Raw genomic sequence first — 65,829 nt, 5'->3', positions numbered from 1 at the left:
AAATATTGTATAGTTTCTCAAATGTTTAAATCACCATTTACTTTTTATACGGAACTATCTTCAAAAGATGCCAAATATTTTCAGACATTACTACAGACAACGATTCACAGTGTCGCTGGATAAAGCTATTTTATGAACATGCGGCAGGGGTTAATAGGTTTGTGGGGTCTCATAACGCCAGTTATTTAGCGTGATAAGTGGAATCACGAATAGGAGCAATGCTAACGTTATAACAACCATATAGGACTAGACAAATATGTTTTTTTTTTTTTTTTATTTGAGTATTTCTGAGAATGAATCAATATCACATTATTTCCTATAAATAGCCGTAAACTGTAGAAATAGCATCTGCACAAATCAGCTTTTGTTTTATTTGATGGTATGCAAGTTGTACATACAACGTCTCCCAAACATCATCAGATCTATTTTTCCATCACTTTAATCTTATATGACCACTGATAACGCTTACGAAAAAACTATTGTTGACATGTATCACACTTTTTGTACACTGCTAAATGATCCGACTGAGGAACCAATTTGCCTTATGATCTCATACACAAAACAAAAATTGCTATACAAATACGATTTGTAGAAAAGGGGGAGTGTCATTTCTTAATACACCTTATCGCTATTTAGTCCGATCCGGGGAAACAGTCACTTATACAACTTCATTTTAGGGTCAAACTTCCGAAATATAGAGGTCACTAGTAGTGAGCTGGTGAAAGGAAAACTTTAGAAAGGGATTGTTAGTAAACTTTGTTAGATTAAGAATCTTGCTTTATTTGTATTGTTTTCCTGTGATAATTTAATTAGGTTAAAAAAAAATAACAGCGGATTATTTTATCTAAAAAATATATCATATATCAATAATGTTTCAACATTCTAAGCGTTTGCGTTGCGTATTGAAAACTCAATTAATTTTGCCAACACTAGGTTCGATTATGAGTGAATTTACTCATTGCTGAAGGCTGTATATTGATTTACAATAACAGCGTTGTTTGGGGGCTCTGTTTTGAAGATGGTTATATCAAAGGAAATAATACCACATCTCTATATCACATATAATGGGGTTTTCTTGTGCTTTTTTTCAATAATATTTTTTTTCAATTTTCCTGAGTTATTAGAATTATTCTAGAGCTAAAATGATTGCACGAGGAAAAACCTTTTTCAAACTTTACCTACTAAAACTGATATAACTTAAACGTAGTATGGTCGTATATTTAATTTGATTTTATATCCCGTATGCTACCTCAGCGCCAATGATTTTGTTCAATTGACAGCTGTGTGCCTAGTTTTACAAAAAATGTGTGGCAAACATTTCAATGGTTTATCGTTTGTTAAAATGTATCAAAACAGGTATGTAATGTTCAAAAATAACTTCTCTAGAATAGACTTAATAAGAATAAACTATTTTTAGAATTGCAAGCGCATTGGCTACTTCTAAGGTCAGCCTTGCATCGTGAAATTCGAACATCGAATTTCCTTATAATTTCTTTGTCAGTCAATAGGAAAGCTTGCATAATCATTTATTTTCGATAGCAGGATGTAAGGTATAAGCTTTAGGAGCTTCATAGGGCAATTTACGTTGAGTCACAACTTTGGTCATGTTGGCATCAAATATCTTGATTTTTGGTTCTCGGTAAAATTTATTATACTAATATCGTATTTACCTTCATTCTGCACAGAATGGAACAGTTTCTCTTGTCCTTGCTCCTCCAGAATTTCATTAATTTCCTGCAGTGTTATATTTCTAATCAAGTCTTTTGTCGAGTCTTCATTCAATGATGTCTTAAGAACATCTTGCAATTCTTCTTGCACAGAATTTCGGATCATACTCCTCATAAGTGTTCTGATGTAAACTTTTCCGGTTTATGGTTTTGGTATCTAGAATAGCAACCAGTGGTGCTCCTTTGTCGCTTATCAACGGAATAGATAATTGATCTACACTACCTATGTATTCAGCGTCTGATGATAATGCAGTTGCATTTGTATCTTTATACAAAAACAAACAGAAACTATAATCATTGTATTCAATTTCCAATAGCACTGCATTATGCCGAGTGAGTTTTCAATTATATGTCTCGCTTTGTATAACTGTCAACGTTTAATGGAAAATCAAACGACTGTACTACCTCTTTTTGATATGTTTAACAGAAAAACAAGAAACTGTTGAAGTATCTGCAGAGGTTAATTTCATTACATTATAAACAAATAAGAAACATTTATCTTCACAGTTTCTTTCGTTACATAAGGACAAACAAAGCCTGGCGGTTTATCATGTAAATATAGAGAGTTGATTGAATGCTTTAATCTTGTAGTATTTTTGTTTTGATAAATTAATCTGTATGAAAAATGTGAATTTATTCCTCAGATCGTAGCCGACAAAAGCAAATTAATATATGAAAATAAGGTTATGATTTATTTTGGATGGTCATGTATATTCAGTGTTAAATCTATTTTAATTTTAGATATAAGATGCAACCATTATAAAAGGCCAGTAATTGCATTAAAAAAAGTTTTTGATTGTAAATGATATACTTCGAGTATTCCAATGGTATCTAAAGTCATTCAGACATAATTTGTAATTGCGTGGTAAAATTTGTTTCAATACTTTCAATTGCATGTAATTAAAACTGCAATTATTTCACATAACTTTTCAATTTGTGAAGAATACAGGTAATTACAGTAAAATGTTAGCATAAGACTGATCTGGTTGATTAAAGTACACTGCTCAATATTGGTTCGTTAATTATGGTATGATGCTATTTTAATTTTATATTGTTTTAATTTACCTGTGACGTCACTTTTGTGGCGTCAATTCAGTCGTGTGACAGACAATGCGTGGTTCTGTTGTGTTGCTTGTATGTGCTGTCCTAGGTTATCTTAAGCTTACATGTTTGTTTTCATTATGTGGATATCATGTCGACATGTACTATTGTATTGTTTATTTGTGTATTTCTCCATCTCGGACGTTCTTGAATGTATTTGTACTGTATTCCTGACATGAAATGTTGTAATTCTAGTGTTATATTTAACTTTGCCATGAAAAGCGCGAGGTTTGGCTAGCCACAAAACCAGGTTCAACCCACCATTTTTTGTTAAAATAACCTGTGCCATGTCAGGAAAATGGCAATTGTTTTCTTGTAATTCGTTTCTGTGTGTGTTACATTGTCGTTTTGCACTTTAGTGTTTCTGTTGTATCGTTGTTTTCCTCTTATATTTGATTTGTTTCCCTCGGTTTTAGTTTGTAACCCGGATTTGTTTTCTTTCAAACGATTTATGACTTTCGAATAGCGATATATACTATTGTTGCCTTGAATTAAGAAAATTTTAGGAAATCCTATAGTGAGACCTAAATTGTTCATAGAATCATCAAAGGGCACTAAAATGCTTCTGATAGGATCCTTTTAGGTTATTGTTACAAAAATATTGATTGAAGATTTAATTTATTTTCAAGGTGTATCAAATGAAGAAAAAAAAAAAAAATAGGAAAGCATCAGGGATATTTTCCTAACCAAAAGTTCAGCAGAAGATACCCATTCCTTGTTAATGAATATTCCATATCAACTTAATAAGAATGCATGGTTTTGAAGTTCAGATTATAAGTACTGACTTGTTTTGTTAATGACGTGTTATATTTGTCTTTGTATATCTATGACCTTTACTGTTTATTCCATTATTTGGCAATATCATTTTGGCGTGGGTCAGTATTTATACATCCCGCCATTGTGTTATTGTGCTATGATCATTTTTTGTATTCACGTCTCTCATTTTTGCTTATGTGCTTTGTCTTTAAAATCTCTGTATTTCCCTGGTGACATAGATTGTTTTTATAGTGATTAATATTATACCACAATGTTGACTGATGTACCATTACTTTTCTGACATTTTTACCTATGTCTGTTTGTTTTGCTTACACACAGTTGATTATATAAAGGAATCTTAAATGATTGTCATACAATTGAGAGGTTTAGTTATGTTGAGATTATCGCGGGAACATAACGTTCCGACTATTGTTCATGTCTATTGTCGACGTCGTATTGTCAGTGACGTCGCCTTGGACGGAAATACGTACTTGTATATTAAATGTTATGGCTGAACAGTTGTTGTAATATCGTTACCTGAACTATCATCTATATTTATGGTGCCTTGACCAATGGATCTCGTAAAATTGAAAATAGTCCGATCAGGGAACAGAAGCGCTGTTACCAGATTATTCCGAAGATTAGATGAAGCCAAGGAAAATTCGAATTTCGACGAAGAAGAAGTTATTGCAACACTCGGAAACCTAGTGCAAAAACAAACATTGTTTGAGGACTTAAACGAACAAATTCTAAAGTTAACAGAATCGGAAAATGTGGAAAATGAGATAATAGATTGAGATGAATATTCATTGGATATGGAAACAAAGATTCACCACATACGTAAGTTCATACAAAATGTCTAAACACCACAGTCCCGTCATATTGATTCACATACAACAACCCACACATTAAATCCAGAAACTATACCGTTTGTTCCAACGCACATCATAGCATACCCACACAATGCACAGTCGTTTGAGAACCCGTCTGTACAAGCCAGTCATACGTTCAACACACAGCAAAGTACATTTTCGTCCGCTAGTAGTCACCACCTACCAAAACTTTCGCTTCCAATATTCTCAGGCAACATCTTAGAATGGCAAACTTTCTGGGACTCATATGAGTCGGCCGTACACCTTAACTTGTCACTTACAAATGTACAAAAATTCAATTACTTGAAAGCACAGCTAGAACATGAAGCACTAGATTCTATAGCAGGGTTCGCACTAACAAATGTAAACAACGATGAAGCCGTCAATTTATTAAAAGAGAGGTTTGGTCAACAAGACAAAATCATAAATGCATACATGCAGGCATTTTTAGAAATCCCTTCGCCCAGAAATCATCTAACAAGCTTACGAAGTTTTTACGATAAAATGGAAAGTTACGTCAGGGGATTAGAAGCTTTAGGTCAGACACAAGAAACATATGGTACTCTGCTTGTTCCAATTATTATGAAGAAATTACCCGGGGAAGTCAGACAACATCTCGTGCGAGAACATAGAATACAAACTTGGGTATTACGGGACCTCCGTAAAAGCATTTTAGATGAAATTAATATAATAAACGCAGGACAAGAGATAGAGTCGACAAACCATTTGACCACAACATCGTCTTTCTTTGCCGGAGCGAAATCGGCATAGTCCAAATCTTTCAAGAATATTGAGACAAGACCTTGCGTGTTTTGTCATGAAATACACAGTGCAGTAAAATAACCGACACAGAATCCCGTATGATGATAGTAAAACGTGATAAGTTATGCTTTAACTGCCTCGGTAAACACAGAATAAATGAATATAAATCTAAACACACATGTAGAAATTGTGGTAAGAAACACCATACAAGCTTGTGTAATGCACGTCCAACAAACAACATAAAACCAGTCAATGAGGTAAACCATAGAAACGGGAGTAGTAACTCAGCGCATACGAACTTCCACGCGAAAGATAACCAGAGCAGCAACCCGTCAAACCCGCCATCGACAAACGTTCAACTCGTAAATGAACTTCATGATACAGAAGAAGATACTACCATTTTGTATTCTCAATCGACAGAATCGCGATCAAATGTACTATTAAAAACCGCCGTATCTCAAGTAGGTTCGAATCAGCACTTTATCGATACGAATATTCTTTTTGACGAAGGAGCTCAAAGATCGTTTTTGACGCAGAACTTAGCGAATAAACTCAATTTACAGATAGAAGGAACAGAGATAATACATTTATCGGCATTTGGAGGTGAAGAGAAAAACACGAGACACTTAGAAAAGACAACAATCTATCTGAAAACCGATGCAAGACACGTATTGCCAATCAAAGTACTGATAGTACCGATGATCGCCACGCCTCTACAGAATCACATACGTAATATTGATACACAGAACGGTTATTTACGTGGTTTGAAGTTAGCACACACGATGACGCAGCAAGATTCATTTGAGATATCGTTGCTTGTAGGTGCAGATCACTACTGGAACATTGTAGAATACCATATTGTACGGCGAAACGGTCCGACCGCCGTGAAATCAAAGATAGGATATTTGCTTTCGGGACCTACATACAGTAAGAAAACTAGCATGTTTAATGTTTTGATTTCACACAAAGATGAAGAATACAATTTAGAGAGATTTTGGAATTTAGAATCAATAGGTATAAATAGTAAGGAGTTAGTCGAAGACGACGATGCCTACATTAAAGCATATCAGGACAGATCAATTGAGTTCAGAGAAAATAAAGATTACGCTATGCTACCAGGGAAACAAGACGTTGATGATTTATCTACAAATTTAACCGTTACGAGGAGAAGGACAGAAAACGTCACTACAAGACTCGCTCAAATTCCAAATATGTTGTAGGGAGTCATTATACAAGAACAGAAAGGACGGGGATTCAGGAAGAAGGTGACTGATCATTCAGTACATATGAAATCAAGCATCACTCGTATCAGAATTGTTAAAAACTGCAGAAAAAGGAAAAGATGGTAATCCGAGTACCATATGTCGTTACGTAAATTTTATGGGACAACCGGTAATAATGAACAATTCAGTACAAAACTTACAGAAAATTCCGTGAAGAAATAGTCCGTGAGACCAGACCGAATTGGATACATCAGTGATGTTACGTTTAGCGCAAAGTTGGATTTTAATTGAATTTAATCGCTAAATGTAATTTTCGTTTTTATATGATTTGCTCAGTATTTCAAAGAAAAACACAACGCGAGACAATTTCAAAGTGATATTATTTATTGATGAACAGTTATTTATCAGTGAAACGATTTGTAAATGGACAATTGTACATGTCTATTGTCGACGTCGTATTGTCAGTGACGTCGCCTTGGGCGGAAATACGTACTTGTATATTAAATGTAATGGCTGAACAGTTGTTGTAATATCGTTGGCTGAACTATCATCTATAAGTTAAAAACAAAATATGAAGTCACTGCTCCACGTCTAACTGATACAAAAGTGGTACAGAAATTTTTTTAATTCATTCATTTATTGAATGTTATGAAATTCCCTTAACAAATGGCAAAATTAAAATTTCAAACACATCATACGAACTACAACAAATGTCAAATTGCTTGCTAGCTGAACCGTGAAGTCATTATAAGGTAAGGTATACTACCCTCCTTTCTAAGTAGGCTAGTCCTACAGACAGATAGATTGGTTATATGTCGGATTATTCTACTCCTAAGTGAGGGTAGTTAACCTTACCTAATAATGACTTCACGGTTTAGCTAGCAAGCAAGCAATCAAAAATATTACCTTTATCTACACAATCAATGCAATCGACTGTAAATATCAGTATTTAAGAAGAAAACTTCCAAATGAACTTAGGTGGAAAATATTTATGATGACAATTTGCTCAGAATACTGATGAATGATAGTCATTTACTCTGCTGCTAGAGAAATTCACGTTTAATGCTGATAAAAATACATGATTTTATTTGAATTATGGAGAATGTTGGTGATTTATTCTGAACAATGGAATGATATTAAATAAGTATTCGTTCTGCTTAATCTTAGTGATCTTTTCTTAATTCTAGTTAATGGTGGTAAATCTACTTAGTTCTGGAAAATGTAAGTGATTCACTTTGGATGCTGGTGAAAATTTGCAATTTACCCTGAATGAAAATGAAAACTTTTGATGTTCCCTGAATCATGTGAACGCTAATGATTTACCCAGAACGTTGGTGAATGTTAATGATTTACCCTAAATGCTGCAGATTGGCATGCCGATAAAAGTTAATTATTCCCTTTGAAAGCTAGATTATAATAGTAAGTTACTCTGAATTCTTATAGATGTCAATGATTTACTTAAAATTCTGTTAATGTCAGTTAGTCACTCTGAATGCCGGAGATTTTCTCGTGACGATTGTGAAAATTAATTATCTCTTAATTCTTGTGGATGTTTAACATGTTAAAGATTTACTCAGTGTTCAGGATAATGTCAGAGATTTTCTCTGAATGCCAGAGAAAGTTAGTTCATTTACTCGTGAGGCTTTTGAAAATTAATGAACTCTGACATTTTTGTAGATGTTAAGCAAGTTAATGAATTACTCAGTTCTGGTTTATGACCATGAATCACTCTGAATGCCAGTGAAAGTTAGTGATTTACTCGTGACGATTGTAAGAATACGTGATCTCTGAATTCTTGTGGATGTTATTGATTTACTTAGAATTCTGGTTGGTGTCAGTGAATCAAATTGAATGCCGGAGAAACTTAGTGATTTACTCGTGACGCTTGTGAAAAATAGTTATCTACACTGAATTTTTGTGGATGTCAATTCTTTACTTAAAATTAAGGTTAATGTCAGTGATTCAATGAAACCTGATGTCAAAAATATGTACTTTAGAAGAAGAGACAAATAATATTATATTACATCTAAAGATTATAATAATCCAAAGTAAACTATACTACGATGTCAATGGAAAAAATTCCCGCGCAAGTGTCATGACTAGATAAAGGCAACAGTAGTATACCGCTGTTCAAACTCATAAATCCATGGACAAAATACAAAATCGGGGTAACAAACTAAAACTGAGGGAAACGCATAAATATAAGAGGAGAACAACGACACAACACTACAATGTAACACACAGAAACGGACCAAGCATCAGACAAAATCCCACGAGAATAACAAATATAACATCAAAACCAAATACATAAATTTGGGATAGACAAGTACCGTGACACGTCTTATCGCAATGTCAATTTACACTCAAAAATAAGAGAAAAAAAACGACGCAACGTTAAATTGTAACACACACAGAAACGAACTATAATATAACAATTGCCATATTCCTGACTTGGTACAGGACATTTTTAAAGGAAAAAATGGTGGGTTGAACCTGGTTTTGTGGCATGCCAAACCTCGCACTTTAATGGCAATGTTAAATATAACATTGAAATGACAACATAATATTACAGGACTACAATACAAACAAGAGGCTCTCAAGAGCCTGAATCGCTCACCTGAATTTTTTTGGTTTAATCTCTCATCAATGATTATTTTGGCTTTTCAATTTATTTAAATGTTCTTTGAATCGTCCTATTTTCTTCAAAAGCAAAAAAAAATCATTTTCTCCTATGTTCTATTTTAGCCATAGGAGCTATGTTTCTTGACATACAAGGAAATGAAATATAAAATTTATACTAGATACTCTGAAACTCTGAAACTCATTTAGCCTAAGTTTGGCTGAAATTGATACAGCAGTTTCATAAGAGAAGATTTTTTAAAGTAAGTCAACATGATGAACAAATTGTGAAAAAAGTCTTTAAAGGGCAATAACTCCTAAAGAGGTCAATTGACAATTTTGGTCAAATTGACTTATTTGTAGATCTTACTTTGCTGATCATATTTGCTGTTTACAGTTTATCTTTATCTATAATAATATTCAAGATAATGACCAAAAACTGCAAAATTTCCTTAAAATTACCAATTAAGTGGCAGCAACCCAACAATTGGATGTTTGATTCATCTGAAAATTTCAGGGCTGATAGATATTGACCTAATGAACATTTTTACTCCATGTCAGATTTGCTCTTAATGCTTTCGTTTTTGAGATATAAGCCAAAAACTGCATTTGACCCCTATGTTTTATTTTAAGTAACGGCGGCCATGTTTTTTGACGGATCAAAAATCAAAGCACACACTTTGTGCAGGATAATCTAAGGAACAACCATGCTAAGTTTTAACCAAATCCATTCAGTAGTTTCAGAGGAGAAGATTTTTTAAAGTTAGCAAATATGATGAACAAATTGTGAAAAATTGTCATTAAAGGACAATAACCCCTTAAGGGGTCAATTGACAATTTTGGTCATATTAACTTATTTGTAGATCTTACTTTGCTGATCCTTTTTGCTGTTTACAGTTTATCTTTATCTTTTATAATATTCAAGATAATGACCAAAAACTGCAAAATTTCCTTAAAATTACCAATTAAGTGGCAGCAACCCAACAATGGTTTGTTTGATTCATCTGAAAATTTCAGGGCTGACAGATATTGACCTAATGAACATTTTTACTCCATGTCAGATTTGCTCTTAATGCTTTCGTTTTTGAGATATAAGCCAAAAACTGCATTTGACCCCTATGTTCTATTTTAAGTAACGGTGGCCATGTTTTTTGACGGATCAAAAATCGAAGCGCACATTTTGTGCAGGATATACTAAGGAACAATCATGTTAAGTTTCATTCAAATCCATTCAGTAGTTTCAGAGGAGAAGATGTTTGAAAAATTGTTAACGACGACAGTCGACGACGACGACGACGACGACGGACGCCAAGTGATGAGAAAAGCTCACATGGCCTTTTAGGCCAGGTGAGCTAATAAATAGGAGGAAATCATTTAAGTTCTATCTATCATTCACATTCCGATCAATTTACTCAGTTGAATAAAATATATATTTTAACTATATTTAAATTGGTTTTGAATTCTGTTAATATATATCAGAAAAATGATTTGTTTTGGCAGACAAGCCATTATACTATAAACCAACTCGACACTGAAGGTTAAAAACCCTAAAACATTATGGTAGATGGAATCGTCCAAACGGATTACCTAACGCAACTATGTAGATTTAGAATTATGTACACAGAAATAAGATTTGATATATAAACCCCTATAAAAGGTCAAAACAAAAACAAACAATTGTATCACATCATTGTTATTAAATTTGCTAACGTAAGATCCGTGAAGTTAAAATTTATAACGATTACGTGTACCCTGTCAACCCCTGAAAAAATAATAATGTTTTCTTGGCTACTTCCGGACGCGGTGGTCAGGAAAATTAATATTTTGTTTTTAATTATGTTAATTAATCATATTGTGATCAGTTTACAGAGGTATATAAACATGATAAAGAAAATTCGCAAATGGAACAAATGTTTCATGGCTAAAACCAAGACGTATGCATGAAGCTCTTCCTCAGGTCAAATAGACAGCTGTGCCAAAACTGCATTTTGAAAATGGCCCGGAGTCGTGTTTCCTTTGCCCAATTACTATTTTTCACAAAATGTTTGAATCAACGTTTAATTGTTCACGCTCTTACTGCCAATTGTTCTTTTCTTTCGATATACCATTATAGATAATCTAGAACATCGTAATCTCTTCTTTTGAATAACAATCGTCTATATGCATTCGCAATGAGTTAGCAAATACATTGTATGTCAGTATTCAATCTGAATGTTTGGTTGATTGCTTCAAACAAATTCACACACCAACAGAGTGTTAAATTTAAACAGGGTAAATGACCATTCCGGAGGTATTGAAAACACCGGAAATGTGTCCACCATGGTATGCAAAAACGCGATTTATTGTCGGATTTGTTATAAAATATAGACATAAAAAACATCGTGAAATATTCCCTATATTAGACGTGATTATTTCTTATCATTAAATTTAAGAAAATTGATTATTCAGTAGCCGAAATTTGAATTAAGATTATCCACGGGAAACAACTGAAGTAACTGAAAACAACTTAAAGCAACGGTAAAAATAAAATCATTATTTCATAATGGTAATACCCACATAGATGAACAAATTAAATCCCTTTAACAATCGACAATACAGTGCAAGAAAACCCTCAAAGTTAATAGAGCACAAAATGTGCTTTTTTGTTGTTAAATCTTAGTTTGACAAGTTCACTACACAAGATTAATAAGGAATTGATTTATAATTGAGATAAAAAAAAAACACCAACTGTTCATTTGCCTCATCTATTGTTTGGATATAGTTTTGGGTTTTTTTTTTTGGCGTTCAGATACATTTTATAGATGCCTGTTTCTTTATCTTTAACTTATACACACAATGTTTGTTTAGACACTTGTCACTTAGAATCGATAGATGATGACCTCAAGAGGTCTTTTAATGAATGTGTAAGGTTGCGATCTGACTGATAAAAACATATCTTTTTCTGTCCACCTGTACTTTTAATTACTCTCATTAATAATGTTTTCAAAACATAATCGTATTTCCGCTAACCCTTCCGTAGCACATGAAATGACATTTTATAATAGGTTTGCAATACTCAATCTTTTGTATTCTACATTTTTATTGGTCTGGGTAATGTTGTGTGTCATTTGGTATTTTTTTCTTTTTTATTCATAGATTTGTCAGTTTTTGTGGGTTTTTTTCGAGTAATAAGTTTAAATGTCCCTTTTGTATCGTACGCCTCTTTTTTGGTCAAAATCAACTAAGGAAGGAATTTCAAATTATTAACAAACAGTCTGCTATGAAGACACCATCTAATTTTGATATATTATTTTTCTAACAATTAATTAAACATCTTTCTTTAAAAACTTTCCGTAATGCCACTAATAATTCCAGTATTGCAACTATTTAAAAATTAAATTACGAAAGTAAATAGTTTCATAGACAGTTGTATCCATGAATTTAGCAACTAAAGTTTTCTTATCATCATTACTGACGTTTTAGCTGCGTTGCTTCTGAAATTTCGCCAATACAGGTTCATGTTCAATTTCCTATTGAGAGCACTGTGACAACAGCGTTTATGCCACCATGGTCCATAAGTGTCTACACAATACATATGTCCACCATGTTCATCATTATCCTGGTCAGTTGATGAGAACTTCATTCCATTGTGATAAGTCATTTTATCACCTATAATAGTAATCAAAGTTACCAGGATTATAATTTAGTACGCCAGACGCGCGTTTCGTCTACATAAGACTCATCAGTGACGCTCAAATCCAAATATAAATGATATATAAATCATTTACTACAAATGACAACTGATATTCGATAAGTTAACATTTAAATGAATATAACATGTAACTTGTCAAATTTTGTTGCTTTTTATAATCTGAATGAATTTCTCTCATTGTCTATCCACCTTGAATCAAATGAATACTATCTGAACAGAGTGACCAAATAATAAAAGAAACAGAATATGGTGTTGCGCTATGAATGTCTGATGTAGTTATTTATCTCGACAATACCTACGACTCACATCGATTGTGATAAGAAATGTGTCACATTAACTGAATTAGTTTTTTTAAGCTAATAAAATTGAGAATGGAAATCGGGATTATGTCAAAGAGACAACAACCCGACCAAAAAGCAGATAACGGACAAAAAGCCACCAATAGGTTATCAACGCAGTTAGAAAATCCTGTTTACGGCTGGCTCCTTAATTTGTACTAGTTCAGTACAAATGGATCTTACTAAACTACAAAACTTATTATGAACAACAATAAAAAAAAAAATACTAACAAATGCCAGCGACGTTGAAAAAAGCTTTCTGAAACTTATTTATATAGTCTATTCAATTTAGCATCATCATATGAAGCAATTGCTGACACTTAAAAGTCTTCCACAGCTTTATGTCATTGTGCCTATTTGTTCCAAACGACGGCCAATAACATTATGTTCAGAACAACAGTTTGTAACATAAGGTGTATAGATAAAGTCATTATTACCTGCATCTCCACTATAATCCCCGACAGTTAGTTTATACTTAGACGCTGCATCACCAACAACAAACGTTTTATACACAGCATACTTCTTCGTATTGGACAGGTCCGTAAGGTCTATTTTCAGTTCATATGTACCACTGGATGTCAGGCTGTGGATGTGTTTGTTACCTTTTAAAGAAAATAGCACAGTAGCGTTTCAACAAAATATCAAATATCTAAAAGGAATAAAAGGAATGAAAAGACAGAAGGCCTAACGGGATAACTTTTTGTTCAACATGCAGATATACGTATTTCAATTACAATAATACTAACTATGGAATATTATTTAATAGTATGATACCATGATACATACTTATCCATATTGAAAATGATATTTTCCAATATTGATACTACATGCATATGCTTTTTTTTTCACTCTAACATATTTATTTTTTTATTTTTCATTTTTTTTGCAAAAATATCGTAGTTCTTTTCTTTCTTATTACAATAGTAAACACATATACTGACAGTCAAAATTTAGAAATGTAAATCAGTTGATTCAATTCCTTTAATCAGAAGATGGAAACGTTTCATTTATGCTTTTCTGTCATAATAATTAACGTAATGACAATGTTAGAATTAAACTTATCATAGATATCAGAACTAAATTTTGTATATACGCCAGACGCGCGTTTCATAATCCACACTACATCATATACATTGTTATCAAATCAAATAATGTTTAATCTTTTTTTTCGAGAGTGCCCTAGCTAACAAAATGTGTGATAATATATTACTGTGCTCACCAATCCAGTATTCCCCATAAGGATCCCCAAATCCATTCTCATAATCTGTCCATGTTCTCTGGAAATTTACAGTACCATCTAACCTTCGCTGAATAATCTAGAACAAATTTCAGTTGATCATTTTAGAAAATATATATAAGAAAAAAATGTTGAACAGGTCTGCTTTGCCTCACCATTTGGTGGTTTATCAATATTCAGTTGAATATCACACATGTTTAAAGAAAGGAGATGGGTTTTGGTGGTATAAACGGTTACACATACAGTGCTGTTTGTTCAACAGAATATACATGAATACCAAAAGATGTATATGATCCTTTTAATGATTTTGTTACTCAGACACACCAACAACAACAAGAGCTAACAGAGTATGTAGTGATATTTATACTCTAATATTGTCCATTTAGAACACCAGCAAATAAATGCACCATAGATACCAATATGAATAAGTATACGTCAGATGCGTGTTTTATGGTTAAAAGACTCATTAGTGAAGCTCGAATCAAATAGTTTTCAAATGCCGATTAAAATACGTAGTTAAACATGTTAAGAGCTTTGGTAAGCATACACATGCGAAAGGACTTACAGCTCAAGTTTTCTATTCATTATGCAGCAAATCCTTAGTATTTTTAAAAGTTTTGTTTATAGTCAATTTCAAGTTGTTATAACATATCAATAATAATTCATGCCAACACAGAGGTGCTGACTCCTCAGCAGTTGCATCCAATATAAATAAAAAGTTATCATATATACAAGGATAACAAAAACTTGTAAACTAGACGCGCGTGATGGTATGGTGTTGTATCTGAGATCCCACAAAGTACCTAATTACGTGATCGTGTATGAGCCCCTCTACAATAAACAGATAAAGGCTTTATATTAAAACAAAAGCTCAAAAGGGAGTCCACATTATTGTACAGTTAACTACTTCTCCATGAAAAAGTAAAATAACTACACTACCAACCCGAAGGAATATTAAACTTGGAAAGTCTCTTATCAAAAGACAAAATCAAAAGTTGCATCATACAAATAGTAATCAACTGCTACTCTTCAGACCCGCCACACTCATTTCCGTTTGTAGAAAACAGTGGATTTAATACGGTTTTGCAGCTGAACATTCTGTTCGACCGTGGCATAACATTCCATTAAATAAAAAACAATGTTTGACAAAACAAGCTGACATAGTATGTAAACATTTGAAAAATAAGGATACGGGAGTCAACATGGTGCTATAATCTTAATCATTTTGTAAACACAAAACAAATATGTAAACAAAGCAAACAATATGGCATATAGACAAAACATATCCCAATATTACAAAACATTTACTAATCAGTGAAGTATAGATTTATGAGTTTAACTGTCCCTTTGGTATCTTTCGGCCCTCTTTGATAATTTATGAGGGGAAACAAGAATAATATTACGCATTAATGTAAAGATCGTCAGAACCTATAATGTATACTTTAAGATCACCATGCAATATGTTTTAGATGATAAAGAATATTATTCAGCAAGGTTTTGGTATCTTTCGATGAACTTCGAAAAGTAAAAGAAGTTCTTTGATATACCCCTGGCTAATAAACCTTCACTTTATACACTTTTAGCTCTTAAATACTGCAGAAATGCATATCCCATATACAGATGATATAGATATTTTACTACAAAGGTGATCAAATTTAAAATTGAAATCGTCTCGTTTGAAATAGATTGTGGTACTTAGATCAACACATATGTCAGATTCGAAGTTTGAAACAAACGAAGCTGTGTATGTTGTTTATTTAATTTCTAGTTCTATAGAATATAATTATACACTCAATCAGAAAAGTTTGGAATGTTTATGCAAATGTGAAATAAAATGAATCTAGCTTATTTGATCGTCTGGTTTTTGACAAGTGTCTGAAGGAACTCCGACTCATATGCAAATAAACAAATGTTTCCATAGGAATGCCAATAATTTAATGAAAATATCTACCTACAAATTCAACAAATATGTTTTAAATGAATAATATCCTGTATACTGATCACTCGTTCCCCTGTATTATATACCGATATGGAGTTATTTTCTTTTAGAACGATAGATCATTCTTTCAAAAAATCAACCCGGACGATACTATGTTTCAATGAAATATGCACCAAGGAATAAAATAATGACCTGTGTGAGGTCATTATTTCCCTTGATAAAATGCAAACTATTTTTTACTTCCAAATTTTATTCGTCTGATGGTTTTTGTTGCCGATTTGGATTTTATGATAAGTGTAAAAAAAAATCGTCATTACCAGTATTTAAATTTAAAAAGAAAATATTGTTTGATATACCGCTTCAATACAGAGATATTATCAAATATGTCAGTTCAATTATAATGAAAACTTTGATAACGCTTTTGTTTTAAAAGCCAGATTTAACTTATTTCAGTGCAAGATTGTGAAAATCTTATTTATTCACAATGAATAGGAAATAATACTGTGACCTACATGTATCGATACTGTAAATTTAGAAATTATTGCGTTCATTTATTACATGTGTCACGATTTTTTGCTACCTTCGTATCATATCTAAATTTTTGTAAATATATATATATATGCGTACATAACTCGTCTAAACATCAACCGAACAATGTTAGACCTGTAAATTTGCTTTCGCAAATTTTGTTTTCTTCCCTCGCCGGGATTCGAACCCATGCTACTGAAATATCGTGACACCAAATCGCCTGCACTGTAGCCGTCCCGCTAGACCACACGACCACCTGGGCTTCACAATAATAAAGCATTCGGTGGCCATGTGTTACCTTTCCACGAAAGTTTTAATCTAGCGTCGTACTACAGTACATGATATATAAGGCATGGAGATGTTATTTTTACAGATCAGCTAAATTATCTATAGTTAAGGATTCTGCAAATTAATGTAAGATACAGTCACAGAAAATAATTATATTTATAAGTACGTCTGAGCCAGTGACAACTCTACAACAGATTTATCAATCGGATCACATGGGTGGAGAGGTAATCGAATTTATATTTCAATTATCTGTTTAAAAATTGCTTTTCAAAAGAAATCATTCTGAATATTTCATTCGATTCAAATAAAAATGATTAAAAGATAATCACTTTTTTGCGATAGAAATGTCATTACAAAAAGAAGAAGAAACATCGCACCCCCTTTCATTAAACTACGTTTGTACAATACATTACTTACAAATTGTGTTGTATTTTTTTATACAACGTTATCGGATGGTAACATTTCAGTTGTGTAATTTACATTTATATTTGTATTGTGCATGGGTAATAGTTCCTAAGGTTTATATCTAGAATAATTAGTGGGTTTTATTTCACATTCTTACTGAGCCGAAGGGCGTATCAAACAAAACCTGAACGCATTAGAAAGGAATATACCACTTTGGTAACGTTGTGGTCGGTAAAATAGGATGCTAAATTTTTAAGAAATAATATTTTTGACGGAATATAAGTCATATAATTTCATATTTTAAGGGTTTTTCTTGTTGTGAAACACACCTCGGGGTGTCAGAATTTCCCAATGAAAGACCCTACAGTTGGTCTTACATCTGATTAATCCTGACATCCCTCGGGCTGTTCTACGACAACTTAAACTTAAACAAAATATGCCGTACAGTATCACAAAGCAATAAATGTATAGCTCACGCTTCCATATATATATCAAAAAATATTGTGAATTATTTCTTTTAATAGATTCTTCAATTTCACATAAAATATGACAGAGAATTCCGAAATAGTTGCAACGACTCATGGTAAACGTATGTATATAAAGAATAATGACATTTTTGTTTTTAATACTGACCTTATCGGCAAGAATATGAACCGAGCCCGCTAGGAGGGGGGTGGGGGGGGCTGATATTTGAGCTGATAAAGTCAGCATAAAAATAAGATGCCATTATTCTTTTTTAAATAGGCAATCTGTCTTAACTCTATGTAAAGAATATGAAGTAAAATTAGATAATAAGTACAATTACTTTTACGCGTATGAAACGATTGGTTCGTTGTTAGTTTGTATGAATGAAGTAACCTGCATCTCATTGATAAATTGAAGCGGATATACAAGAACCTGTGACGTTACTGCACTGATACATGACGTGATTGCCTTATATTTTCGAGTATCAAGTACTGTCTATGATATTGAAAATATTAGGCATTAAGATCAAAGGAAAAATGTTCTATTAGAGGTTTCTCAACATCTTACGAACGAACGAAACTATACGAACGTATCATTTAGGAGCAGTAATTTTGTTAAAATAAAATCCATGACACATGTCCACTGATATTGTAATGTGTTGAAAGGCAACAGTTAACAATTGCATAGTCTTTTTGTAACCTTGCATTTTATTTTTGTGTTAAAACATCGATGTTCCAATTTAGTTTCTGTTGTTGAATGATACGTATTCTTACGTTGAGTTTCGTTTGCTTACATGTCGAATATATGCGTTCGATTTATCTCTCTTATCCATTTAAAATGAATATTGGCAGTTTATAATGTTGTTGAAAACAATCGGTGCGTACGGTTTGCATTTGTTTAATTGATTGTTGGATGTTTAACATTCCGTGACAAGCATTCCATTCTTTTCATGACCAGATTAGCGTTTGCAACATAATTTAAAGTGAATGAAATGGCATAAGTTTAGTATTTTTCATTTATTATATCCACACATCCTATATAGATATGAAACGAATCGAAATGAGGGCGTGTTTTAGGTTAATTCTGTTTCCTAGAATAAAACACCAACAGGAAAGTCTCAATGTGCGCTAGGTATAATTGATCTGACTAGCTATTAAATTATTTTTGGGAATAAGTTACAGAAATATAAAGATACACTCTATCTATCGTAAAGCCTTTTAGAGTTATGTGTATTCTTGTTGAAAGTATAAGTGATACATCACTAACAAAAATTATAGTTACATATTTTTTAACGGTACATTTTCTTTAAATACCATTCCTTAAGTAAAAGAAAAAAAAAGAGAAAAAAAAACGAAGAAAACTTATACAGGATCCCATAAAAAAAAACCACGAAAACAAAAAAGAACAAAACAATTATATTTTCAAATATTTATTTCAATTTTTCCCTTGAGTTATCTTCTAGATTTTGTCAGTTTAGCTAGAGTATAAATCAGTTATGAACATTTTAAGTCAATGAGTGATAATTTGGATTTGAGAGTTGGGTTGACTTTAAATACCATTCCTTAAGTAAAAGAAAAAAAAAGAGAAAAAAAAACGAAGAAAACTTATACAGGATCCCATAAAAAAAAATCCACGAAAACAAAAAAGAACAAAACAATTATATTTTCAAATATTTATTTCAATTTTTCCCTTGAGTTATCTTCTAGATTTTGTCAGTTTAGCTAGAGTATAAATCAGTTATGAACATTTTAAGTCAATGAGTGATAATTTGGATTTGAGAGTTGGGTTGACTTAGTTACGCCGGATCTGAAGAAAATTAAAAACTAGGGGCGCTTACGCTTATATTAGTTTTACCTCATATTTGCAAAAAAAACCTCCTTGATCTGATCCTTGATTAAATTTTAAAATGATTCCTATTCCCTTTCATTTCAAAGTTCTTTATTAACCCTTTTTCCTATATATATGTTCTTAATATTTCGAAATGATGTTGTCCTGTTTATCAAAATCTCTTGTACGATTGTTGTCCTGGGTCTAAATATTTTATATTCTTCGCCTCAATTCATTGATCAATTAGATTTTCAACTGTTTTGATTAAACCGTAAATTATATATCATATATTATATATTTCAAGTCAATTTTTAAAATATGTCTATCACTCAAAACGGTTTTACCAAATCCAAAATCTATATATTATGTAAAAGACGTATCAAAGGAAAGAAGATCAAAGCCGATATCCCAAAAATATTGAATAAATGAAGGCTCCCTTTTTTCTCGTTACGGCAAGTTACGTCAAGTAAATCAATTTTCGTTCGTTAGTTGTTGAGAAACCTCTAATTGCAGATAAATTTACGTACTATTCAGTACACCGTATTCAAAGATCGTACTTGATCATTTCTTGCGTTAAAATTGACAACTGTTGTGTTATTCAATCATTCAAAACATTAACATATAACGGTTTTTGCGAGCTCTTTTAATAAATCATCTTAATCACCTTTCTCCACGTCATCCATGTGAACAGGATTTTTCAGATGATGTTATACTGACTGTAAAGAGCAAACAATTATTAATAAAGTCATTCATTGATAAAAAGCTGTCACTTTAGGGCATACGATACAGTTACAAGGGAGGTGATGGGAGGTAATGACGGTGCTAACGTAAATTTGTTATTTTCGCGACGTCAAACAGTAACTTATCGGCCATCGATGCAGTTTTCGACTGATTTTTATCATTCAAACTGATCTAATTTGATTATGTGAACCTATTTTCATGAAAAAGTCAATAGTGCATATTTTTGTTTTTATTTGATAAATATTCAGCAAAAAATGATGTTTTTTCTACATTCATGAACATTTGATAAATACGAGTTAAGTTATTTGTAGAAATAAAATGTACAAATTTATAGAACATTTATATAAAACCGAAATTACAAATAATTTAACGAAGACAGCTTGTGTTTATCTTTTAAAACAAAAAAAAGTTATGTATTTCTGTCTAAAGGAAAAATACGGCCGCAAATCCGAATTCTGAGGAAATGTCTGAAATTACAACTCAATTTACTCAAAAAGTAGCACATGATTGTATATTTGTTATTACATATTTGATTCAATCAGGTGAAACATAGCCTGTGTGCAAATTTTTATCAAAATTTCATTACGGGATCTAAACTGTATCGTATGCCATTAACCTGTCGATGCAGTTAGTTTCGCTCCCAATTTTTTTCAAGAACATAAATATTTCTGCAAAATAAGATTGTACTCGTTATAATCTATACATAGGACTAAAATATGATATTCATTAATTGGTTAATTGGTTTTTAACGCCATTCAAGGCACTTTAGTCTTATTTCATTGCAGTCAGTATTTATTTATAGAGGAAGTTGGGATATTTAGAATGAATCAATGAAGGCAAATTTACAATCCTCTTCAGAAAAAAACGCAGTCAAGTGCACTTTTATACGCGGAATTCACACTCACAACTTCGGTGATGACACACTAGTGATACAATAGTAGGACTCCTTATAACACTCATTCACCGCGGTCCTACACAACAGATTATAGTTATGATACACAAAATCCAGATACATATAAGAGTAAAAAGGTAGTCCTTCTAAACGCATAGGCCCTACTATACAGGCATTATAATATCGTAATTGGCCTGCGTCTACACGTTTTGAATCATTTATAAGTAAGCCAAAGACAGAGTTCATTCACAGTGTTTCTAACTTGAACCAAGCACATGATCCTGTTATAAGTAAAGGATTATCTACCATCAATATTTTTTTAAATAATTTTCAACAAGCAACTTACTGTCCAGCCATTCTGTAATGTATCCATATCACAATATACTCTCACTGCTGTCTTTTTATCTGGAAATATGTGAAACACACCAGATTTCGCTTTCAGGCTCGATTTTACTAAATCACCGCAGTCCTGTTTGTTCTCTCCTTAAAATATTTCAAAATATAGTCACATAACTTGTTGAATTGAAATATATAATTGAGATATCCAAGCAAAATTATATCAGTTTAGAAATTGAAATGAAAACTCATGATTAGTTGTGCAAAGTATTATGAGCTCATATGACCAAACGACATATGTGTTATAGTTTATCTGTCTCGATATATGTCTCTTTGTTCTATTTCATCATTGTACGCAGTTCAAATAGCCGATATACTCTGTTTTGTTTTATTGTCTTGGTCGTTATAATATATGATAAGCGTTGTTATCTTGAATTTATCCTATAAAGCTGTATGCATATATCTATTACACACTCAATGAGTTGGGTACCTAATAATGTCTTCAGTGATTGTCAAAGAACAAATTCATACTAACATTAAAAAGCTAAGAAAAGTATCACACTACTACTGCAAGTTTCTTACACAATATTTAGACGAAATCTTTTTTGAACTATCTGTTGATTTTGTGCTGACGTAACAGTTGTAAATGACATGTACATGATTTATAATTTAAACACTAGGATGGTAAATCTTTTATACTGTAAATACCGACTGTTTTCGCAATCTCACAAATATTATATGGCATAGACAAATAAAACACAGAGTCTTTTTTATTGGCATAATTCTAAAATCATTAAATATAAACCAATTACATTTTCTTTTATTTATCATAAAAACAGTTGTATCCTTCCGTTGCTCTAGCTACTAGATACCTTTAAGTAATGACTCTTGCGAAAATTAACTGAACTCAATTGTAGGTCAGTAAAGATATAGGATCATAACAGTGTTTGTAACATCATTAGCATTACTTATATGTTTAAGACGAAATAAAGATATCTAGGAGACGAATAATACATTTCCATACTTTTTACGAGAAAAATGTATATGAGACAATATCTGAAAAAGTATAATTTCCATGTCCCGCACTTCACCAGCAATTATTTTTTTATTCAACCATCTTTTTTGAACATTTTAAGTTTCAGTATAAACTAAATTATATAATGCACCATGGCCTGCCACTTAAACACTCATTCTTATATTTCTTCCAATAAAATATTGTTATTTAAATGTTCAACCCCCCCTAAAATCATGTTGTCCCCTGTGTTTTTTTGAAAACTAAATCATTCAAATAATATCCAAATTAATTAAACAGGCGTCCGATTCTCACATATATGATATATTATATAATAAACTTGCCCCTAATTTGTCTTTTTATATTAAAACTATAGCATGTAATAAAATTTTGCAAATTTTAAGAGAAAAAAAATTTGTACCCAGGGGTGATTTCCCTCCTGTTACCACTGGGTTTTTTTGCCTGTGGAAACGTTTACAAGACCAAGAGTTATTTTCCCATTATGTATTGTGAAGAGCATCATTTCCTGAATGCATTAGAACAAAGAAATAGTTGGAAAGGCGGCCAGGTTTGAAAATTCAAGCCCATCCAAGGTAAGAATTTATAGAAAAATACTTATTGGTGTTCTATCCTGTTACAGCCTTTTCTTACGCTTTCTGAGAATATTTTTAAGTGTGCACCACAGCATTAAGTGTGTTTTTATATCATCTTTTTAAAAGTTATATGTCACAGCAAATACACTTACATTTAATGTGATAAAAAGGACAAAAACTATCGCGTAATTCCTTTCTGTTACGTTCTGTCATGTTACCTGATAAAAAGTAACAGCATAACCATCATCAGTAACAGGAAGGATGTTCAAGACAATTTCACTGAAGAATCGAAAAGTTAATCTACTATATGCCAACCATTTTATTTAATATAAGTTATCACCACCATATTAAATAAATTTCTAAATAATATACAGTATATTTAATAAAAAAAATAGGTTTTTTGCTTTTGATAACAGCAGAGAACATTGTGCAATTCTAGTTTAGTAGATAGTAACAGAAAGGAATTTATTTTAGAATTTTTCCTTACCTAGGCAGATTTTTCATCTTGCAAATACAGTTTCAAAGGATAAATGACATTGTTTGCTGTTATCTTCCAATTGTGACCAATTTAAAATGGTGTATTTTTCTTAAACTTTAAAATAAAGCAGAAAAATCCTTTCTGTTACCAACTCTGTCCTGTTACCGTTGTGCTGTTACTCAAGATTCTTTCATGTTACCGACATATCTGACTATATTTAAGTATATTTCTAAACCTTTTGTATTGCAAATGCTAAAATAAATAATTGGCATTTGATAAACTATTGCAGGATATACTAGTAAACCACAAATATTGTCTTAAACTTATTCCTTATTCCCATTAGAAACTTTTTAAAATTGATTCACTTTGGTAACAGGAAAAAACTGCATTTGTTTTGTACCATTTTTAAAATAGCCATTGTTTCCTTATTAAACAAAGGTTTGAATTACAGACAACAGTTCCTAGATCCCCAATGTTTTGTTTTTTGTTTTTTCTTATTTCCAACAATTAGACTTTTTCAGATATTGTCTCATTTACAAAAATAAATGCTTATAGCGAAAGCTCACTTTTTTAACAATTTAAAAGTAACAAAGTAATGAAAATTTGTTAAACAAAAACTGACAAAATTAACAATTAAAATATTGTAATGCTCAGTGTTTCATATCCATGTGTTCATATAACCAGAATAGAAACCCAGATGAATATGTAACTTGATAATTAACCTTTGAACACAAGAAAAAATGTTTAGCAGGATCTGGGCTCACCACCAGTTTTTGGAGGGGTTCGTGTTGCTCAGTTTTTAGTTTTCTGTGTTGTATTTGTGTATTTGTCTATTGCCTGCCTGCAGGTCTTTTTCTATCAAGCCATGGTGTTGTCCGTTCTTTTTCAAATCATGAGTATTAATGTCACTTTGTTGTGGGAGATGTTATGGAAATAATTGTTCAAATCGTGATACAAGTATGAAATTTGGTATAAAGGTTCACTAAATGATAGTTAAAAAAATCAGCTGCTGGCCATAAAAAAAATACATTTTTTCAAGATGGCCACCGCTCATTTTACAAATGGCGTCATATCAAATAGACTTCATTTCGTAAATCCTTTGAAAGCTGTGTAATAGGTGTTTATATATCTCAACTTGTACGATTCGCTCGTGTTTGTAACAATGATTTAGATTTTAACGAGAGAAATTTATGTATTACTGAAAAATTATTACACCAGTCAAATTAGTCAAAACATTTACTAAATTTTATCATCGGTATAAGGACATCATTTGTAAATATAGCTCAACATGCAGACTTCTTATATGTTCAGGTATTTCACATCGAATTTTTTATGGAAATATTCTTTATGAAGCACAAAGGTGTAGGTATTCACCTCAAAAACTGACAAAACCTTTGAATAGACTTATTAAGAAGGGAAATAGTTACGATATTGTTATCAGGTCATTAAAGATTGCATACTTTGGCGTTAATATTGATTCACTTATAGGGTCTTTGCATCGGAACTAAACACATTTATTCAAAAACCAGTTGTTGGCATGACACAGGTTATGTTCTTCTCATATATGTTATGATGGTATGATACTAAACCCCTAACGGGAAGGATTGTGCCTGATGTTCATATGATGAAATCATAATCTTTCAGTCAGTTTAATTGAAGTCTGGAGCTGGCATGTCAGTTAACTGCTAGTAGTCTGTTGTTATTTATGTATTAATGTCATTTTGTTTATTTTCTTTGGTTTCATCTTCTTACATTAGACTTGGACTTTTCTTGGACTGAATTTTAATGTGCGTATTGTTATGCGTTTACTTTTCTACATTGGCTAGAGGTATAGGGGGAGGTTGAGATCTCATAAACATGTTTAACCCCGCCGCATTTTTGCGCCTGTCCCAAGTCAGGAGCTTCTGGCCTTTGTTAGTCTTGTATTATTTTAATTTTAGTTTCTTGTGTACAATTTGGAAATTAGTATGGCGTTCATTATCACTGATTTAGCATATATTTGTTCAGGGGCCAGCTGAAGGACGCCTCCGGGTGCGGGAATTTCTCGCTACATTGAAGACTTGTTGGTTACCTTCTGCTGTTGTTTTTTTCTATGGTCGGGTTGTTGTCTCTTTGGCACATTCCCCATATCCATTCTCAATTTTACATTCCAAATTACTTTTGATTAAACATAAATTACAGTTCCTACAGTACGATGAATCAATACATAAATGACAAAAAAGTAACTTCCGGATCCAAAATGGTGGCAAAAACGTTGAAAATGGCAACATTTCGTTAATCCTTTGAAAGCTATGTTATAGGTAAAATTCAATATTTCAAATTTTCTTCTTATTTACAAGAGATATAACTTACTTTGGTAATTTCAAATACCTAGTTTGGTTAGAAAAGACAGGTTGCATTTCTTATAATTATCTGACAGTTGCCAATACACAAACTCGTATATAGAAGGCCAGAACGGTAGCGTTAACAGTTATCAACACCGATGTTTTTTTTTTGCGTCCGCATTTCAAAAGTTCTTGATATGAGGGTGCATCGGCAGCCAAAGAAGTCCATTTTGGTTTCTTACTGTCATTGATATTTTCTATCATCCAAACCTAGTGTTCATGACTTGGTACCTGTACCTGTTGAATGCATTAATCCGATTGAGTCAAACTTAATATACTTTTCTTTTGATTTGCTCCGGAAGAGAACATCTGGTAGGCGGAATAGCATCATAAGAGCGCTGTTTCCTGACAAATGATTCAAATCGTGCCTTGTGAACAGCAAATGTTGATGCTGCCGTATATGATGCAAGCAAATGCATCTATGATGTCCATGTCTGTATCTTAATTCAAATTACAGCGAGCAACTCTGTTACATCTGGAAATACTTTCCATGTCTGCAAAGCTGACCTTTTCACTCTTCCACCAAATGCTGACACAGTGTCACATTCACAGAATGCATGGAAGGAATGAATAGCAGCCGGACAAAGCATATTTGATACGTCATGTAAAAGCCATCGAAAGTCTTTATTCCTTTCGTAAACCTATCAACAATTTGTTCATACCTAATAGTGCGAGAGCTGCAATCCCTAACAATACTAAATCTGTGTCAGTACTACTTAAAATTACTTTTATAAACCATTTTCAGTAGCAAGCTTAGCATGGACAAATATACGAGAATCTGCTTGTTCGTGTTTATAAGGGATAGCTGCGAAATATCAGTATTGAGATTGAAAGGAATACCCCACCTTCCGTAACATAAGCATTGTTATTAGTCACTGAAGAAGCAATTCTGTCAGCAAGAAACTTTTCCGTTATGTTGTCGTCTTCATAGAAACTAATCCAAACCATTGGCGTTCTACTAGAACCAACAACTTTCCGACTAGCACCAGTCTTTTCTTGGTCCAGCCTTTAGATTAGTTATTTAGTAAACATCAAATATAGTGTTTACTGTTAAATACTAATCGGTGCAAGACTTTATGTTAGGCAGCATGACATCATTTGCGTAATCCTCAAATAGTTTTCCTCCTGCACGTGGTGGCCTGGAATTAACCATTGCTGGCCAACCAACGATAAATGCGTCATAATTTAGATCAGTTGATGTCAAATCGTACAATGTTTCAAGTATACCAATTTGCCATCCGATCTAATAACACTATTTAAAATGGCATCCTTAGACAAAGACAGAGGAGTAATTTGGTTTTCGTCAATAAAAAATCTTCCAAGTCAAACTGTCTACATTAACAAGAAATGAAAAGTATAAAAAGGGGATCGCAATAATTTTTCATGTTCTTCAGCTATAGTCCGTCGGAAGGGGACGACAAATGGCTGACCCGTGTTAAGAGAGAGCCATATCTCGTGCACGTTAAAGACACCCTTGGAGTGTATATACACATCTCATCTGCCTCCGAGTCAACAATTTCCTTAAAACAGTCAATTTTGTACAAATCTGACGACTATTTTAAAAAACAAAAAAACGGATTTCGAAACTCGTTCATCACTTTAGAAAGTGTTTGATACTTTTCAAAGAAATCCTTTTGTGTTTTGTAGAGTACTCGTGATGTCGTTCGTCTGTTTTAGAATAACTCAAACCACTAGATCTATTACATTCAGCTACCATTCTACTAACTTCTATACATCCATCATCTCAAAGGGATTTTCGGTGGCACCAACATCGTCCTTCACAATTGCATTAATTTGTTTTGGTGCCTGATCAATTGTGATATAAGAAAACAACTTACTGATCTCACGTACCATGAAATTGCCATTTGCAAATTCCTTTACCACCTTGTGGGTGATGTTCGTGAAGGTAAGCCATATCTCGGAGAGTGATCAGTAACCATTGAGCATAATTGATACGATATCATGCTTGTTATGCACTGATTGTGAGGTACGGTATCTGACTCATAAAATGCACGTACGACCGAAAACACAAGAAACTCTTATAGATTCATAATTTTAACTGTGGTCCAGATGACTTTCTTTCTTTACACCTCAAATAATCGAACGACACATAATCATGAGCCAATTTTTCTGCGTTTAGACATTTATATATAATGATTCAAGCAAAACACACACAGTTATCTGATGCACATGTCTAGTCCTAGGTACATTTGGATATACTATGAAAATAATGTGACGTTCTAGGTGTTGCAAAATCATCGACTTCCATGCAATATATCCCCAAATGATTTAAAACAAGTCGTTTCAATGTACCATCTACCAAACATAACGATAAACTTATCTTCTCCGTACATATCTAATCATTCCTACTGAATTTGCTTAGCCAATACAAAAAGTGGTTGATCTACATCTATATAATTGTATTTGGTCGGAATTTTGACACTTAACCACTTTTTTTACCTTATCTACCGATTGCTAGTAGTTTGATCAATTCAACTGAATGGGTGTGTTTTTTTAAACATTGGCATCATACAAGTTACACTTACTTGCATACAAGAGCATAGATTTTCAGAGGAATTAAATAACGACCAAGATATGTTTACGAAATTCAAATCCACGTCTGTTAGTTGAACTACGGTTTGCATCACTGTGTCCTGGTAGTGGGTGCAAATCACTCTATGTCTATAAATAGTTTGCGCATGCGCAAAACTGGTAAACCCATTTGTTTCATAGCCTTAATTGTGTTACCAAACCAATTCATAAAATCATTAAAAATCCAAAAGCACCAAGTAAATAATGAATAGTTCGAATGTTTATGTGTGAATTCTTTTACATTTTCGGGCATGCACAAACCCTGAAGAGTCAAATATTTATTTCTATTAAATACGTCACATCACTATACAAATCCCTGCTCACATGCAAGGAATGTAGCCACCAAACCTAATAATATTTTTTACTAAAAGAAGGTCAAAGAAAACATTTTCCAGAAAAATCAATATTTTCGAACTGGGAAAAACAGCCATTTTTAAAAAGGACCGTGGCCATCTTGAAAAAAATAAAAATGTCAATGGCCAGCAGTTTTTTCTTTAAAAAAAGTATATAATAATAACGCTTCGTGCTAATTTTTATTTTTGTATCATCATTTGCACAATTCTTTCGATTTTGCTTGCTTATATCTTCCACTATTGGTATTTTTCTTAAATCTTTTAAATAATTTATAGATCCTTCCACAAAATATGCGCGTTACAAGTATTATTTATATTACGCTTTATTTATTTTCGAATTCCTTAAAATGTTAACGTTCTGTCTTTCTTGTTTTCAAACACATAATTAATTATAAAATTTTATAAGTTATAAATAACATTTGAAATTTATTTGTAACACGTATTTGTCACGCGCATATTTGGAACCTTCGTAATCGACACAACTGTGTTTAGACAATCATTGTTAAATTATTTTAATGGTTAAATAGTTTCTCGAATAAGAAAGGAAACAAAAAGTGATTGTGATTGTATACTGTAAGACAACTTAAAAGATAACCATTGACAGGAAGCTTACTATTTTCAAAGCTGATTTTCTTGTTTCTATTTCAAACAATTTAAGAAGATTCAAGGATGCAAGTTCATAACAAAGAATTCAATCAAACGACATTATGTAATATTAGACTGTAGTTTATACTTCTTTCAAATAAGATAGCAAAACCCGATTCAAAAGAGTTGATTATGAATCATATTCAATTAAACATTGCACTGGATTAAGATATAAAAATAACTTGCAAGAATCTAAATCTATACTTTCGGTTTTCAATAAAAACCAATTAAATATATATTATAATCACCTTCATTCCTGATAGGATTAATCAGTTGATCTTGTCCTTTCTCTTTCAAAACGTCATTTATTACTTGCAGGGTAATATTTCTGAAAAATTCTACGGTCGAGTTTTCTTCCAATAATGTCTTAAACGTACGTTGAGTTTGTTCTTTCTCATAATTTTTAACCGTATTCCTCATTAGCTTTTGTATGTAAATCTTCATTTTCCTGTTTATGGATTTTGTGTCTAGCATGGCCACCAGTGGTGCACCTTTGTCGGTAATCAAAGGCATTGACAAAGGTTCTGAGTCCCCTATATCTTCGGTGTCTAGTTCTAATGCTGTAACAAAAATATCTCCATACCAAAACACACAGAAAGCAACTACCACAACGATTGAATTCATTTTTCAATAGCACTTTATTATTCCGAGTGAGCGTCGATGTACAGGTACTATCTTAATATCGGTTTGTTGAATAGAACTATACTCTCTTTACATTACATGACTAAAGAAACAGCTTTAGTATAACTACGCAGAAAACAGTTGCAATCTCTCATAATTTATGTCTCGTCATAGATAAAAACAAATGATTATTCTTTATCTTGTAGACGAACAAGCTCAAGGAATGTTTTGGTGTTATTTATGTCTTGATGAACAATGTTAAGAGAATTGTTATGATAGTGAGATTTGATATCTTCAGAACGATGCTACAAAAACTTACTTTTATCATTTCATGCAGTTCGCTTTTTCATGATCAAGCTAAGATATCAGGCATAGTTATGATCATTCGATTAATAATAAATCAGTTTTGTTTGTTTAGAATGTTGGTTTATTGTGAAAGAGGGTTCGACATATTTTTATCTGACTTAAATTATTTACATAATGATTTTTTTATCACCATTCAATTCAATGAATCCCATAAAGTTCCATCCGATTAGCACCTAATGTTTTTATTTCATAAGAGGTTGTCATGATTAATGATTAATTAAAAATAATTAATTTTATGTTCATATATCATGTAAATGTATAGTTAATCTTTGTATCTCCCTAGTACAATTTATATGAGTTTTATATTTTCATCTTCTGTTTTGCTTTCTATTATTTTTTTTTGCTTTGAATTTTGTACCGATATAATGTATAGAACTAAGGTTTTTTTTATAGAGTTTCGTAATCAATTGAAAATAAATTTATTTTGACTTTATTATATTGAAAAACAACTGATAAGGTGCGTTGAATTTTATGTATATAAAAAACATAGACAGAAAATATATTGACATTCTTAAATTACGTATTTTTATATTCAGATAATGTAAATCTCTTAAATATATCACGAGTTGGAAATTTTGAGATTTTTATTAAGGAAGACTTTCAGAAAACTTATATCAACACCAATTCTGAAAACAAAATTGAGACACTACCTAAGATAATCACTGGGTAATTTCTTGGTTTTTAATAAGCAGTTGTAGGGATTATTTTTCTTGGAACTTTAACACACTTGGAATCACAAAATTAGCATTTATATATAACTCAATTTGTACTTATGCTTTGTCGTTGTCTTTGTATGATTTATTTTCATGTTTAGTTTAATTCTTAAAGAGAATGGATGTGTCTACATCTGTTTATAAACGTTTGACAGATGAATCCCAATTATTGGGACAGTTCATATGAACATTTGCCTAAATGTACTGTAATGTATGCACCATCATCTATGAAAACTATGCTATTAGCATCTTTGTTAGCTTTATTATATTAAATTTGGCTGTTCAACTTTTAATTCGTGAAATAATGTTATACAATGGCATCAAAAAAGGTTAAAATGGTTGCTTTCTTCTTATTTTCTTAATATAAAAAAAGAAGATGTGGTATGATTGCCAATGAGAGAAATGTGTATTCGTATCTTTGTATAAATTTAAGTCAGATGTATTTGCGTGTTCGTGATTTATATTTAAACATTGTTGATTGTTATTCACTATTATTGTCGCTTTAAGCCATTATATCAGTTTGGCTTGTTAACCAATTTTTTTCTCAATATAATTGACCTATAAAATAAATACTGTTTTGGTTGAAATAGTCGAGGGTTTGATTTTGAAAATATGTATGAATTTCACCATTTTTCATTTAACTTGAATTTTGTTATTTATTTGTTTTACATATCTGAAGTTAAGTCTGATAAGTATTTGTTTCATACCGAAATGATTGTGATATTTTCCTTTTCTTACTTGTAGCAAGAAAAAAGTTTGTGGCTACCATCTTTTAACCCTATTTTCTTATAGCATTTTGTAAAACCTTTCTTCTCATATATGATTTCAAAATTCTATCTTTATTAATACGGTGTCCAATTCTTTTCATTCTGTTTTTATAAAATAACATGATAAAATGTTTTATTGAAGCAAAGTATATTATGTATAAGAAAATTCTATCTGAGGAAATACTAGTATATACCGATAATCCACCTCATATGAGTTTATGCGAGACAGTTTTATTTATCAATATTTCAAATGTATTACACTGAACATGTTCTCTGTTTGTGTGGCGTTGCCATACTTCTTTTTTTATTATTATCTGTAAACGGATTTGTAAGACTTGAACATGACAATTGTTGTTTCGTAATTCTTATAGTGGATAAGATTTCATAAAACTATTTAGCCCATTTTATCTTATTTGAACAGTTTTACCTTACATATACACATTTTGTCAGATAAAATCGTCATTAATCTTTCCTATCTGTATTTTTTTTAAGAAAGAACACATAAATACAACGTTTTTCTATGATACAAGTGTACGTGCCAGTAATCAACAAAAGTTTGGGATTCCTTCAAATCAATCAGTTCTAAGTCGTAGAATGAGGTATTACGGTTATATAGTTGATGATGTACCGATGTGAAACATGTTTGGAAAAGGTGAAATATTTTCTGCGAGATTTTATTTTTCATTTTGTTAAAAATCATGCCATGTGTTCCATTGAACAAAACTATAACTCCTATTAACTAAATTCTAAAACAAAAGAGACCTTAAAGTTTTCGAATCAGTGGGCATATTTAACAAAATAGGGTTTTCCTTTCAGTTGTATAATTTTTACACGAGAGGAAATAATGTTTAGTATTTTCATATAGATAACCACATTGACACATTGCGTTTGTGTTTATTGTTTGTATGATACAGATCCATGTTAAGGGCACTGCATTTATTTCTTAGTCTTTCTAATCTATCTTAAAATAGAAAAATGGAAATTGGGAATGTCAAAGAGACACCAAACCGACCATAGAACAGACAACAGAAGAAGCTTAGTCTTGATCTTAATCATAGTCTTCATCTTCTAATAACCTTCCATCATTTCCAAACCGAACAAAGAAATAACACGACGGGTGCCGTATACGGTGCAGGAAATGCTTACCCTTCCGGAGCACTTGATTTAACTTCCGGTTTTTAGTAGAGTTCGTGTTGTTTCTTATTAATTATTTATAACTGTTGATGTAAATGTCCTTCGGTTTTGTGAGTCTTTGTTTTATTCCTTGGTTTTGATTGTTATTGTCTTCAACTTTTTGGGTTTGTTCCATATTTTTTTATGATTAACATGAATAGCCCTCATAATACGATTACAAGTAAGTTGATAATGTATATATTCCTGTCTAGAACTGTTTGAAATAGTAAGCGCAGGACTAAAAGGGTGTAGACTGTCATATTCTTTTGTGGATAACTTTGTTTTCATTCCACAAGTGATTTGCATCATTGCTTTCAGTAGAACATAAACATGATAAAATCAAAACTTTTTTTAAAACTGTGAATAGTCAATAGAGAATAAAATGTTTACGTATGGATTCACAAATAAACATACCTTTCTTTTTCTTGTCATCATTTTTTGATACTTTACCCATAACTCTTAAAGGCAGGTCCCTTTTGATAATGTTTTTATTTTGGTATAATTCTTCAGTTATAGACGTTTTAAGTCGCGTGGTATATTTCCAAAAGAATCGTGACTACTTTGGAAAACGTGAAACAAGTACGAACACTATGCTAGGAAAATCATCAAAAAAACATATGGTTTCGCTTATAAGTGTATAATTTTGATGGAAGAAATGCCAAAAATCATATTGCCACATTGGGACTAGTATACGAAAAGGCAGTACCTCCTATATGCCTTCAAATATCGAGGTCAATAACAATTCGATTAGATGGTTTCAAGAGCAGTCTTGCAGTAAAGTAAATTTTGTCTTTACAAGGGTACAATTTGGACGAAGGTCAAAGCAGAAATAAGGAAAAGGAGGGGTCAAATGAGCAGACAATTTCATTTATTGATTTGTACATTTCGTATAATGTTCTGCTTTACCACTCTCCAAGAATTAAGAGGGTTGGACACCCCGTTAACATGTTAACCTCAACACATTTTGCATGTGTCTCTCCCAAGACAGGAGCCTGTAATTCAGTTGACGTTTGTTGCTGTGTTACATTTTTTGTACATATATAGTTTTCTGATTTTACCTATTTCGAAGCGTTTTACAGCTGACTATAGGTTTTGCTCATTGTTAAAGGTCTTAGGGTGAACTATAGTTGTTAATTCTGTTATTTGGTTTCTTGTGAAGAGTTGTATCATTGGCTATCAACTCCAACAAAATATTAGAAATTTTTTTCAGGCATTTTATGTTGTGTCCTGTTTATTATTGTTTGCTGCCTGTTTGTCTTTTTGAATTTAACCATGGCTTTGACAGTTTATTTTCTGATCTAAGAGTTTTACTCTTTTAGACCTTCACTTAACGAAAAGACACTTCCAAAGTTCATTTGAATACTGTATTTTAACCAACAATTTGTACTTATTTCATTGAGCTCATTAGTGGTATCGATAATCTAAGCCCTCGTTGATAGTTTATTCATGCATTTATTATTTGTGCAATCACACTTGGACATATTTAAACATCATGAAAGCTACGCTCGTGCAATGATTAAGCAAATATGTCAGTTTTTGATCTAAGTTGATTGTTTTTTGCTTTATATATTAACAGTTTATTAGATATTACAGGGTAAATTACTATTTTTGAGCATATAATACGGCGTAAATGTGTCTCGCCGTGGTATGCTGAACTCTTGATTTGTTGTCAACAGTGTGTTAATCGATAGACAAGAATACGAATCTCTTGATGAATTTCAACGGATATATGTAGGTGTTTTTTTTATATCTTTATTAATGAAACTTGATTAATGAGTAGCCGAAGGTTGAACGAAGATTAGCCGTAGGTGAAAAGGAACTGTTTATCATTCGATAATAATCACCCTACTCCCGTTGTTTTCATGGACACACATTGCATAGATTGTTATTAGCCTGGTACATTTGATATCTATTTATACAACTGGGTCGATACCACTACTGGTGGACGTTTCATCCCGGAAGCTATCACCAGCACTGTAGTCACACTTTGGTGTTGCATGAATCAATTATATTGTCTTTTGTTTCATTTACTGTTTGCAAAAGTATTAATTATTCAAAATACTTACGATTTTCTTTTCCAAGGTATATATTAACTTAGCCGTATTTGACACATCTTTTTCGAATATCGGATCCTCAATGCTCTTCAACTTTATACTTGTCTGGCATTCTAACTTGATCTGAGTGTCACTGATAAGTCTTATGTAGGCCAAACGCGCGTCTGGCGTATCAAATCATAAGCCTGGTACCTTTAATAACTATTGACAAAGCGTTCGATGTTTAGACTGTGCATATCATTTTAAAAACTCTTACATATGCATACTCTTCCAATGTTTTATCATTATTGTTTGTTCGATTTGGATTTCATATTAGTCATGTTTATGGAAACGTATAGAACAATGAAGAATTAAGAATTGAACCATTATATTCTAAAGGTAAGACACAAATAAACAAATCGTCAAAATAAAAAGGCAATGCAGAGCAGGAAAAGTTGCCAAGTGTCATTGGACTTGTTCAGCTATTTGCTGAACACATTTCATTTTCAACCTGAATGGCTGGACGGAATCTCTTAAAATTAAAATGGGCATAACATGTGCGTTTTTTTTAAATCGTAACTTGAAAATCAATTATGCATAATTAAGGAGTAAAGATATATAAAAACAAAAGTAAAGAAGGAACAACAAAAACTCTATTTACACCTCTACATTGTAGTTTATTCAGATTTTCAAGAAGAAACATACTTCGTATTCTAACAATGTCAGAAAAAAATTTCAAACTAATGTTTTTCTCATTTAATTTAAAGGTCGGTTCAAAATAGTCATACATGATTTCATAGCATCCAGTTAAATACTTTTCATCTGTTACGACATTTTGACACTCTTTTACACAATATGTGTTATATGTATGTCAAGTACTAGGTTTCAATGAGAGTGATATGTACATTCGCTGAGTGAAATTGTTAAGACATGAATTGATAATTGAAATAAAATAAAAATCATTTTTACGTCAACTGTTCATGTGCCTTATCCCATGTCAGAATATTGTTTTGTATTTCAGGCATTCTAAGAATTTTGGCCTTTTTTTTAATTATTTCTCTGCAACTTATTTACACCTTATTTGAATAGACACCTGCCACTGTGTATCACATATGTTGACCTCAAGACGTCTTGTAAATACTTTTATCAGGGATACTCTGTATCTGACTTCTTGTTTTGTTAATCTCTACTTTTAATGACTGAATGAGGTAGGGTCAAATTTCCCTGAGATTTTTTTCACAGGAGGGACAATTGCATAACGTGCTGACAGACTAAAATTTACGGCAAAAAATGTTGTTTTGTCAGTATCTCGATTTATATATATTTATATTATGATATCTGAAAATGAGTTCATTTAACCCACCAAAACAGATAAAAGTCTCATAAGCGGAATTTATCGTGTTTTTACGTATGAAAAACAGGAAATCTCCATACGAAAAACATTTCAAACCAAAACAGAGTTGTTGAAGGCCGTACATTGACCTATAATGGTTTACTTTTTTAAATTGTTATTTGGATGGAGAGTTGTCTCATTGGCCTAAAAAAAGAAGTGGAAATCACTAAATTTTACATATATAACTGCTTAATAATTACATTGTATCCCTGAGTCCACGTAGCTCACTTGGGAGTGCATATATTTGTAAAAGACACATTTTTGGGTTAAAATCTCGTGCAGATGTTTTGCACTTTTTTATTAAAATATTGAATTGGAATGTTCCTATCACGGTTTTTTTCGATATTTTGTTAAATTAACAGTCATTATGGACACTAGACTTCTAGACACTCGAGACTTACTTCCCATTCCTGCTACCTTCAGTATATATATGCAAGGGACCATTCCCATCAAGTGGAAGTAGATGTTAATACATGATCAATAACACGAAAATTTAGCAATGAAGCCCAAAAGTTGTGTGTGACGGTGATTTAGAGACAGTTTAACATATGCCTACGTCAAACGTCAACGCTAATGTTGACGCCGTTTTCATTTATCTTTTGTTAACGTAGCTGTATCGTTTGTAAACGTTGTTGTATAATTTGTTATGTATATTCAGTTTATATTACAAAGTCAAACGAAACAAACGTTTTATGTCTTGACAGACATTGAGTTTACCCATCCGTCACAATATTCATAACGAAAAACGACCATAGCAAAAGAAATTCTAAACAACACAAATATCTTTTTCAAAACCTTGAACAACAAGGTTTTTTGAAAATGGTGTTAAATGTAACAAATGCAGACAACAATGTTATAGCAGTCCACCAACTGTGTACTATTTACTATCACTGACATTGTAACAACTGCCCCACCCCTGCACCGATAACAAAGTCATCAGAAAATAAAACACCACAGAAAAATTTCAGTTGATAATTCATGTTTCATGCTACTAAGGGAAGTTAAAAACGAAATCAATACTGGTTTTAATAAACCAAAAAAATCAATAGTCTTCAACTTGTTTATTGTGGGTATGAAAATAGATGATTTGACGTATTTCATGTACTATAACTCATCTATCTGGCTATTTAAAACATGATTAATTTGTCTTACTTAATAAAAAAAATCATTGGCAAATGCGCCTTCCTCTTTACCTTTTTGTAATAATATGATTGTATAGTCGTCAATCCTTTTTGATCACCCGAGATCAAATTAAGTTTTTGAAGGGTTTGCTTTGCTCAGTCTTTGTTTCATATGTCTTTATGTGCAATGTTGTTTTTCTTTTGATATTTGTCATTTTAGCTAAGGCGTTGTCAGTTTATTTTCGACTTTTGAGTTTGAATGTCCCTTTGCTAGCTATATAACCAGGTTCAACCAACCGTTTTCTCTTCAAATGTCCTGTTTTAAGTCAGGAATATAGCAGTTGTTATCAAATAATTTGTGTCTATGTATGATGGCTTTTGTTTTTGATGCTGCCTTTATTTTGTATTGTTTGCCTCTTATTTTGATAAATAATCAAACCAGAAGGCAATTTCAAATTGTTAACAAACATTCTGTTATAAATTCATAATATAAATAGGAAATATTATTTATCTTACAATCAATTAGATATCTTCCATTAGAACATCCTTAATGCCATTAATATTCTAGTCTTTTAACAATAAAACATTCAATCGAAAGAGAAATAGTTCTAAAGGCAGCTTTTACTTGCTTAACATTGCATTCAGCTACTATAGTTTTCGTATCATCATTACTGATGATTTAGCTGCGTTGCTGCTAATGCCATACCAAAACATGTTTGTGTTAAATTTCCTATTGAGAGCACTGTAGCTACAGCTTTTATGCCACCATGGGCCACGAGAGGCAACACAATTACCACTATCTTTATCATTATCCTGGTCAGTCGATGAGAACTTCATTCCATTATGATAATTCATTTGATCACCTATATATCAATAATAAATTAATCATTTACTACAAATGACAACTGATTTTAAGTAAGTTAACTAGAGGCTCTAAAGAGCCTGTGTCGCTCACCTTGGTCTTGTGCATATTAAATAATGGACACGTATAAATTCATGACATAATTGTGTTTTGGTGATAGTGATGTGTTTGTAGATCTTACTTTACTGAACATTCTTGTTGTTCGGGCCAGGTGAGCTAAAAATGAAATGAATATAACATGCAATGTGTAAATTATCGTTACCTTTTCTAATAATCTTCTCTCTATTGTATATATCATCCTTGAATCAAATGAAAACGATGTGAACAGAGTGACCAAATAAAAGAAGAATCAGAATATTGTTTGCGCTATGAATGTTTAATACAGTTATTTATTTAGACAATACCTACGACTCACATCGATCGTGATAAGAAATATGTAACTGAATTAGTTTTTTTTTCAGCAAATAAAATTGAGAATGGAAATCGGGAATATGTCAAAAAGACAACAACCCGACCAAAGAGCAAATAACGGCCGAAAGCAACCAATGGGTTTTCATCGCAGTGAGAAAATCCCGTATACGGCTGGCTCCTAAATTTGTACTAGTTCAGTGAAAATGGATGTCATACTAAACTCCAAAACATATAAACGTACTAAAATTTAAAAAAAAAAGACCATCAAGACTGATAAAAGCCATGTGCGTTGCAAAAACCTTTCCGAATCGTATCTATATAGTCTTTTAAATTAGGCATATGAAGCAACTAATTAAACTTTAAGTCTTCAATAGCTATATGTATTATTGCCTGGATGTGTCAAAACGACGGCACATAATATTTTGATCAACAGTTTGTAAAGTTAGGTATTTAAATAAGGTCATCATTATTTACCTGCATTTCCACTATAATCACCTACAGTCAATTTGTACTTAGATACTGCATCTCCAACAACAAACGTTTTATACACAGCATACCTTTTTGTATTGTAAAGGTCCGTCAGATCTATTCTCAGTTCATATTTACCCCTGGATGTCAGGCTGTGGATGTGTTTGTTTCCTTTTAAAACATATGATACAATAGCTTTACACATATTACATAAGAAATAATATATTGGAACTTTGACTAATTGTAATTTTACTACTGGTTGGTCCTTTGTGCGATAGCGAGAGGTAAAATTTCAGCCTAAAGGGCGAACCTAGTAATAAAATCAATATGAATTCAACCCACCTGAATTATTTCTATTCTTAAAGGACATAAACTTAAATTATTTGGTATCAAACCCCTGTATTTGAAGGGACATGTGTGTGTTGTTTCCATACTGATCATACTATTACTTGGTATTTATCAAAGGTACCAGGATTATAATTGAGTACGCCAGACGCGCGTTTCGTCTACATAAGACTCATCAGTGACGCTCAGATCAAAATATTTATAAAGCCAAACAAGAACAAAGTTAAAGAGCATTATATATTAATATAGACGTAAGTGACGAAGACAATTGTATTAATATATTAATAATAAATGACATTCGTAAACAATATATAAAAACATACTGAGACAGATATCGATTAATGCAAAAGTCTATCTTACTTTTGTTTAAAAAGAAATGGACATGATACAATTTGAAATTATTTCTATCGTTTGTTTATGTTTTCATATGTTTTGACGACTTTCATTTTCCAATTCGTGCATTTTTCCATTAAATACTTACATTCTTACGACGTCATTTGCACCTTTTGACGGGAGATGATCAATAAAAAAAATATTTCACCATATTTTGACTATATATTTATTATGTCTGTTTAGTTCACGAATCGTTGTAGATATAACGGAATTGTTGAGACTGTCGTACACAGCGAGAGGTTTTGCGCTATAAAACCAGGTTCAATCCACCATTTTCTACATTTGAAAATGCCCATACCAAGTCAGAAATATGACAGTTGTTGTCCATTCGTTTTTTATGTGTTTTGTCATTTGATTTTGCCATGTTATTAAGGACTTTCCTATTAAATTTTTCTTGGAGTTCAGTATTTTTGTGATTTTACTTTTTACAACGAGGGAATAGAATAGAAACAGCTTCAACAAATCATGACGTTGCATATCAGCTCACACATGAATGCATTCGAAATTTACCACCGATGTGTACTAAAAGCGTCTGAGGCACTTCATTTTAGAAAACAAAATAAAACATGTCTAAAATTAAGGATTACGTACTTATCAAATGCTGGTAAATTAACGCCAACTTTCATGATAGCTAAGTATATAACAATATATAATAGTGTATACATGGCATGATATTCATTCATACTCTTTGCATCGTAACTAAAGACATTTATTTTAAAACCAGTTGTTGGCATGACACGGGTTATTTTCTTCTCATATACGATATGATGGTATGATACTACACCCCTCACGTGAAGGAATGTTTATTTTCTTTGTTTATTTCTTCTGACATCAAACTCGGACTTCACTTGAACTGAATTTTAATGTGCGTATTGTTATGCGTTTACTTTTCTGCATTGGCTAGAGGTATAGGGGAGGGTTCAGATCTTATAAACATAATTAACCCCGCCACAATTTTGCGCCTGTCTCCTCTGTTTCTTGTGTACAATTTGGAGTTTAGTATGGCGTTCATTATCACTGAACTAGTATATAAATTTGTTTAGGGGCCAGCTAACGGAAGCATCCGGGTGCGGGAATTTCTCGCTACATTGAAGACCTGGTGGTGACCTTCTGCTGTTGTCTGCTCTATGGTCGGGTTGTTGTCTCTTTGACACATTCCAAATTTCCATTCTCAATTTTATTATAAAGCTATTTTTATCTGGCATATTGTTTTCATTTCGTTCGTTTGAAATTCAGTACATTTTATATTTACAATTTTCTGGATTAATTTTTTTATTCGCGTCTCGTCCTTTTTTCTAACAACGTTCATCGAAAGGTATCAAGACAATGTTGATAAATATTCCGTAGCAAGTTCACAAATTATACATGATGGTCTAGGTGTATAGATTCTGTGTACTCACGTTGTTTATCATCTTAATAACGTGTTATATTGTTCTTTTATTTGTCTTTGTTCTATTATTAATATTACTTGTACTGTTTGGTCTGTTTTCAGTTATACCCATGTGACTCGCTTGATACTCATACATCCCGTCAATGTATTTGTCTCATCTTCTTTATTTGCTGTTGTGTTTTGTACGTGTGACTTTTTGTGTTTCTTTGATACATTACGTGACTCTGTACTTCTTAACATCTTTATGTTTTTATTCTATTAAAAGGCCAATTATCCTAATGTTCTATTATGAATTTGAAAATACTTTGAACTACAAATTCATGTTATGTCAATGTGTTGATTGTAATACCTTTCATTTGTATTGGTGTGCCTTGTACGTGCTACTTTTTGTGTTTCTTTTGGTATATATGACGTAGTTTTGTACTTTTAACATCCCACCATATATGTTATTGTCCTAATAAAATGTCAATATGTTATATATTGTGTTTTATTATAATAATGAAATACTTTGAAATACAAATTAAAGTAATTTATATCTCTTTCAAAGTTACGTCACATTCCACGGAGCCTCGCCATGCAGTCATTTGAGTTGATTTTAAAAACTCATATAAGTAGTAATGCATGTGGTTGTTTAATTCTATATTCCACTCTTTTTGTACTTCTTTATTATATATTTGTTTGTTTTATTCTGATTGAGATTGATGGCTGTATCCCTATTTTTACAATTTTACCTATCTGTAATGTCAGTTTTGTTCACGTATCGTTATAAATAAAATGGAACTTATAACGAATGTCATACAATTGAATAGTTAACCGCCATAAAACCAGGTTCAATCCATCATTTCTAAATTTGAGAATGCTTGTACCAAGTAAGGAATATCACAGTTATTGTCCATTCGTTAGACGGTTTTATCATTTGATTTTGCCATTTGATAAGGGACTTTCTGTTTTAAAATTTGTTTGGCGTGCAGTATATTTGTTATTTTATTACAATGGCATTAGTTGTGTCGACAAGTTAAAGTCAAAGTATATAATGCTATCAATTAGAGAATTATGTTTTGTGGAAAAACAATTGTAGATCTTAACATTGTTTTAACTCCCGGCGAAAAAGAAAACAATAGCTTATTTGGGAACATTTCAGTGTTTTCAAGTAAAGCTGTGAAAGTAGTACATTCTGATCATGTACATGTTGTATCAATATTTCATTTTATGTACGTACCTAGCCAGTATTCACCATCAACATTTCCAAATCCATTTTCGTAATCTACCCAATTTCTTTGAAAGTTTACAGATCCATCAAATCTTCTCTGAATAATCTGGATTTTTTTTTACAAAAACAGTAGTTTATTTGAACGAATCAATCTTGCATTAGTTCAGATGTATCATTTGAATATTCTTTGTGCCCATTCGATATTTACCTTGTGATCAGTGATTTGTTTTGGAGGATTTATTTTTTTAAATGTTAAAAAAAATAGTTTAAACATATACATTTCACTTTCAATTAACTTATCCTATTTGAATTGGCAGCAATTCATTGCAACTTATATAAAATAAGTATAAACATGTTTTAAGTGAGTGATAATATATTTGTATCGGTATCTAACAAATGCATCATGTTCATAAGAAAAAAATAAATGATTGATTGATTGGCTGAGTGTTTCTCGTCAAATAAAACAAATAACACTATTTCTTGGCCGTATGTATGAGTTGAAGTCATAGGAGTACCTAGAGAGAACCAAAGACTTTCCGTAGGAAAATTGACGATACAAAAAATTAAAAAAGGAAAGCTCTGAACATAAAGTTTGAAATTGCACGTAAATAAACAATTCAAGAGCAATTATATGATATCAATTACTGAAATTAAAAATTTCCTGAATATTCACATTGTAAGAGAGGCGGAAGATACTAATAGTTTCAACATATTTTATTTGCTTAATATGCAAAAGGGATGAGACACTTATATACTAATGGGGTAGTCAAACAAGTCAGACAGATGTTGTCTTTAAATGTATCATATCTTTAGTAAAAAATATAGCAGTTTTAAATGTTTGATTAATGGTCTACTGTTTAGTCCGCATCGCCCAACTTTTATGTGCACCCTTTATTATATCCCTGACTAATATCACACCCCTTTATCACACGCCTTAATCTCGTTTATGACATTAGTGAATCCGACTAAATTTAAATGAAGTCCATGTTTTAATTTATGCAAGCTTTTCCAGAAATATTTTTTCTCAATGTGTTCTTTTCTTTTTTTTTTCTCTCAAGTAGTGATATTGTATAATAACTAGCGATATATGCTAGAACTTTAATGCATATCGGGAACCAGTGTTATTTCTACACAAGTGTAAAGGCCACAGTGTGCAGCTATAAATAACAAAATTGAAAACTTCGCCTAAATGAACGGTTAATTATCTTATTGACAATATCACATATTTTTAAAATGTGAATGTTAAATAGAGGTATATACTGATTGATTAAATCTTGTTATTGAGAGCAAATGATAAACTAACATAGCAATGTTACTCGATAACATAGATAATAAGTCGCTGTTTATAACTAATATGGTCATCCGAGGATCCAAATAAAACATCCACAACAGTATAAAATTAGGAAATGACATTGAAGTTCTTATTTATGCATATTTCTTATTATTTTTGGACCACAGTACTTTGAAAGTATTTTTTTACTCTTTTTATCGACTAGATAGAATATCTATCAAAACAATAATTTGTACAGACTTTTTATAATCATTAGTCTAAAACTCACAGTCCAACCTCCACCATCTGTAGTCATATCGCAATAAGCTTTGACCTCAGACTCGTCGCGATATATCGTGTATACACCAGATAAAATACCAGAAAATAATTTTTGCAGCTCAGAACAATCCTTTGCGGATTTTGCACAGACTCCTGAAGCTGTAAAATATTTGTTTGTATGTCAAAGTCTATAATTACCATACCTTTGTTTTATTTTTAAAAGAGTCGAAATACCAATAACTCAAATTACAAGAACATGCCTGTACCAAGTAAGGAATATGACAGTTGTCATCCATTCGTATGATGTGTTTGATTTTTTTAATTTTGCCATTTTATATGGGTCTTTCCGTTTTGAATTTCCTGGAAGCTCAGTATTTTTGTGATTTTACTTTTATCATTTACTTATTATTTTATGATCTGTTTTATTTTCCAAAGATGAAGATAAATTTCTCGTTGTGTAATTAGTGATATGATTACGTGAAATGAAATGAGCAGCCATTTGATTTTCTTATTTGTCAATGTATACGGAGTTGCGACAATTACCTTTTGCCTGACGTCTTTCAAATGCTCGTTTATTACTGGATTATAATAACTTTAATTCATACCAAGCGATATGTAATTTTCAAAACAACTCAGATACATAATAATAGTGTGTGTGGGGATAGACTGAGAAAACTGAATTTGTCTATGCATTCAAAACTTCTAAAACTTACATTTTACGTCCATTGTCAACATTCTCAGTAGTCTGGTAACTATCTTTTCTCCTCTTGATTCTGAATAATATAAATATTCTACATTTTTCTGAATCACTATAAAGCTTATTTACCACTAAACGTGAATTTTGGAAACATGAATGTTTACCATGTTGTCCTCAAGGGGAAAAACAAAGGATTAAGATAAGCGGTCTTTGCCAACTTAATATTCAGATAGATTTAAACACCACTATCTAAAGCTTTTATTAACAGCAGCACTAAATGTATCGCTTTCAAATCAGATGAACATTTTAAAATACTCACCGTTTTATTTGACTTTTTCTTAAACTAATATCAAAGTCCGGATAGTTTCTCATAAACGTTATTGCATTGCTGAATTGATCTGACAGTTAGTTTTCGAGATAAGTTTGAATGTACCTTTAGTTTCGCCTCTATGTTTTTATCAAATTAACAGTATATCTAACCATTGAGCTGTATTTTTCTTTTGTAAATCATATTCGGACTCATTTAAATTGCCTATTAAGGACATTAAACGTGCAAATTTATTTCATAATAATTAATTTTTAAAACTATAATTACCAAAATTACATTTTTATTCAACTGAATTCTTACATTGCACAACAGTATTACAATAGTCACTTTAAAGGAAGACTTAAAATTTATTGAAAGGTCAAACTTTTAATAATCTACATTAAAATAGTAAAGGGAAAATTACAAAATACTAGCGTTACTATCCTGTGACAAATTTGATGAAACATTTTGTTCGTTGAGCAAACAAATTGTCTTTTTGGCAAATGAAGCTGCAAAATATAAAAATACTTGTCATTAAATATTCATCTTTTAGGATGCATATTGTATTGTATTTTCCTATCTATTCCATGTTTCATATTATAAAAATTGTAACGTATATGTTCGTAGTTTTGTTATGCCTTGATTTGCCCACAAAAGACACAAATGTTAGTACAAAGGGAAGTAATACAAGAAAAGAAAGGAAAATGCGAATCAGTTGGATACTTTATTTTATGCAAACACTACTCTCAGTTATCAGTTCATATATGGTTATACACTTGATTAGTTAACAAAGGTTAATTTAAGTAGTGTTTGCACCATATCTTTGTCTAACGCTCCGTGTAACGTTTGACGCGCAACGACTTTTATCGAGAAATTTTACTACACCATTATTGTTTTGTCTAACTAATTACATTAAAATCGTGTATGTGTTGCCCTTGCACATAGAACCGCTCTAAACAACACAAAGTTATTTTACCTCATGCAAATCATATATAAATAAGAAATTGTTTGCAGTTTATTTTCCATTGCAGAATTTGATAAATCAAAAAGGCGATTATTAATTTAGTATCAAAATGTTGGGTTTTTCCTTCTTTATTTAACGCACAGATTATTGAAAATGAAAACTGTTTTTTTTTTTTTTTTATATAACCAAAGTTTCGCACTTTAGTTTTATCTGAGATTTCAATTTACTAACTTATACAGTATACAGAAATGACAATACCTTTTAGTTTGAGAATATTCTTGATTCCATCAATCACCTGTTCATTCAAGTCGACAATGTCATTGAATAGCTCCACATCTTCAAAGAAAAAGAAAAAAAAAAAACCGTTAAACGTGTAGTCTGGCAACAATTTATCGGGTAGCGATATTAAGGTGGTACATAACACTACAGGGCGACAATTCTCTGAAATCACGTATCATTGTTAACGATATAATGAGCTTCTCAATAATCAAATAGATATCAAAGGTACCAGGATTATAATTTTGTACGCCAGACATGCGTTTTGTCTTCATAAGACTCATCAGTGACGCTCATATCAATATTTTTAATGCCAAACAAGTACAAAGTTGAAGAGCATTGAGGATCCAAAATTCCCAAAAATGTGTCAAATACGGCTACGGTAATCTATGCCTGGGATAGCTGTTAGTGTTGGCAAACTGCTATAAATCCAATGATTTTTCCCGATAACGTGTGTGGTTCAAGTTTATTTTGGAAATTTTAATATTTTTGTCAAAAGGTCAAAGTAAATATCTTATCAAAATATCTTTGAAAATCAAACTAGCAATTACTAGGGGTGTTTGGTACCATTTTTATTTGATAAAAATTTCTGTTCTCCACTTTTCAAAACGTTGGAAATATCTTTCTTCTCAAAAACATATTTCAAGGGGTCATTAATTTTTTACTTACTATTTAGAATATTCTGTGTGTCCCTTTTCAGTTCTTTTGAACTAATGACCTCATTGTCAGGCAAACATTTTTCTAAAATGACAAATTCCACATATAGCATTTGAAGAATAGTTATCTTTGAAAATTATTGATGATAATTTAAAAGATCAGTTAAATTAGTCTTTAAACAAGAAAACAAAACAATACCAACGGTGCATGTTTAAGCAGGTTGGCCATTATGAGAAACCGGTTTCACAGATGACGATGGATATAGATTAGTAGTCTTCAGCATAATCCCGTTCTTTGTCCACTTAAGCTTATTGTTAATACCCCATTTAAATTCAACACCAATTTTGTAACACAACTTGTAAAGCAGGATCTGTTTACCCTTCCATAGCACCTGCTTATGAGAGCATTCCGGATGTTAATGGGGTTCTATTGCTTAGTCATTGGTTTTTAGGTCGTTTCTTTGTCGATTTCCGGTTTTTGTTTGGCAATGGCATTTTCGGTATGTCATAGACTTATGAGTTTAAATATTCTGTTGGTTTATTTTGCCATTCTGCTTTGTTTCAATGTCATTGCCAATATTGTTGAACACAAATATATGTTATAATCTTTTGTGTGTTTCTAATAGGATTGCTGATAATCAATTTATTATAGATTCGTGATTTGAATGAATTTTGGTTGATTGTTTAGACACTGATTCACACATAATGTGGGCATTATAATATTCGTAAGTGTTACATGTGTAAGTTTACACTCTGATTGAAACAAAGCCAATTAGAGTAATATTGTGATAAAGCTTAAACGTTTCGGTACATCTTTTACTTTAGTTGATAAAATTAAAACAACAAGACCTAGTAATTGCGCCATTATACTAGATCGTGTGTTTTTCTTCCTACATGAATGCATCTGTATGTTCATTAAAATTATATAATTACAGAGATTATATCGAGGATAATAAGAAAGCGTCTAAAATGAGTAAGAATCGCTAAATTATGACCAGACAATTCATTTTTTTTCATTTTTTGACTTTTTCAGTTTTGTTTAACTTCGGAGTATGATATTTAAAAATTCACAAATTGAGTAAAAACAATGTATTAAATAAAACTGGAAATCAATATCAATTTTAGAAAACTTGCGTTACTCCTTCTCGCTATATGTCATGATGTTAGTTAGAATTTTTTCTTATTTGATGTTGTGATCAGTTTTTTCTTCTTCGTTGATTTATTTTCTAATTCAACCTTACATTTATGATTTGAATGCATATTGTGAATTATACCTTACCTTATTAAAAGTAATATAATTAAACAAATGAAAGCGCAGAAATTCAAACAGATAGAAGTTTAAAAAACGAAAGTATAATACATGTACATTGTATGACTTGTAAAATAAGTTTAAATAAAGTTCTTCTGCAGAGTTGTAAGTACCGATTATCATGCTGTTGCATATTGATAGTGTAAAATATCAGAGGTGAGTCATTATATGAAGCTTTTTTCTATTGAGTGCAGCACACGAGACCGAAAAGCCTTCATATTGGGTCGCAGAATTGATATTTTATAATATCAATGTACAAATAACCAGATAATCGATTAATCGGACAGTATTTGCGTCTTTTGAGAGTGTTTTCTTTGTTTCACCAGCAAACTTGAAGAAGACTTGATGAGTTTGGGTCAAGTGAATCAACGTCGGTTCAAAGATTATGACGTCACTGATATGTTCGGGTCAAAATTATTAAGACCGAGTCAACGTAATTGTCGTAACAAGGCCTTGATGTATTTGTAAGAGTTATGCAGAATGATACAGACAGTTGGATGACCGATGAATAAACAGTATGTCTATTCGTCATTTCCATTCTCAATTTCATAAAACAAATTTAGAAAAACTTACCTTGTAACTCATACATGATATCTTCCACCTTGAGATCTTTGTCAAATGATTTCTGAGCATCATTTACGTCTATTAAAAGAAAACAATAAAATACAAATAAGGTGTCTTTCTCGGGAACTGTTATTCCTTGTTTATTCAAGTTCATAAATTGTATGCATGAAGATGTGATTTGATAGATATGTTGATACTATATTTGTAAAATTGCTATTTACATTTCATAGATAGATTTTGCGAAACCTTATCACAACTAAAGGAAGGAAAAACTTGCAAAGTTTTTAGATTTTAGATTCAGAAAACTTGGCTACGTCCTGTCGCCCATTATCCAGATTTTCTCTCATACGTCGCAGTACGTGAGCTTGAAATAAATGATATTAACGAACCCCTAAAAGGTTGACTTCATATCTTGATCTTTTCGCCATATTGGGGACTTTAAAATACAAATTATGGCAAAAAGGTTAATTTCAAGTGTCGAATTGTCAAATTCTCATTTCTCAACAGTAACATATCGTCTTATCCATCGTATATATGCTGAAATTTATACGTTACGCTCCTATTTGTTCATGCTTAACAAAGCCATACGTCTGGATATAATCATACACCAACAACAAAAAACTGTCAATGGATATTAATATCACTACATATCTAAAATAACTGCAGATGGATGTTATCTATGGAAGAGCATATCCGCCATAGCTATATACAATTCCGGATTTGTAACATTTAATCTTTTAATTTGTAGCATGCAATTTTTTAATTTGTAAAATGCAGTTTCTTAATTTGTAACATTTTTTTCCATCCGTTACAAGTATTTCTGCATTTCTTGATTTGTGAAATGTAACCTCTTAATTTGTGAATGCACTTTCTTAATTTGTTAACGTATTTTCGTCATTCGTGACATGAATTTCTATATTTCTAAATTTGTGAAATATAATTTCTTTGTTCGAGTCACGTTTTAGGAGATCGCGTCATTATGTCACCCGATCGACAATGTCGGGTGACATATTGCTATTCCTACGTTTCTTTTTATTATTTTTCTTTCACCTTTTTTCTCCGAAGCTCTTTTTTTGGGAGTTAAGTGGACCAATTCTTTTGAATGGTTATCATAATGAGGTCCACCATCGAAAGTTATGTGGGACATTCTTGGAATTTTTAAAATGACCACCGTTACCATGGAAACAGAACAAATATTAAAAATAGGAAAGTCTTCCAAACTTAATCAAACTTTACATAAATGTTCATTAACATATGTAGATGTGGCATTTGATTTTATAATTTCCGAAATGGTTGCCATTCCCAAGGAAATCAGAAACAAAGTTTTAACATTGAACTCTATGGGAAAACTCTTAAAGTGGCATTTATTCTTTTAACATTTAAGGTCAAATTCATTGATTCTTTTATGGCATGATCCCAATCATGTGCCAATGTCTGTTGCCATGGAAACATCACAAATTCAATAACAAATGTCTAAAATTTCAAACGGCTTCAATTTTAATTAAACTTGATATAAATGTTAACTGGTATGTATACATGACGCTCCTGACTTTGGAATTGCGAAAATGGCTGTCGTTGCCATGGAAACAGCAAAAATTTGAAAATTTTTAATACATTATTCAAATGTTCTCAAAATTTAAAGAAAAATGTATGGCCATGTATATATTTTCAAATTTACTGTTTAAATTTTTGAAATGGCTGCCGCTAAGTGGAAATAGGGGGGAGGCTGACATCCGTTATTGCTGGCAATGTCATATCTAGTTATAATTGTTACCGCTGCCAGCAAATGAAAAGTTATGTTTTTAAATAAAAACTACAAGTTTTAAATCAACAAAGTACAAATCAAGAAGTTTGACAAGTCTAGAATGAAATAGTTTCGTGATATTCAACACTAGGTCGCTATGAAGCCATGTCAACTCGTACCTTCGCAGCTCGTATCCAATATTTACCAACTCTTACCAAATATTTACCAACTCTTACCAAATATTTATCAGCTCTTACCAAATATTTACCAACTGGTACTCAGTATATTATAATTTATATCCATTAAATTTGTTATATTCTTTTGTATGATATAAAATTATACACATACAATAAAGTACAACTGCATTGATTGGTAACCTGATGCAATTTGGTTTCAAATTAGAAATGTTTAAAATTAACCTTTGTCTTAAACAATCAGCTCTATATTCCGGACACTGTTTATAAGACGAATCAGTGAACCGAGCATACCAGCTCTATGTCAACAAAAATTGACCCGACCCGAAAAAGGGTCTTAGTCTAGTGATACCCCAAAAAAGACAAAACAATGACAGGGGGTTCCCCTAATTAATCGAACGCAAATGCTCCACCAACTTCTTGCAGATAGGGGGTTAGTGCAATTGGACTTTCTTAAAAGAAATCGACCGGTAATAGTTATCAAAAATACCAGGATTATAATTTAGTACGCCATACGCGCGTTTCGTCTACACAAGACTCATCAGTGACGCTCATATCGAAATATTTATAAAGCCAAACAAGTACAAAGTTGAAGAGCATTGAGGATTCAAAATTCCAAAAAGTTGTGCCAAATACGGCTAAGGTAATCTATGCCCGGAATAAGAAATTCCTTAGTTTTTCGAAAAATTCAAAGTTTTGTAATCAGGTAATTTATAAAAATTACCACATTATTGATATTCATGTCAACACTGAAACGTTGACTACTGGGCGTGTGATACCATCGGGGTCAAAACGTCCACCAGCAGTTGCATCGACCCAGTGGTTTAAATAGTTATCAAAAATACCAGGATTATGATTTAGTACTCCAGACGCGCGTTTTGTCTACACAATACTCATCAGTGACGCTCATATCGAAATATTTATATTTATTAAATAAAATTGTAAATAATGAATAAAAAATGAACATTGATGAGTTTAGTTTCTTATATGTTTGAGGGCTAAAGCAAGCACATGAATTAAACATAGTTCACACGTTTTACATCTACAGTTATTTAAATACTATAACCGACTCAAGCCATTATCAAAATTGAAAGATCATACATTTTTCCCCATCTTAGTTTTTACGAAGTAAAACAACTCAATTCTAATCTTATTTTTGTAAGTTCGAGCCTATTGTCCACTTATCAAGCGCAAATCCAGTCATTTGTAAAAGAGTGTTCCAACACTTTCAGGTCAAATAGAAATGTATGTCACAAAGTATTAGTAGTCAAACAAATAGTTCAGCTTTGTAAGAACATGTCTATAAGTGTATTTAATTATATGAAGGGGGGTAGGCACAAAAAATCCCTTTAATCATGACGGCCATTTTTAATTTTCAAAACGACGTCTATCCAGGTAAAATGATATCAAATATATGTCTTACTTTTTTCTGAAGACGAATGATTAACTGAGATATATCTGATATGAAAACAAGATATATATAAATGTATATTATAAAGTTAAAACTACAATGCGTAAATTGAGTATGCTAAGTACGATTTGGCTAGCGTATGAGTTGACATGGCTCCATAGCGACCTCGTGTGGAATATCGCGAAACTATTTTATACTAGACTTGTCTTACTTCTTGATTTTTATTCTGCAATTTGGTGTCCTACTATACAGATACAGCCCAACATATATCGCTATGCTGTATCTGTATACTATCACTTCAAGTCTAAACCTCCTGATTGCACTTGTACTAGTTCCCAATTCACATATAATCCCGCTGGCCACGTTATTATCGGTGACCTCAACATTGTTAATAACACTTCTCTACGAAATGTGTTATCGCAAGGTCCGACATATCGTGAGCCTAAATCCATCAGTTGGAAATACAACTTTAAAATTTTAATGGATTCAGTCGAGGATTATGCCAGGCAATGGGCTTAGCGCGAGAAGGAAGACATCGACACTCTTTCCGAATAGATTAAGGCAGTGAGGTCGTTGATACAAATCAGAATTAAGAACCCGAATGGGTCCATCAATGCCCATGCTACGCTAATCTTCAAAGACCCAAATGTTGAAAAACACCTATCCGACCTCCATAACAAACATGTTGTTGTCCCCGCAGATAAAGCCCCAAAAAACATCGTTTTAGGTGTGTAAAAGTCATTACGTTAACTGCTTGATAAACGAATAAGGTATTGGCAATTCACTTGGAAACTCAACATATACCCTCACGACACTTACCAAAGAGGAAATCCTGGATAATCATAGGTCTGTTCTGTGTTCCTTTGGAATTTCAACCAAAGATGAAGAACTGGGTCTTCCATCACTGTATTGGATACCTAAACTACATAAGTGTCCTTACAAACAAAGGTATATTGGTGGGTCTTCCAAGTGCTCCGAAAACCTCTTTCTAAATTATAAACATCAATTTTATCAACAATCAAAGACGGGCTTCAAAGTTATTGTGAAACTGCCTATTCTAGAGGTGGCGTGAATCAGATGTGGATACTTAAAAATTCCAAAGATCTTTTAGAGTACATACAATCTAACTCTCTTTCATCTTGTAACAGTATTAAAACGTTTGACTTTTCTACTTTTTACACAAGTATTCCACATTCCAAACTAATAGACAAATTGAAAGAGTTGGTATTGCTTTGCTTCATAAAAAAGAATGGCCAACGTAGATACAAGTATCTTGTCTTAGGGAGGGATAAATCCTACTTTGTAAAGGATCACTCTGATTCAAACAAACAATTCTCTGAAACTGATATTATCAAGATGCTTGACATCATATTTGTAACGTTCGGAGGACGTGTTTTTCAACAGACTGTCGGCATTCCAATGGGAACAAACTGTGCCCCTCTACTTGCCGACTTATTTCTCTATTATTATGTGGCTGACTTCATGCAGGAACTTCTAAGGAAGAAAGATAAGAAATAAGCAATATTCTTTAACTCTACTTTCCGCTATATAGCTGATGTTCTTTCACTACATAATTCAAAATTTGGTGACTATGTGGAACGCATCTATCCCATTGAACTAGAGATAAAGGATAATACAGATACAGTTAAGTCATCTTCGCTAGCCAAGGGTTACGATCCACTCCCGCTCTCTTCACCCTTGGCAGATTGAGCCAACATTTGTGATATCAATGTCGCGCCATCTATCGGAAGATTAAAGTCACGCCTATTCCGAATACATTTTTCTTGACCAATGGTAGCACTTGAACTCTTCAATTTGGAGGTAAAAACACGGTAGTGTCTAGATTCTACTCACTTGGTAAAGCCGGAAACGAAAATATACGTCAACATCCATGGATTTGTGCATGAAACATACACAGGAACTTCTATTTGTTGATTAAAAACATTCAAGTTGTCACTAAATATAGTCGTATGTTTAGTGATGTAAAGACTTGTTGCACAATAAACACGTGGCAATTGTTTACAAACACTTTCTACATTTACACGTGATCATGTTATAGGCGCTTTTTGATTGGATGCAGCGAGTTTCTACTGCAACCAATAAAAATCCTTACCTTGTGTCTCAAAAATATTATCTCAATCCGCCAAGGGTGAAGAGAGCGGGAGTGGATCGTAACCCTTGGCTAGCGAAGATGCAGTTAAGTCGGCTTCATATCTTGACCAACATCTAGAAATTGACAATGAGGGTCGGTTGAAAACAAAACTTTACGACAAAAGAGATGATTTCAGCTTTCCAATTGTGAATTTTCGATTTCTAAGTAGAAACATTCCAGCAGCACCTGCATACCGGGTATATATCTCCCAATTCATACGATATTCCCGTGCTTGCATTTCCTATCATGATGTTCTTGATAGAGGGCTGCTGCTCACAAGGAAGCTATTAAACCAAGAGTTCTAAATGGTGAAGTTGAAATGATCCATTCGTAAATTTTACGGACGCCATCACGAGTTGGTTGACAGTTATGGAATAACCGTTTCACAAATGATATCGGATATGTTCCTTACGTCGTAACTACAATCCCCTTCCCTTTCATGAATGTGACCTTCCGAATTAGACTATTTACCGGATTTGTTATCACATAAGCAACACGACGGGTGCCACATGTGGAGCAGAATCTGCTTACCCTCCGGAGCTTCTGAAATCATCCCTAGTTTTTGGTGGGGTTCGTGTTGTTTATTCTTTAGTTTTCTATGTTGTGTCGTGTGTACTATTGTTTGTCTGTTTGTCTTTTTCATTTTTAGCCATGGCGTTGTCAGTTTGTTTTAGATTTTTGAGTTGACTGTCCCTTTGGTATCTTTCATCCTTCTTTTATACATAAGGCTCCGCCCACTGCCAGACTGAGTATTGTATGAACCTGCGTGATCTCATAATGTGTATTGCAGTCGCATTCCGATGAGGAATTGTTTGACCTAATGCGAACTAACGATTACGTTTATATGTTCTGTTTGTTTTCAAACTTTTCTTTAGAACAATAAGAATCACACAATTACCCATGTCAATTTCAGCATGCATGTTTAGTTAATGTCAAGTCTGATGCTTAGGACAACTCGCACACTTTTGTTTTAAATTGGACAATGTTTTGTTGTTTGTTTTTTACTGTTGAAATAAGTTGTTAAGTTAAAACAGGTAATTATTCACCTTCAGCGATGTATTATTGATGACCATTCGAGATTATTTTTTTGCGAACCCGTCTTCAGGCAAATGTGTATTTATAACATTACAACGCCGGTCTAAAGGGATTTCAAATCGAAAATAAATGCAAAAAATTAGAATTTTTGTGTCTTTCAAAACACAAACAGTATACAGAATTAATTGCGGGATAAAGACAATTATAACTGTTTAGTGTCTTTAAATATCAGCTGTATTTTGATCGGATCGAAACATGAATAATAGCTCGCTTGCGCTCGCATTACACCTGTTTCTTAGCCTCGTACAAATACAGCTGATATTTAAAGACACTTAACAGTTATTGTCTATGTAACTTCTTGATTTGCAACATGTTGATTTGTAACTTGTAGTTTTTTCTTTAGAAACGAAACTTTTTATTGGCTGGCAGTGGAAACAATGACACTGATGCAATCTCATAAACACGTGATGTTAACAAAGTAATAACATTTCCCAAATAAAGAAATGTAGAAATTCATGTTACGAATGACGAAAATAAGTTAACATATTGTTGAATTGCATTTACACTTAAGGAATTTACTTTTGAAAAATCAAGAAATGTAGAAATGCATGTAACGGATGTAAAAAATGCATGTTACAAATCAAGAATTTACATTTTACAAATTAAGAAATTGCATTTCACCAATAAAGTATTGTATAATGATGGAGGATTTTCCCTTCCATAGTTATCAACCCTATTGATAGTCTGACTTGATTAATATTACAAGAGTGGCTTTTGTCGAAGTAACAGTATTATATTTCTATGAATAAACCTTTAGTTTTAAATGATTTTTGCCATTTATTCAAGATTAAGCCTATACAAGAATTTTAAAATTACCTTCATTCCTAAAAGAATTTAACAGTTTCACTTGTCCTTGCTCCTTCAAAATGTCATTTATTCCCTGCATGGTCATATTTCTGATAAAGTTTATGGTCGAGTTTTCGTCAAATGATGTTTTAAAAAAATCCTGAATTTGTTCTTGCACAGCATTTTGAATCGTTTCCCTCATAAGAGTTCTGATGTAAACTTTAATTTTCCTGTTTATGGTATTCGTATCAAGCATTGCAACCAGAGGTGCTCCTTTGTCGTTTATCAGAGGTATAGATAATGGATCTTCATTCCCTAAATCTGTAGTGTCTGATACTGATGCTGTTACATATATATCACCAGTCCAGACCAAACAGAAAACAACTAATATAACCATTGCATTTAATTTCCTATAGCACGTCATTTTCCAAGTGATTTTCAAAAAATATTTCCTCTATATCCTACTCTTATGCTACAACCAATAGTTATATAGAATAAGAACTCTCTTCACTTTGTAAATCTTACAAAAATGAAATTCAGAAACAGTTGAAGTATTTAAACTTAATGTTTTATAGTTTAAACAAAATCAAAAACAGTTGCAGTCGATATAATGAATATGTCTTAAAATGATAAACATGATAAACAAGTAGGAAAAACCTCGTGTAAATCTTTATCTCTTTTCATACAGATAAACAAATTAAAGCAATATGTCTTGGAGAAAATAAAATTGATTAAAATTTGTTGAAATATGTACTATTTCTGTCTTTCAAAATAAATCGCAGTGAAAAGCCTTATCTCAAAGCCATGATTGCTTTGCCTAATTTCAATCGTATAGAAAACGGAAGGTTTAAATGTACTTTTCGTTGGATCGTAAATATTCCTCAGTAAAAGATTACCTTAGCTATTTTGGCAAAACTTCGTATTTTATTATGTCTTATCAATTTTTTAGATTCGACCGTTACTGATGAGTGTTTTCTAGACGAAAAGCGCATCTGGCGCAAAACACTAAATTTAAATCCAGGTATCTATGATGAGTTTATTTGTATATGCAGAATTGGAATAATTTTAACAATACATACACTTTTACATGATTGGTAAGACACTGTTCGGGTCTCAGAGATGTCATTTCATGTGTTGCATTATCTTATTTGTTATTTGTAGACAATTAAAAAACTGCACAATATACCGTTTGACCAGTTACCTTTGATACTATATTATGAGCGATTAGTGACCAATTTTGTCTTTAAAATACTTGTACTCTTGTCGAGTAAGTGTATAACTAGTTACTCGACAAGATTAAGTGTATAACTAGTTAATCTTTTTTAACTTGTTTGTACAAATACATTTTTTTGTAAGACGAAAATGGTTTCAAAAAGTTGCCTACAAGTCTTGCTACTATTTTTGCGCTAAAAAAAATTTGGAAGACGCGTCGTTTCAAATAGTTTTACTTTTTGAAGCTGAAATAATATGAATGCAGTTTCTAGGTGAAAAGTAGAATAATAGGACTTTTTACTTATTTATATTACAAAAGGGGAAAACTAATGGTGAATAATAAATATAAACTCAAATGTGGCGTATGCGTTAAAAAGGACAGAATGATAATGGCATAAAAACTCGGTTATTGTACAGTTTGTCAAATAATTAAATCGACATTTAGTTTTTATACGGAGACTTTCAACAACCATTCTTCAAAGGATGCCATTTTTTTAGACATTATAAAAGATTCACAACGTGCCTGGATTGAGCTATTTTAAGACCATGCGACATGTATTTATTAGGTTTGTGGGGTCTCATAAATCCAGTTGTTAAACGTGATAAGTTGAATCACGAATAGAAGCAATGCTAACTTTATAACAACCATATAGGACTATACAAATAGGTTTCTTTCTTTTTTATTTGAATATTTCTGAGAGTGAATCAATATCACATTGTTTCCTGTAATAAGACTTATATTTATAAATTGTTATTTTGATGGAGATTTGTCTCAGTGGCACTCACACCACATCTTCCTATATCTATTATATTGTAGAAATAACATGTGCACAAATCGTTTTTTGCTTTCTTTTAATGGTATGCAGATTAGACATTAAACGTCTCCCAAACAGCATCAGAACTATTTTTCCATCACTTTAACCGTATATGACCACTGACAACTAACTCTGTAAAACACTGCTATCTTTGACTTGTATCGCACTTTTTTTTTTCTACAATGCTAAACGATCCGATCCGACTGAGGAACCAATATACCTAATGATCTCATACACAAAGCAAAAAAGGAGTTTTTTTATATCTGTATTATTAAGGTGGTACCTAACACTACATGGAGATAACTCTGTAAAATCAGCTAAACGTTTTAATAATGTTGTGTTGTAAAAGGAATATTAAGCTTCTCAATTTTCAAAATAAGTGATTTTTCAAACTGCTATATAACCAGTGTAATTTTTCTGACAAAACAGTTGGTTCAAACTTTTTGAAACTTTTATATTTTTGTTAAAGGGTCAAAGTTATTACTTTAACAAAATTTTATAAAAATTAAACGAGCCAAATTAATTTCAGTAAAAGTGTTGGGTACCACCTAAATTTGTTATCTGCTAAAGAAAACAATTCCTATACAAATACGATTTGTAGAAAAAGGGGAGTGTCATTACTTGCTTCAAAAATACATCGTCTGCAATCATATTCAAATGCTGAAAGTTCAAACATGATCTCTGTTTCTGACGGTGAAAAGTCTTAATTGAAATTGGTGTGGTCATCATTTGCTGAATTAGATGAAAATGACCTGATAAATCCAGACCCTCAGGACACACTAATCTAGTTAGATAGTCAAACTCAAAAAGATTTGACAATACATCCTACACTAATTGCAGATTAAGTTGAGGTTCAGATTTATTCAAAAATCAAGAAAGGGCATCTGCTTATTGACATTTGTATACCAAATATATGACCGTAAGACAGCAACAAAAACTGTACGAGATATAACCATTCTAGATTAGGTCAAAAGATCTACCGTCATTACTTTACTCATACATTCAAAATTTAGGCATGTAAAGCACTTTAAAACGTTGGAAGCATTATGGCCAAATGAAACCTCCAAAAAGTAACTAAAATAATCTCAAGTTAATTTTCCACACGGAATACCAAGTTACTTAATCCTTTCTCAACTTTTACTAGAAAAACTTTTGGAAAAATAAGTGGCAGTTTAAGTCTGTACCTTAATACTCAATAACAACCAAACTGTGTAAAATCGATAAAAAAAAATGTTTCTTAAATATTTAATGATGTTTTTACGTGTAAATCTGTTTATTATGACGTTCATTAAGTTTTATCTGACACATTTGATATTTTCCAGATACTGCAAACATTATATATTTTGTTTACTATTTTATATATCTATCATCGAATCGTATTTCAACTGCTCGAATTATACGTACTAAAACATAGATATTACGATTTGTTTAAGATTGAAAAACGTTTGAAAAGTTTTTCATACAGTGCATTACCGCAAATTGACTGAACTTCTTACGACTGATAATAATGAACTTAAAGTCAAGGTTAACAATCAATGCATATCTATGAAAAATAAAATACTCTTCTAAAAAGCTTATCGTAGATGGTACTCTTTTTAAAAGTATCGTAGAGGATTTTTTGCGTAAATATGCCTGAAGTTATGATCATCTTGTATGCAAGGAAATTCTACCAAAGCACAGACGTTTGAATTGGTGTGTTTAAAACGCAAAGACAGAATTAAATTATAACAGATAAATAAAGAAATTGTATCAACGCTATCTGCTGTTAATTGTAGCAACTTGTATAGATACGTAAATATTTGTTAAGCATAATAATTTGCTGTTTTGCCGCCTCCAAAAAATATGTTTACTGACTTACAGAGCTCAATAGTCTAGTTGTTTTACCTCGTATGTTGTTTGGTTCATTTATCCGGATATTGATGTATTATTAACGTTCTTCTATCTCATTGTGCTGCCTCTACGTTATATTTTATTTCATGCATGTTGCAACTTCAATTAAGTGTTCTGCACCAAAATGAAACTAATTTTGCATTAAATATATTTTCAAAATGAATTTATAGGACTATAAAACAAACTTTTGTTTTAGCTTTAAATTCCGCTTTTATGTTTTATATGTAGTTGGATTATTTCTATTTTTGTAACATCATAACTGACGTTTTGGCTGAGTATGTCTTGTGAGTATTCCAACACAGGTTGCTGAGGAATCTCCTGTTGAGACAACTAGCGCCACAATGGTTATGCCACCATGCCCCATACGGTCTCGCACAATCAGCTCCACTATCTAAATCGTTGTCCTGGTCTATCGTAGAAAACTTTATTCCGTTATGGATATCCATACTATCACCTATATCAAGGATAAACATGCTACGAATTACTCATCAATTCTGATATACCGATACTATAGTCATACTGTCACCTATATTAAGAGTAAACATACTACAAATTACTTATTAATTCTGATATAGCCATACTATCATCTCTATCAAGGATAACCATACTATGAGTCAATTATCAATTTAGATATAGCCATACTATAGCCATATTATTACCTATATCAATGATAAACCTACTACGAATCACTTATCAATAGTGGTATACCCATACTATAGCCATACTGTTACCTATATCAAGGACAAACATACTACGAATCACTTATTAATACTGATATAGCCATACTATACCAAACTAATACCTACATCAAGAATAAACATTCTAGGAATTACTTATCAATTCTTATGTAGCCATACTATAGCCATACTATAACGTATATCAGGAATAAACATACTACGAATCAATTATCGATTAAGACATAGCCATACTATAGCCATACTATCACCTATATCAAAGATAAACATAGTATGAATTAAAATGTCAATTGTTCTTGAACAATTGAGAGGTCTTTCCTTTTCGAAATGTACAGTACATGTTCCAATAGGCGTAGAATGCATTGAAAAACTATCAAACACACACAAAACCGTTAAAAAATGACAAAAACAACAAATTCGATAATTTGGACATGACCTTGACGTTTGACCTTGTAACCTTTATGAAGGTCATTGGTCCACAATGTCATTGTAAAAGACCCCATGGGTCTAGGACTTTTCGTTAAAGAGTTAAAGCTCATTTCATCGTTTCAGAAAATGTTAACGGGGGTTATGCCCCTTAAGAATATGTCAAATCCTTTCGGTCAAAATGTAAAAAAAATTTGCCTCAGTCACCTAAACATTTTTCACTGTTTACTATTTCTGTAAGATTAACCGTTTTTGAGATATCGACTGAAAAGTTGAAAGATCAAAGGTCAAAGTCAACCTTCAAAACATTTAAAACACACTAAAAATACTTAAAATAAGGTCAAAAACACATAATTCGCTATCTGGTACATGATCTTGACCTTTGACTTTGTGACCTTTGTCAAGGTCATTAGTCCCCAATGTCATTGCTGAAGACCCCATGAATTATTTTTTTTCTTCCGCCAACTTTTTTTTCTTTCGCAGTTTTTTTGTTTCACAAGAAGTCGCTTAGACATATGGTATATGATATCGAACAGTTATTATGCTTTTGTAACTGACACCACGTAACCAAAATCTTTTCAATGTAAGAGTTATCTCCCCGAACACTGTTTTTCTTGTGATCGCTTAATATTCGCAACCGCATAAGAAACCGACAAATTTATTTTACCAAATTGCTCGTTATATCCTCAGGATGATTTGATTTATTTTGACCGAAGCTATCCGGAGACTCCATATGAGAGTTATTTCCCCTTTTGTGTTTGATATAAGTGAAATGTACTTTCAACTGGAAAACCATAAGCGATAAAGGTCTAGGGTCTTTTGATTTGAGGTCCTTGGTCCAAAAAATGAAAATGAGGTCAAGGTCAAGGGTCAAGGTCATGTTCAAAATTTTGATTTTGGCTTGTGATCTCTTATATTCAGAAATCTTATAAGATATCGACAAAATATTTTCACACAATTGTTAGCTATTGTCGTAAAACGTAAATATTAGTTGAAAGAGTATGTAGACATTTGAGGTGAATTTTCCCCCCTTTTATATCTAATATAAGTTGTATGGTAATATAATTCATTAACAGTATAAGGTAGAGGCCTAGAGTCGTTTGATTTGAGGTCCTTGGCTGATGACCTTGGAATTGAGCTCAAGGTCATAGGTAAATTTAACGTTCTATATTTTGACCTTTGATTTTACCTCATATGTATTCATAATAAAGCCATGGGGCTTTTTGCATTAGGTTGCAAGCAATGTGATCTAGAAAAAGCCAACCGGAAGTGACAATTTGTAAACCGGAAGTAGCTATATTTTGTACTAAATTAATGTAAAAGTATATAGAACCATATATTTTTGGAATTAGTGTCAAGTAAACTATCAAAAAATACCGGAAGTAACATCTTTTAAACCGGAAGTAAAGAATGATCTCCCTTATTTATATCTTTTTGTATAGAAACCATATATTTTTGGAATCAGAGTTCAATAAGCTGTCATTTGACGCTAAAATTGACATTGAAAACTAAATTTGAATATTTTCATATAAAAAAATATCTTTACTGGTGGAAAGACCATCAATGGTTCTTTGAACAATTGGTTTTTAATTGTGTTATTTATTGTTTCTCGTTTATTTTTATATAGATAAGAACGTTGGTTTTCCCGTTTGAATGGTTTTACACTAGTCAATTTTTGGTACCCTTTATAGCTTTGGGTGTGAGCCAAGACTCCGCGTTGATGACCGTCCCTTAACCTATAATATTCTACTTTAAAAAATTGTGACTTGGATAGAGGTTTGCCCCAATGATACTCGTACCACATCTTCCTATATCTATTTGAGAGCATTTTATAACCTGCATTTCCACTATAATACCCAAAAGTCAGTTTATACTTCGACGCTGCATCTCCAACTACAAACGTTTTATACACAGCAGCTTCTTTTTATTGGACAGGTCCGTCAGATCTAATCTCAGTACATAAAGTACATATTTACCACTAGATGTCAGGCTGTGGATGTGTTTGTTTCCTTTCAATATAAGGTACAGTAGCGTTACAAGAAACATCTCTAACTAATAAAAGAAAAGGACAGTTAAAAAGGTTCCATGTTGTTACTTTTACTGTTATTCAGAAATTATTGCGTGCATTTATTATTGCAATTTCTGTCATTTGAGACAAAGATTCGATTTCAATTTTTTCTATGTTGAGAAAAAAAAATGTTGAATTCATATTAAAAATCTTAAAAAAAATTTGGCAATTATAAAAACACTGCAATAATAACTGAATTTCTTGTATTTCAAAATGCATGTAAATTTATTCGAATTAACAAGATGAGAAACAATAGACTATTCTCTTATACATTTTGTAGTTTAAGCAGCACATCATATTTATCGATGCTACTTTTCTTTATGCATACTGTATTTCTTCGTCTATTTTGTCCGTGAGCTTTATTGTGCAAAAGGTTTGCAGTATATTTTATTTTAGTGTTTTTCTAATAACAATAGTAACTAAAATATTGCAACGGTTGTCTCGAGAAATTTAAATTAAATTATTCAATATTGACAATGACCGGGCAAAAAACGTTAACCAATTCAGTCTCGTCAATTATTTAGTGACATACATTTTATTATGCAAAGCGTAATTTTAACCGAATAGATTCATTGAAATCTTTTTACTTTTCTCGATAATTTCGTGACGACTTGTTCATAGCTATAGTATACTTAGGCCTTGGGGGTATATACAGATCTGGTTTTAGAATTTTTGTCTGATTATTTGAACTCCTTTGGGTTTTTTTCCTACGATATATTGTTGAACATAATATCAAAAAGGAGTTCCATAACCAGTACTCCTCATCAACCGTTCCAAATCCATTTTCATAATCTATCCATGTTCTCTGAATTTCAGACCATCCATCTATTCTTCTCTGGAAAATCTAGAAATGATGTTTTTAACAAAATCGGTAACCCATTCAAATGAATAAATCTTATAGTGTTACGGAAGTATTATTTCAAGTTATTGATTTTGTTAGATGTTTGCCAATCAAGAGTCAGCAGAGATTATTAATAAATTACTGAATCAGAAGGGAAGCATATAATCGTTAGTATATTCATCAATCAGAATAAAAGGACACCCTTTTCTTGTAACTCTAAAAAACGAACTAGTACGATCAACAAACAATATAAACTATTGGTGTCAATTTTTTTATTTTTTCTTATTCAAACAATATAAAAACTGTATAAAATCACTGGTACACTCTTCATCTCAAAAGATACACAGTTACTTCTAAAAGTCTCACTGGTTCTATTGGAAGAGTGGTATAAATTTGTGGCACATAGTCATTAATAATTTAGTCTATATAAAAGGGGAATGTAATTTTTTCAAATGATAATGGTGGATTGTTTTTGAAAAAGATTCGATGAATTTGCAGGACTAGTACCTCATTAATTTATCAAATCATAAAAAGTAGGCACCAAAGAGTAAGTCAATCGAGATCGAGGACACTAGGTCTGAACTGAACAAAAAACGAACGGATAGAGTAATGTATTTGAATGTACAGCTGGACATTGCCCGACGAGTCAAGTATTAGAGGTTTCCATTGCAACTAGAAACGACAGCGTATTTATACAAAACAGTTATAACATCTTTGAACAACCATTACATAACTTGTGAAAAGGACGAACAATAACCATTGACGATATTGCTTACTTAAAAAACACAAATGACCTACTGAAGTTGAAATAATAAAATGTATATTTAGAAAGATTTTTATAACAGATATACTCATATGAGTTTTGAACATTGGTATACTACTGTTGCATTTATACTCTATCGGTATACATATCACAATACACTCTCTCTGCCTTTTCATCCACGGGATATATTGTGTGCACACCAGAGGTCGCCATCGGGTTCTAATATTTTGTCGTAGTGCAGTCTTTAGGAAATTGCAAATAGTTTTTTTCTGAAAAGATAGTATATAATATAAGAATTTTAACATGTATATTTGAAATATTTGGCAGGTTGTACCAGTTGCCAAA

At 32.0% G+C, this 65,829-nt stretch overlaps 3 protein-coding genes across 3 annotated transcripts; 1 reads left to right on the top strand and 2 right to left on the bottom strand.

The window, feature by feature from the left end:
* Positions 1-5,319: 5,319 nt before the first annotated feature.
* On the top strand, positions 5,320-6,438 carry LOC139497548 (uncharacterized). The gene has a single exon (XM_071285776.1). It carries the CDS (start codon positions 5,320-5,322, stop codon positions 6,436-6,438), a length of 1,119 nt encoding a protein of 372 aa, XP_071141877.1.
* Positions 6,439-12,331: 5,893 nt separating this feature from the next.
* Positions 12,332-30,513, bottom strand: LOC139499445 (fibrinogen-like protein A). The gene is made up of 5 exons (XM_071288124.1): positions 30,053-30,513; positions 21,758-21,894; positions 14,309-14,405; positions 13,527-13,691; positions 12,332-12,708 (listed from the first exon to the last, which is right to left on the bottom strand). The coding sequence occupies exons 1-5, from the start codon at positions 30,426-30,428 to the stop codon at positions 12,488-12,490; spliced, it is 996 nt and encodes a 331-aa protein (XP_071144225.1). The 5' UTR covers positions 30,429-30,513; the 3' UTR covers positions 12,332-12,487.
* Positions 30,514-38,137: 7,624 nt separating this feature from the next.
* On the bottom strand, positions 38,138-57,308 carry LOC139498185 (fibrinogen C domain-containing protein 1-A-like). Its single transcript, XM_071286534.1, has 9 exons — positions 56,805-57,308; positions 49,402-49,470; positions 47,533-47,604; positions 46,846-46,923; positions 45,333-45,392; positions 44,630-44,778; positions 43,080-43,176; positions 39,739-39,903; positions 38,138-38,854 (listed from the first exon to the last, which is right to left on the bottom strand). The coding sequence occupies exons 1-9, from the start codon at positions 57,196-57,198 to the stop codon at positions 38,640-38,642; spliced, it is 1,299 nt and encodes a 432-aa protein (XP_071142635.1). The 5' UTR covers positions 57,199-57,308; the 3' UTR covers positions 38,138-38,639.
* Positions 57,309-65,829: the final 8,521 nt, after the last annotated feature.

The sequence above is a fragment of the Mytilus edulis genome, chromosome 12, assembly GCF_963676685.1.
Source record: "Mytilus edulis chromosome 12, xbMytEdul2.2, whole genome shotgun sequence".
NCBI classification, from domain to species: domain Eukaryota; kingdom Metazoa; phylum Mollusca; class Bivalvia; order Mytilida; family Mytilidae; genus Mytilus; species Mytilus edulis.
This window is presented reverse-complemented; position numbering and strand designations above follow the sequence as displayed.

Coding starts and splice junctions, on each gene's coding strand:
- LOC139497548 (XM_071285776.1), top strand. CDS start 5,320: ATGATAGTAAAACGTGATAAGTTATGCTTTAACTGCCTCGGTAAACAC.
- LOC139498185 (XM_071286534.1), bottom strand. CDS start 57,198: ATGACGTGCTATAGGAAATTAAATGCAATGGTTATATTAGTTGTTTTC. Junction 43,177..44,629: donor CAGATGGTGGAGGTTGGACT/GTGAGTTTTAGA, acceptor AAAAAAATCCAG/ATTATTCAGAGAAGATTTGA. Junction 39,904..43,079: donor TGATGGTGAATACTGGCTAG/GTACGTACATAA, acceptor ATGTTTTAAAAG/GAAACAAACACATCCACAGC.
- LOC139499445 (XM_071288124.1), bottom strand. CDS start 30,428: ATGAATTCAATCGTTGTGGTAGTTGCTTTCTGTGTGTTTTGGTATGGA. Junction 21,895..30,052: donor TAATCCTATCAGGAATGAAG/GTGATTATAATA, acceptor AAATATTTTAAG/GAGAGAACAAACAGGACTGC. Junction 12,709..13,526: donor GGATTATAGTGGAGATGCAG/GTAATAATGACT, acceptor TTACTATTATAG/GTGATAAAATGACTTATCAC.